This window comes from Neovison vison, chromosome 5, assembly GCF_020171115.1.
Source record: "Neovison vison isolate M4711 chromosome 5, ASM_NN_V1, whole genome shotgun sequence".
Classification (NCBI taxonomy): domain Eukaryota; kingdom Metazoa; phylum Chordata; class Mammalia; order Carnivora; family Mustelidae; genus Neogale; species Neogale vison.
The window spans coordinates 84354378-84426466 of NC_058095.1; the positions used below are offsets into that span (position 1 = coordinate 84354378).

At 41.7% G+C, this 72089-nt stretch overlaps 1 protein-coding gene across 1 annotated transcript; it reads left to right on the plus strand.

The window, feature by feature from the left end:
• Positions 1-268: 268 nt before the first annotated feature.
• Positions 269-32600, plus strand: FGF9 (fibroblast growth factor 9). Its single transcript, XM_044249411.1, has 3 exons — positions 269-1251; positions 10469-10572; positions 31729-32600. Exons 1-3 carry the CDS (start codon positions 975-977, stop codon positions 31972-31974), a joined length of 627 nt encoding a protein of 208 aa, XP_044105346.1. The 5' UTR covers positions 269-974; the 3' UTR covers positions 31975-32600.
• Positions 32601-72089: the final 39489 nt, after the last annotated feature.

Sequence of the window (72089 nt, forward strand, 5' to 3'; positions counted from 1 at the left end):
GAAGTCTAGTGCTCTGGCACGCTGCGCCGGGCCTGCGGCAGAGCGGCGCGGTTGGTGTAGGCGGGCGCTAGGACCGCGGGGAGCCCGGGCGGCCGCGGCGCTACCTTAAACCCAACCCAATGCCGCTGCCTGCGCCACTCTGCGCGCCGGCGGGGGCTGCGCAGGAGGAGCGCTCCGCCCGGCTACAACGCTCCGCGAGCCGGCGCGGCAACACCTGTTCGCGGCAGCCAGGGCGGCACGCGAGCTCCCGGTCCTGGCTCTCCTCGCTCGCCGCTCGCCACTCGTTCTAAGCCAATGGACATCTGCCGAGCCTCTGGAGAATTCTGGATACTAGCTTTGGACGCCTAAAGTTTTTTCTTCTTTTTGTTTTTTAAAAAATAATTATTATTTTTGGAGGGGGGACCAGAAGGGGAGATTTTGTCGCCGCCGCCAACGTGAGATTTTTTTTTTTCCCCTTGAAGGATTCGTGCTGATGTCTGCAGAGTCGGTTAGAGTAAAAACAGCGCATGCCTTCCTGGAGTCGGGATCCGTAAATTCTGACGTAGCCCGTGCATCTTAAAATCCCTATAATAACGCCTAGGCGTTTAAGTTGCTATGGTCATTCTGATCTCAAACCAAATGGAGAAACTACGGATTTTTTTTCCTTATTACGGTCGGATGGGATGAAGACCTTCCTGCCTGCTAAGAGCTGGGGATCTATCTATAGAGATACATAGATATGTTTATCAATATGTCAGTGTGTGAGTATAAAGTGGTGGTTTCTTAGACTATCAGTGGTTTGACCTTGAACCTGTGCCAGTGAAACAGCAGATTACTTTTATTTATGCATTTAATGGATTGAAGAAAAGAACCCTTTTTTTTTCTCTCTCTGCAACTGCAGTAAGGGAGGGGAGTTGGATATACCTCGCCTAATATCTTCTGGGTTGATACCGTCATTATTGTTTATTCCTGTGCTCCAAAAGCCGAGTCCTCTGATGGCTCCCTTAGGTGAAGTTGGGAACTATTTCGGTGTGCAGGACGCGGTACCGTTTGGGAATGTGCCGGTGTTGCCGGTGGACAGTCCGGTTTTGTTAAGTGACCACCTGGGTCAGTCCGAAGCAGGGGGGCTTCCCAGGGGACCCGCAGTCACGGACTTGGATCATTTAAAGGGGATTCTCAGGCGGAGGCAGCTATACTGCAGGACTGGATTTCACTTAGAAATCTTCCCCAATGGTACTATCCAGGGAACCAGGAAAGACCACAGCCGATTTGGTAGGTATACCATTAACCCTTTAGTGTCCTTGCGATGACATGTTCGGGTTATAACTACCAAGAAGGTGGTGGCCGGGTGGGGGATGCGGGAAGGGAACCTGTCCCTCTGTCTCTGTCTTGCCAGCTTAAAAAAAAAAAAGAAAAGAAAAGAAAAAAAGAAGAAAAGAAAAAAGAAAGAAAGGAAAAAAGAAAAAAAAAGGAAAGAAAAAGAAAAGATAAAAAAAAAAAGAAAGAAAAAAGAAAAAGCCTCGGTAATTGCAGATCTGCCCCGGCACTGATGCAAGTCTACATTGAAAGCCCCCCCACCCCGCGACTTTTTTGAAAAGAGGGCATGATTTATAAATATAACAAAAGTCTCTAGTTCTTTTGCATCAGATACTCGGGAAGATCGGGTTTAGGAAGTTTCTTTTGAATGGACTGATTCCACTAGTTTAAAGCTTTAATCATTAACTACTGAGAACTTGAAAATGCATTTTGCTGAAGGCAGTGGTTATCATCTTGCGCCCCAATGAAGTTTTTGCTCCTACTCTTTTTCTTCTAATAAGTATACAGCCTGAATTGTAAATTAAGCGTATTGTTTATTCCCACCGCGAGGGTCTGAAAACCCCGTAGGCGAAGGTGGCTGACTGATTGTTCTGTTGGGAGGACTAAAGTAGTATTTTAGACTCCTAGAGCAGCAGAGGCAGAGGCGCTAGGGGAAAATGACTTAGGAAAGGGCAGAACGCTCACCAGGGGCGTTTGTCCTTGCAGCTATCAAGTTATTACCGATGCTCCATATTTCTATATTGTGCAGCCCTGTGTGGGTTTCCTGGGTGGCTCTCTGGTGTGAGTGTGCGCGCGCGTGCAAAAGCTGTGAGCTAATTTTAAAGGGCATCCCGAGGATTTCATTTCCCAAGGAGGGTACTTGTGACTCAGCATTGAGGGCTGCAGACCCGAGTGCTGGTGACTCTGCTCACTTTAGTGCCTGCACACACGTGCCTGCGGGGGCCATCCTGAGCCCAGCAGCACAGTGTCAGCGAGCACAATACCGATCGAGGGACTTTCGGGGGTTTTCCTTACTTACCAAAAGGAAAGCGCCAGTTGGACAACCAGACTGTTGGAAGGAGTTAACTTCTCAGTGAACCCACCTGACAACACTTAAACTAGGTCGTAAAAAACAAAGTCCTGTGGTGATTTTTCTTCCTCATGCTTTAATGCCAGATGTTGAACACAGCCTAAACTATCTGTTTAGGCTCGTGGGGCTGTATATGATGCCAGAAGGTGAGGAAGATTCAGGCCTGGAATGGGGATGGTCCCAGATACATGAGGCCCAGGATTTTCTTACTTTGCTTACCAAGAGTCCAAGCCCCACGCTGAACCTACTAGTGTAAATTTCTGGCAGTCTCCTCTCTGCTAAAAAAAAAAAAAAAAAAAAAAAAAAAAAAAAAACAGGAAAAGGCAAAGCTGTTAATTTGCTTTGCAATTATTGAGTTGAAATATAACGGCACCTCCCACCTCCCCGAAATAAACTCAGCTCTGGTTGTTGCAAAGCGAGGACTAAACTTTACTAGAAGTGCTGTTCTATCTGGCTGCTTTAAGGGCTGCTACTGTGCCTAACGTTCAGTACCCGAACAACAGGCAGTGGGCGGCCGTGGGTGGGACAGCCGAGTGTGCACCGGGCCGCAGCGGGCACCCGCTGGACGTCTGCACCGCTCAGGCGTGGATGGCTAGTGGCGTGGGCTGGCGGCCTAGGTGCGCCAGGCGGCGGGAGCCCCAATCCTCCCGCGCTCCCAGCCGGCAGGTGCGGAGTCGGCAGCCCGGGCCCCCCGGCGCACTGGGCGGCCGCCGGGCCAGCTCCGCGCGGTCCTAAACACGCTCCGTTTCCGTCTCCCTTTCTAACCGGCTGGAGTGCGCCCTTCGGTGCTGCAGGGACTCCTTGGTCCGGGGCGACGGGCTGGGGCTGACATACTTCTGGCCATGTTTAGGGAATGAGATTATTTTTTGCCCAAGTTTAGTCCCTTCGCTTCCTCTTTGTGTGTGAGCGTGGGTCCGGCGGGACTGACAGCCGCCGCCCCGGCCAGCGCGGTTGTTTGTGGTGTGGGAACCGCCGGAGGCGCGCTCAGCGGCGGGAGAGTTGGTGGCGGGGACGGAGGACAGGCTGGAGGTCGTACCCCTGACCTCCCCAATGCTATCTCGGACCCATCTCCCTCTTCTGAAGCACACAGCCAGGTCTCGGAGAGTCGATGGCTCCGCTGTGCCCGGGAGGTGGGTCGGGGGCCCCCGCCGACAAGGCCGGAGCCACAGGGGAAGGGGTGGGGGGGACAAAGGGCCGCGGAGGCGGGCGGAGGGGGCGGTGAGCTATTGTTAACGGCGTTGGGGGAGAAGAGCTCGCGGCCGGTGGGCCTGCGTTTCAGCGCCCGAGCTTGGGCCCTGGCCTCTGGGCCAGGGGGTGTGGAGGAGGGAGCGTAGCGGGGTAAACCGCTACAAGGCCGGGGCAGCTTCATTGTGTGCATTTAGTCGAGCCCTGCCTTGGAGAGAGCGCCTCCGAACCCCGGCGCAGCCCGACTGGGCCCCGGCGTGGAGAGATTATGGGATGTTCCAGTTGGGGTTCCTACACGTCCCCCGCCCCCCACAGGCTTTTTTTTTTTTTTTTTTTTTTTTTAATGCAGTCACCTTTAGGGTAAGATGTTTGCTGAATGCAGTCATTAGAAATCCAGTAAGTGCCACAGGGGAGAGTGAGGATTCAAGGGTGGTATTATGGGAACCACGAGGGTGGAGAGAACCCAAGAGGCGAGTTCTGGGGTCAACGAACAAGGACTGCTGGTCAGCAGCTGAATAGGGATCATAAAACAAAAACTAGACGTCGTCACCCCCTACCCCACCCCCAATCCTGGAGGTTGGAGAAAGGTGTCGCCAAGGAAGTGACATGTCTACTCCTTAGACTCTCTAGGCGCTGTTGGCTGGGTTGGTAGGGGCATTGAGGATGGGAGGGGAGGAGAGCCCTGGCCCGGGTTGGGGGGAAGGGTCAGCGAACAGGCGAGCTCGAGGGTCGGCCGGGAGCTGGCTGCGGGGGGAAGGGCGCGCCTGGCGCTCCGCTGTGCCACTCACCCTCGTTTGGATGGAGCTGAGTGGGTGGCTGTGCGCAGTGGGGGTGGGGAAGGAGGGTGAGGCAGGAGGGTTATTTAAGTCTTTCATCCGGTTGCAGAGAGAAGCGGCCCCCGGGGTGACAGCAGTGCCGCGGTCTCCCGCTGCTACCGCTGCGGCAGGTCCCAATATTAGCAACCTCTGCAGCGAGGTGCGAGTGCTGGGAGCCTCCTACCCCTGCTTTCTCAGCCCCGCCCGGAAGGAGGGCTGGACTCGTCGGCGCTAGGACCCGGCGGGGAGTGCGAGGGGAGGGCCGGGGAGCCAGCGGGCTCCGGGTGGGGGCCGAGGGGCTGCGGCAGCTCGCCACACCTGGCGCTCCAGCTAGCTCCCTGCGGCCTCTCCTTCTGCCCTCCTCCCTCCCTTATCTGCAGCCTCCCTCTCTTCATCCCGGCTCCCTTCAGGGGACTTTGTTTCACCTTTTTCTCTTACGATTCTCTAGAAAAGAGTAGCTGTAGGTAGGGAATGGGGGTAGGTTTACACCTTGATTAAAATAGAAGGTGCATTTCTACGTGCAGTGACCCGGCAGAAGGAAACGTGCTGGAAAATGATTCTTGCCACCCCCATGCAGCCGCAGGTGACTGCAGCTGCTGGCAAGCTTGGCGGTGACACAGCAGCGGCAGTGCAGAGGACATGGGGGCGGGGGAAATATTACTGTTGTCCCAGCAGGAGCTGCGGCAGTGACAACTTAGGTGGGACCTTGAGAGAGCCCTTTGTTTTTTCCTTTGGGGGTGGTGGTGTGGCGATAAGGTTGAGCATCGAGGAATTGTATTTCTGGGTAATAGTCTGGGGGAGTGAGAGGTTTCATTTCATATATATATATATATATATATATATATAATTTTTTTCTCTTTAAAGAGAAACTTGTTAGAAACAAGTGAGCAGAAAATCAATCGAGGAAATGGTAATGCAGAATAATAAAAAAGTGAGCACTGGTCCTGATCCGCTATTTTACTTGGCACAAGGAAACCTGAGTGGAATGACCACTTGACTTTGTGGAAAGATGGCTTGCTTCTCTGTTGCTATGCCTTTTGGCCTGGAGTGGTGGCAGCTCTGAAAGGCCAGATTCATCAGGACCCTAGATAAGTATGACCTGGGGCTTCCTCTTCAATATCTCACTAAGGGAAAGACTTCCTATGTAAGGTGTTATTTTCTGGATGGGTTCAGATTCTTGAAAAATTGGAGTTGTAAACTCCTCTTTAGTCAGTCATCTCCTAAGGAAACTCTGAGATCTGCTCAAGTTGCCACAAACTCAGACCTACTCTGTCCCTAGCTTTGAGATGATTGATTTGGCAGCCCTGGTGTGGGATTCTCTGGGTGAGCGGGGAGCTCTGTAGGGGGGGGGGGTTAATCTATTTTGGAAAGCTTCGTGTCATGCCTCTCTCCACAGCTTGCATACATTCTTGTCCTCTAAAGAATGCAGCTCTGTTAAGTGTTGGGGGCTTTTAGGCTAGAGGGTTGTTTAGCATGGGCCAGAGTGGAGCAGCTTCTGCCTGTCCTTCCATTTGCCATGGCTGGCCTTATTATGGAGGCTCACTTGGAGGTGAGGCTCAGTGCAGAGGGGCTCTTGGGAGCTGGCCAGCTTTGGGTTAATGGTCCATTTGAACAGAGCTCTGGGCTGATCACTAATACCTAGCAAGTCTGGAGCAAGGATGAAGTCTGGTGTGGTCATTTTCCTAAAGGGGTCCCAGGAACTGTCCTGGCCACTTGTGGACCAGAGATGACCTCAGACCCCATCAGACCCCCTCGAGCCCAGTGAACACATCCTCAAAGGAACTGTTGGTTGCTATGAAAGAGAAGAAGCAAATGCCACTAGCCACTGACCCTGTGCTTCCTCTGTCACTTCGTCGCTACACATGACTATGGCCCTTTTGAACTGAGGAGGTCGTGGTTGTGTCTGCTGGAGAGGAGAGACAGCCCACCATGGCACGCATGTGAGGGTCACAGTTTTAACATTAGGCACAATTCCACCATTCTCTCCCTCCCTCTCTTCCAGTCTTCTTTCTTCTTTTCCTTGCTCTTCCCTTCTTAGCCTTCCTCTCCTGTTGCTCATTAAACATTGAAATGTTTCTACACAGATGCCTCCTCCTGGGTTGCTATGGCTCCACCAGGCCTCTGTACTGCACATTCATGCAAACATATAACCTGGGGAGTGGGCTGTACTCAAGTAAGTATGGTTCGAAGCACTTGCTTGGCTCAGGCCCAGAGAGAGGTTGGTTGACTTGGTGGAAGTTATGGAGTTTCTTGTGGGCAAGATGGTGCCAGGAATGTTAAAGATTCCAACATGGGCGTTGGGGATCTTGTTGCCAGGCTTTCCAGGTCTTTCTGACCTTACAACATTGGTATTCTCCCTGTGTGTGGGGGAATGCTGTGACTCACACATTCAAGTGTTCTGCTTGCCCTTGGATCACTGAGGTGACCTCAAAAAGGCTGGGCTGTTCTTTTGAGGTCTCTGTTTTCCAAGGAGCTACAGAGATATGGATGGTGGTGTGAGATGATGAAATCTTTTCCACCTGGGGTCACAACATAGGTAGTTCCTTTTCATAGGGAGAGCCCCTCAGAAACTTCACTTTCAGGAGGCCCCCTCTGACTCCTCTTTCTAAGCCTATGTGACCGTACCCTAAGCATCTCCTCTCACTGCCTTTATCACATTGTTTTATTTATCTATTTGTCTTTCCTTCCACTAGATGGTAAGTGCTTTGAGGATATAGGGCTTTAGCTATATCTTATTCATCTTTGTATATTTAACAAATGGCATGTTTCTTGGCTTATAATGGTCACTCAATAATAGTTTGTTGTTCAAATAAGTCAGTGCATATGAATTAACAGCTATCTTGTTGTTGCCAGAAAAAGAAACAAGACAGGTATTTAATACTTTCATTTTTGAAATATATAATAATAATTTCAGTACTTAGGTGTTAACTCTGTGCACATAAACTAATTGTGTAAAAAGTCCACATACATAACAGATGCCCACCTTCCCAAACTCGGTATGATGAGAGAGCACAGTCCCTGGAACGTACCTGCTCTTCATTTTCTCTGCTATCTCTAGTCCTGCTCACTGGGTCTGTGAATCTGATCTGGGTAACATCTAGTCACTAGTAAAGGAATGAACATATAAACATGGTACAGAAATCACAGACACAGTGAAAAAGTAAAAACAGTGATAAAAGTACATAATCAGTAAGGATCCAGGCTTTGGTGTCTCATTGCCTGGGGACAAGTTGTTTAACATTTTAAAACCTCAATGTCCCCGCTCATTGCTTGGGGACAAGTTGTTTAACATTTTAAAACCTCAATGTCCCCGTTTGTGAGCTGGAGATGGACATATTGTAATGCCCAGAAATGTTCTGAGGATTGAGTGAAAGAAGGCCTCTCCTTTGGCACAGACTAAATGCTCAAGTGTTCAAGCTATTAGGATTGTCATTGTTGTGGTTTATTGATAGTCTTCTTGCTGTTCTGAAGACAAGCTAGTCAGATGGTTTTGTAGGATCACAGGCCCCTGTTGTTTTGGGGCCTGATGGGCGATGATGATGAATATTCATGATTAGTTCTTCAAGCTGCCTTCTGGTTAGGGAAAACCAAGAGGTCATCAAAGACCATCCAGAGATGCAAGTGTCTTTTAGTTCTGTGATTAAACTCTTCCCCCTTGACATGGGATATTAAAGTGGTCAGACCTCGATGGGGGCAAAATATGTCCTGTCATTCATTTTATAAGGAAAATTGGACATTGATGAATTCCTTACACTGATTTCAGGATCACTATGACCTATATTGTGGTGTGTTTTCAGGTAGCTAAGAAGAGGTTCATATGCATATGGCTCCTAATGGTAATAAAATGCCACAATGTAAGTTATTTTTTAATCATAAGAATTGGAAATAGTACAGTGAAATGAAATAATTGCATCAGTAAGGGAGGGCATCTCATGTGAAATGAATCTTATTGAGATATCTTCTTATCTATCTTTCCATTTGCTTTGTGAGGTAGGGAAGGCTAGTAATAAACTAGCTGCTTTTATTTTTATTTTTTAAATTTTGGTGGTCCATACACACTATGGAGTATTATGCCTCCATCAGAAAGGACGAATACCCAACTTTTGTAGCAACATGGACGAGACTGGAAGAGATTATGCTGAGTGAAATAAGTCAAGCAGAGAGAGTCAATTATCATATGGTTTCACTTATTTGTGGAGCATAACAAATATCATGGAGGAAAAGGGGTGTTAGAAAGGAGAAGGGAGCTGGGGTAAATTGGAAGGGGAGGTGAATCAAGAGAGACTATGGACTCTGAAAAACAATCTGAGGGGTTTGAAGTGGCGGGGGGGTGAGAAGTTGGGGTACCAGGTGGTAGATATTACAGAGGGCACGAATTGCATGGAGCACTGGGTGTGGTGAAAAAGTAATGAATACTGTTTTTCTGAAAATAAATAAATTTAAAAAAATTTAAAAAAATAAAAATAAATTTTTATTTTTTAAAAAGATTTTATTTATTTAGTCAGAGAGGGATAGTGTGCATGTGCAAGAGAGCATGAACAGAAGAGAGAGGCAGAGGGAGAGGGAGAAGCAGACTCCCCGCTGAGCTGGGACCCTAACCTGGGGCTGGATCCCAGGACCCTGGGATCATGACCCAAGCCAAAGGCAGATGCTGAACCAACTGAGCCACCCAGGTGCCCAAACTAGCTGCTTTTAGATGCATCTTCCAATATAGACTCACAGATTATCAGATCCAAAATGCAGTTTGTAATTTCTCTTTATTTTTTTTTCCATGCGCTATTTCCCGTTTTATGAAAATAGTTTCACATGTGAATATATGTGATATTCTATAAAATGTAAACATAAGATATTTGTTACATTTTGTGCTTACCAAAGAATTAAGAATATCCCTTTTTTTTACGTCACCTTGAAACCCTTTGCTTCATCAGATTTATGTAGTGCATGTCTTCTTTCGATTGCCACAGAGTATTTTGTGAAAGTTGCAAAATTAATCGTTTAAAAATCCATGTAAGTGCTTTTTTATTAGTCACATGAGACTGCCTATAGCATACTGTTATCCTTAGGTTTTTTTTTCTTTCTAAACTCTTAAATATAAGTGAATTTTTCAATATTTGAAAGTATTTTTAAAACAAGAAGTTAGTATTTGGTACATGTTAACTCAAGGTCTACATAAAGTGTAGCACTTTACAACAAACTTGAGCAAATGGCTAAGCACAAGTAATGCTAGCATTGTCCCAAATATACAGTGGAGCAATCATCTTAAAATGACACTATGGTTAGGGAAATTTAAACTGCTGTTATATGACCATAAAATTCCGGATTTATACCCAGCTTAGGTGCTATTATTCTTAGTGGGGTAAGCAAGGGGAAAGAAGAGGGGGAAAAAGAAGATCATTGAGATCAAAGAAGATCATTAAGATATAGTCTTCCATGCCTATTTTAAATCAAGAGCACTTTTGGTATCGGTATTCCCCCCCCCCGAATATTATGTTATCTTAATTGTTAACTAGCTCTTTGAGGCTTAGATAAGTATAGCAAAAATCAATACTTTGTTCAAGCGGAAATATTTGGGATGTGTGTAGGCTATTTTCATTTTCCAGATGGAGCTTAATAAAGTTATATGATAACTTTATCTTGGTTTATTTTTCCATATAAACCAATCAGGTCTTTGGTTAACACCTGGCAATCTTGTTTTAAGGGACAGAAGACCATTCTCTCATTAGAATATTTTCCAATATATGCCCATACACAAATACTTGTTTTTTTTCTTAAGTTGTACTCTTATTAGGTTAATTAGAAATGCATTTTGATTTATCTGTCATATTGCTTCTTAGGGTATCTGTAAATCCTAGCTTTTTCATTTTTAAAATGTTTTGTTATATGTTGTGTTGGTAAGTACTTTTGTATCATTATTATAGAGTTTAGCTGCAAAATCAGTTCTTTTAGGAAGTAGTTTTAAGAGGAGAAACTTCTTTAATGAGTGTGAGATTATCCAAGTTGGGAACTGGGCTCAGTGTCCTCTCAAAAAGTCCTAGGGATGCTGAGACTAAGGAATTGCTCTGTGCTCTGACCTGTCTTTTGCCCTCTGCCATTTGTCTCACAGGCATTCTGGAATTTATCAGTATAGCAGTGGGCCTGGTCAGCATTCGAGGCGTGGACAGTGGACTCTACCTCGGGATGAATGAGAAGGGGGAGCTATATGGATCAGTAAGTACCGGGAGCGTCTTTGCCAATCTTTAGCCTCACGTTTGATTTGAACTGCATTTTTTCTAGATTATAAGTATCTAGAAATGAAACTGAGTCTGTTTGGAGAGAGTGTAAATTTTTGCTTTTTGAGAAAAACCATTTTGTTTTTTTTTATAAATATCAGCCCTGGATCTTCACTAGATCAGAGTTTCTGAGAAAATGCTTTATTTATGTGCCAAACAATTTTCATTATCAAGTAAATAAAAAACTCCCAAGTGTGAAAAATTCCATCTTCTTGTATTGAATGGAAGTTATTTTTGAAATGAATTGAAATTATCTTCTAAGCTTTGTAAAGCAGTGTAATTAAAACTAGAAATAGACCACCGTGCAGTGAGTATAAACCCTTTCTCTGAGCTACATAAGACTTTCATTATGTAGAGAGAAGAGGGAGATGGAAATTATTGTCAGATATTCTTGTATGTGAATAAGAATATAAAAATATTATAATTATTTGCAAGTATTGTGTCTTTCTTTCTCTCTTTCTTTTTCCTTTGCGTGTCTCACTTCCCATCTCTATTGGGTTGTAAGCAACTTGAAGGAGGCAGTGAAGAAGTGTTTATTATAGCCTCGCAGGTGCCAGGTGCTTTTCCATGTGCTCAGGGACAGCAGTGAATGAGACAGAGTTCCTTTTTCTGCTTTGAGAGAAGGGAACTGACTTTACATCTTTGTTATCTCTACTAGTGCTGAGTTTCTAAAACACAGTGCATGTTCGACAATAGGAACTTGATACATTTTTGCTAAATGTATGCCTGTGAATCATAGATTATTAGTTACTATAGACTAACTTGAGTTTTCAACAAAAGACTCCTAGTGAAATCAAACTTTAGTTTATCCTTGCTAATAATTGGTAGCCAAATGAGAATTTAATCCATGTTCTCTCTACATAGGAGAACTTTGATAGAATCTATAAAAAAATGAAAATTAAAAGAAAACACAGACTTAGAGACAGAAATAAAGGGCATTTTCATATATAGTTAGGAGAAACATTTTCTAGATCTACTCCTTTGCTATCCACATGTTAGTAAATATATATATGTGTGTACACACACACACATGCAAGAGTTGGAATAGTATAAAATTTTTACTCAGACACTCCAGATGACAAAAAATGGCCTATGTAATTTGAATATAAAACACACCATTTTTAATGGTGTGAGAATGGTTTTTCTGCCTTGGTAAAATTTGAATCTAGATTGGTTGATTTGTTAGTCTTTTTAGAAAAAGTGCTTCATTGAGATAATAGATTATTTTAAAATATGTTTTTAAGTGTAAGATTTGGTTTAGCATTTTAAACACAGTTTGTGGTTTATAAAAGTTATTTACTGCCTAAATTATCTTTGTCAGCACTTTTAAGTGCAAAGATAGAAGCTATATTATTATTATTATTATTAAAGAGGGAGGAGGAAGAGGTAGAGGCAGAGGGAGAGCTCTTAAGCACGCTCTACACCTAGCACGGAACCCAACCTCACGATCCTGAGATCATGACCTGAGCTGAAATCATGAGTCAGATGCTTAACTGACTGAGCCCCCTAGGTGCCCTGGCTTTCACACTTTTAAAACATTAAATGATGTTCTCCTTTTGTCACCCCCTCAATTTTTTTCAGTTTTAGGTATATGGAGATTTAATTTATGGATTAAATTAAGTTGGTCACAGTTGAACTTGATAAACTTTTTGTGTGTAGGGTACAATCCAACCTTTAGTGGGTGGAAAGTTCCACGGTTTCTCATCATGGTCTCCAGACTCTTTTGATCCCATGCCACCACCAAAACAATTTTTTTGAGTATGAATCACAACACTGTATATTAAATTACTTAAAGATTCTACATATAAAATATAGTTCATAGAAATTATTTTACTTTATAAAACTCATATTAAGGTAAACATTTTAAAAGGTGACAAATGAGCAAACACAGGCCATTTTTATTCCCCACCCCATGGGCCACCTTGTATGTCCCTGCAGAGTACCCTCCCCCCAGAGAGAGAGGACCAGTCTTTCAGATAAAATCGCCAACATGACAGCCTCCCGCAGTTTATTGGTTGACAAGGAGAGCAGTGGAAATTTTGTTCAGCACAGTGGCATCTATGTTTGTTGTCTAGCCAAGCCTCATCTCCCTGTCTGGACTCTTCCCATGGCTTCTTGCTCATCTCTTCTCTCCTCTGGCTGCCCTCCTGCCTTTGTGTGCCCCCATCTGCAGCATAGGCTGAGAACAGAGTGCAGGCTCTAGAAGGTAACCTGAATGTAGACCCAATGAATATCAGTGAGGGTACTGCCTGAAGTGATGGCCAGGTGGCAGAGTGTTGGGAGAACATCTTGGCATGTTTTCTGGGAAGCCCAACTGCCTCATGTAGGGCTTTTTGAGCACACACAGAGTGTGTGGCTGGAAGGACGTGTCCCTCCTCCACTGCTACATGGCCGCAAACCCACATGGCTCGCTGATGACCTGATCATGGAACCCTAGCTAGGCAAAGGGACGAGTCTAAGAAAAGTCCTCCATCTCTTCCTGTGCTTGAGAAATGCACAGTTTCTCATGTAAAGAGTATATTCAGGCTTGGAAACTGCTCGGAGGAAAGAGGGCTTTTGCAAATTGTGATTTCCTTTGTGGAAGAGTTATCTCTGCATATGGCTTCTCTGTATCCAGCTTCTCCCTTCTGTCCATTCTCCACACTAACGGGAGAATTACCTTTCCAAACTCACATATGAGTGTCACTTTTCAGTGCAGAGCCCTTCAAGTGCTCGCCTCTGAGGGCAAATGCCTGAGTACTTTAGCCTGGCATTCAGTACTTTTCACCAGCCACTTTGCCTGCTTCTGCATGTCGTAGATGCTCAATAAACACTTGTTGGATTAAAATGAGCTAAGCATTGTGACTTTTTCTGATGCTTCATGAAACACATGAATGTGGACCTCACTGGGTCTGCTTGTGTCTTCAGGGGTACTGAGAACTCCGCTGGAAGGGAGAATCTGCCTCTTCCATTCCCATGCTGAGTTGGACTGTGATTATGCCATTCATGGTGTGTCCCACCCAAGGGGGCTAGGGCTGGGTCTGGGGCTGGAAAGAGATAGTGTAGGGGCAAATGCATGACTACAGGTCAGGAGACTTGAGCTCTTGCTCTGTCTCTGCCACTAATGAGGTGCTGGGCCCTGATTCTCCTCATCTCTGAGATGAGTAGCTTGACTTCAAGGTCTGGAGTGTCTTTTCCTACTCTGGATCTCAGGAATTCATGCTTTGGATTTTTTAGGCTTTCCTCCTGAGTCTTCTCTGCCTCATGCATGATATTCTCTATGTACACAAAATGTTTACAGAGGAAGATCTGTTTGATTCTTGTGTACAGAGCTGGGAAGAAAGCTTTCTGGGCAGCCAGATGGTTTTCCTTTTGCATGTACCTAAGGCAGGAAAGGGGAATGAAGGTGAGATCTGTGCTCCCCTATGGCTAAAAATCACATTTTCCATCTGGTTTGTGGTTATCGTATTTGGTGTGGCAGTGGACATGAGGAATAACCAAAACATTATATTTTCAATGTGATGAGACTGGGAGGAGGAAAGAAAAGAAACGTGATGATTCTGTTATTAATTACAGTTGACCCTCGAACAACATGTATTTGAATTGTGTGGGCTTCCAGGCAGGGTTTTTTTAAATTTTTTTTCCCAATAAATACAGTACAGTACTGTAAGTGTATTTTCTCTTCCTTGTGATTTTCTTAACATTGTTTTTTCTCTAGCTAGCTTTATTGTTAAGACTATAGTATGTAACCCATATAGCATACAAAATATGTGTTAATCATTTATGTTGTTGGGAAGGTTTCTTGGTAACAGTAGGCTATTAATAGCTCACGTTGGGGGCAGTCAAAAGTTCTATACAGATTTTTGAGTGTGCAAGGGGTCAGTGCCCCTAACCCCTGCGCTGTTCGAGGGTCAACTGTACACTAAAAATTGTAGCTTAAAGAATTTTTATCTATATGAAGTTGCGTAAAGCTCAGTAAACTAAAGTGGAGAAGTTTCTAAATGTTGGGGAAACCTTGAGAAAAACTTATCTTATTCTGAAAGAAGGTAAATAGGAGATCTGGGGAAATAGCAGATTTCCCCTCAAAAGGTAAAGCAAAATATAGCAAATATTAATTTAAAATGTATTCTGGGATAGATTTTCTCTTTTCATGTACATAATTTTTTGTTTACAAGTTTATGTTAGGAATGTATCTAAAAGGCCAGAAGTGAATGGGGTCATATTTCTTCAGAAAAATGCATGGAATTCTGGTACCCTATTAGAATGCGGCAATAGGAAAAACATTATTGCTAACGCGTATCATGATACAGTTGAAGGACAACCTGAAAAATTCTGGCTCTGGGTGGGGTTCAGTTCTCACATTCATGTGTTAATTCACTCATGCATCAATTCCTTCATTTGCTCATTTATTCACAGACATTTATACCCACTATGTACCTAGCACTGTGCTGAGTGCTTAACAGTGCAACAAAGATCTCAAAATTTGGTAGAAGAAATATTTTTATAAATAATTCAGTGCAATGTGAAGTGTACTACACTACAGAAGCACACAAATATCTTGGGGTCCAAAACTGTGTTTAAATAACTGCTCGAGGAAATTGGGTGGTAATATTTAAGCTGGATCTTGAGGGATGAATAGGAGTCTCAGAAAAGGTAGGGCAGACAAGTTCAGGCTCATGAGCTTTCAAATGTGAAGATTAGAGTATCCTGCCTGAGTCATAGAGGGGGTATTAGACTGTGTGCGCGCGCGCACACACACACACACACACACACACACACACATACTTGGCCAGAATATTAGAGTATTAGTTTACCTTTGTCACTTTTGTTCTTATCAAGGAGACTGGAAGTAAGGCTTGGATAGTTACTTTTAGTGTCTTCATCTAACTTATCTGAATGTTACCAAGATATTGTGTTTATTTTTTAAAAAAAGATTTTATTTATTTGTCAGAGAGAGAGAGCATACAAGCAGGGGTAGCAGCAGGCAGAGGGAGAAGCAGGCTCCCTACTGAGCAGGGAGCCTGATGCGGGACTCAACCCCAGGACCCTGGGATCTTGACCTGAGCTGAAGGCAGACACTTAACCAACTGAGCCACCCAGGTGCTCCTGGTATCAAGATACATTAAAGCATCAAGAGTAATTAACTATAATAAATATCTCTTTAAAAAAGAGTGCCATGAAAACAATTAATCTCCTTCAAGAAGCTTGCCATTTAGTGAAAGCTATTTTACCTTTTCATTAAAAGAAGGTAGCACAATCATTAAAATCATAATGATACAGGAAAGCAGAGCATAGAATCTATAAAAGTGATACAAAAAGATGACATGCAGATTTCGGGTTTGTATCCCTTTTATACCACTTACTTTTTTTCTGTCTAGAATTTTAATTCCTGTTGGTCTTTTCCACTAGATTAAATTTCTAGGCATCAGATTCTCTGTCTTTATAATCTTTCTGCTTTTTAAAGGCCCAGCAGTACATGTTCTGTGCAGTTGGCATATGGTCATTGTTTGCTGAGCCAGCTCTCTGGCCTGTCACGACCCGCTTGGATGCAGAGCCTTGCTGTATCTGGGCACCGTGTGTTGATAGCCCTACCTAGAATGTGGTTGCCTACGGACAGTGTCCTCTTCTTCCTTATTTAAAGACCCAGGCCTTGTAGATGGCAGAGTGTGACTCATGCCTGGTTCTTGCAGCCCTCAGACTAGTGCTTTAGAACCTGACCATCATTCTGGTGGAGATGCTTATAAAACATGTGTTTCCTAGTAGATTTGGTTATTATGTTTCCAGAGACACAACTGGGCCCTGGTTTATATGAATCCATGTAATAACAAGGTGTGATGGATTTTTGACCGTGTTTCCTATGCACATCCACTTAAAAAAAAAATACAGTGGTCTCAGTGGTTGTCTCTACTGGGTTAGAGGTATGCGAGTCAAAGAATTTCCCTTGCAAGGTGTCTCCATGGTGTGGGGTAGAGATGGGGAGATACCTGTCACAGAGTAAAGGAATGTATCATTCTCTTTAAGAGAAACAATAAAATATCTCAGATCCTTAGACACTCATACCGATTTAAATGACTGTGACTATGTCATTTGAATAGGAACTGACACGAACTTCTTATACTTCTTTAGCAACTTCAATTCAAAACGTATTAATGTTAAAATTTCCACTAAACTCTAAGACCAATAGAATCCAGATTGGCACAACTGATTTAGTATGACAGAAGAGGTTATCCGTCTGAGGCTAAGACACTGCTTCACTGTCAGTGTGGCCCTGAAGCTTTTTTGAGCTGAGCCCACCTATTCCTTGGAGCCCCTGGGGAGGATAGTTATCCCCCTACCCCCACCCCCACCCCCCAGCCCAGCCTTCCTCTTCTAATTCTTGGGAGACTAGATGATGGGCTAGGTATGTCTTTTTCTTTTCCTATTAACCCTGGTGGTGAAAGAAGCACAGGATAGCACCACTTAGCACAGTTGCATTCTTGGGCACCAGTGTCTGGTTACAGGTGGTCATCTGGAGTGTCCAGAACAGCCTTAAAACAGTCCCTTTACTTTCTTTTTTTTTTTTTTTTTAAAGATTTTATTTATTTATTTGCCAGAGACAGAGGGAGAGAGAGCGAGCAAGCGAGCACAGGCAGACAAAGAGGCAGGTAGAGGCAGAGGGAGAAGCAGGCTCCCCGCCGAGCAAGGAGCCTGATGTGGGACTCGATCCCAGGACCCCGGGATCATGACCCCGGCCGAAGGCAGCTGCCCAACCAACTGAGCCACCCAGGCATCCCAGTCCCTTTACTTTCTAATGAGGTGGAATGACCAAGTGAAAACATTTATATAGAAAACTTGCAGTTCTCCAAATTAAAGCCCTATGTCTTCTAGGGTCTGCGGATGCCAGTTTTGAAAATATCCCCTCCCAGTAGGTGTGAAGTCCAGCAAGGAGGCTTAGTGGTATGCTGGAGAGGCAGCTTGAGGCTGGCAGTGGAGTGGAGGCCTTCTTGTCTCCATTGGGCATTCTGCATCGGCACTTGTAAGAGCTTTTGAGCAAGCACGATAAACTAGTGTGTTTGTGGAATGGAATACTGTACCACATGGCAAGACACCGCTAGACTTAGCAATTTGTCACTGGGGTTTGTCAGTTTCAGATTACTTTGGTGGTAGATGTTTAGGCATGTCCTGTAGATAGTCTCCAAAGCATGTAATTCATATAAAGGAAATGAAAAGGGACATTTGTTTAGTAATCCACTTGATAGCAGCATGTTCTAGAAATAGGTGGTTTTAAACTGATGTTTTGGGAAATAGAGCATCGTCTTCTACTGCATATGTACATTGCCAATTTTCAAAGGATCAAGTAATAATTCTTCAGTGATAAAGAGGGCAGCACCTCAGAGGAACATCTTCTATATTATTTGATTTAGTTCATACACTGTCCTTGTTTTAGAGATGGGAGAGTGACGGTTTAGTGGCTTAGTGGCTTTTTCAAGGTCACCTAGTGAGATTTGAATGTAGTTGAATTTGTGATTTGAGCATAGGTGAATGAATAAACTTTGTCTGATGTATATGCATAAGAGTTGCCATCCATTTTTGTGAATATAAAGTAATTTTACCAGAATTAATCATGTGTCAGAGAAGGATTTAGTATTTGGAACTCCCCCCCCCCTTTCTAATAGCCTAGTTTTTATTTTGTGGTTGCCTTGTTTCCTAAACATCTGTACCAATGGCCATAAGTTTATGGAAAAATCATCTTTTAACAAATATGTCTATTTGTTTATTTAATTTTAGGTAAGTATAAGTTTAATTTTAGTTGTTTTGTGGATTAGCTTTACTGATTTATTGAGACATGTTTAACACATTCCACCTCAGTAATGATCAAAGTCACAGAACACAGGTCTGGAGACTTTAAAGGTCTTGGAAAGGATTCGGCTTTAATCATTAATAGCTCAGGAGATGGCTCTCCTTTCATCTGGAGGAGGAGGTTCTGGGTACCAGGCAGCATGCTCAGTCATGGTCTTTGGTCAGGCTCAGGAGTCTCAGAGTAAAATCTTCCTCATGACAAGTGTGGACTTTACACAAGATCCCTTCTGTCTTCCTGACCTTGGTTTTACTCTTATTCCCTGCTCTACACTGCTGTCTCAGGGTCTGCTGGAGGAATCTGGAGAAGAAAGCTTCAGAGTATGACTGTTTTTTGGGGCAGAGCCTCCACTGGCTCTGATTCTTCTGTGTCCTTGCTGGAATTCCATTTCCTAAAGCGTACCTCTGTGGAGACAGGGATGTGGTTACCTTTGTTTCCTATGGAACTGTCAGTACTTAAAACAGTGCTGTGCATGCAGTTGGCACTTACTACATGTTGAAAGTATGAATATATTGTCAGTGGGATCCCAGATCACCTGTTTCTTTCTCTCTCCATCTTTCTTTCTCTCTCTCCCTCTTTCCTCTCTCTCCCTCTTCCTTCCTTCCTTCCTTCATACCTTCCTTCCTTCCTTCCTTCTTTTCCTGAGGGTCCTGGCTCCTAAGCACCTAATTTCTGAAGATTAGAGGCAGACTAGAATGGTTCCTGATCATTTTGTGTGTAAGTTTCCCTTTTTGATAGAAAGTGTTAGGGAGTCACAGAGGATGGTAATTGTACTTGTGCCTTTTTTTTTTTTTTAAAGATTTTATTTATTTATTTGTCAGAGTATGAGAGAGAAGAAGCAGGGGGAGCAGCAGAGAGAGATGGAGAACCAGGCTCTCCACTGATCAAAGAGCCGGTTGTGGGACTTGATCCCAGAACCCTGAGATCATGACCTGAGCTGAAGGCAGACACTTAGCCAAAGGAGCCACCCAGGAATACCCCCCAACTTTTTTTTTTTTTATAAATTTATTTATTTATTTGAGAGAGAGAGAGAGGGGGCACATGAGGTGGTGGGTGGTAGTGGCAGAAGGAGAGGGAGAGAGAGAGAGATAATCTCAAGCAGACTCCTCACTGAGCATGGAGCCCTAGGTGGGGCTCGATCTCATAATGCTGAGATCAAGACCTGAGCTGAAATCAGGAGTCAGAGGGCTTAACCAGCTGAGCCACCCAGGGGCCCCTATGCTTGTGTCTTTTGATTGGAAAAAAAAAAAAAAAAACCATTATGACAAAACGTAGGTGAATTCATTAACATTGAAAAACCCATTTGTTACAGAGCATTTCATATATACATTTGAAAAGAACAGCGCATGTGTGCAATGGATATCTCACTTAAGTAGTTGACTGGCAATCCTGACTAATGGTTTTTTTGTCCTGAGGCTCCCTGCACACATGAAATGTTACATGTTTAATTTGTAAACTGGGCCGCGTGAGGACCACCAAGAGAAAATAAACCCTGGGGATGACAGGCACGAGCTGACCGCCTCCAGGCACCCCCTGCTTCTTCCACACCTCACTTAGCTGCAACTTTCCCTCCCCGCCTCCTCCATCTCACCTCTGGCGTCAGAATGGATTGTTGGTCACACAGAACCTGAGCTCCTCCTCACTGGAGCGGGTTGCACAGACAGGTTCTGAATCGTAGAGCCTCCTGCTTCTCTTTTAAGTGTATCAGTCTCCTCTGGTTCCTTGAATTAGTGATGCCAGACAGGCTGATCCGAGTTGGGTCAGTCTCACTCATTCACATGTTCACTCCCACATTTGCTCACTCACTCGGACACATAATCACACCCTCACTTGCTCACACCCTCACACCTTCACTCACTCACATCCTCACTCACTTACACACTCAGACCCTCGCACCTTCCCCAGCTCATGCCTTCGCTCATTCACACACTCGCTCAGTTTGGTCACATCTTCACTCATGCTCCCACTCACTTGCTTGCACCCTCACTCACACACGCTCTCATATCCTCACTTATAGACTCACTCCCTCACACCTTCTCTGGCTCATGCCTTCGCTGGCCCATGCCTTCACTCACACACTCACTTGCTCATACCTTTACTTGCTTATATCCTCACTTGCTCACATACTCAGTCACTTGCTCACACCTGTACTCACTCATCCTCACCCACTTGCCTATACAGTCACTTACACACTCACTCACACTCTCCCTCTGCCACACCTTCACTATCTCACATCTTTAATCACATACACACACACCCTCACTCAGACTCACTTGTTCACACACTCACTTGCTCGCAACTTCCTTTGCTCAAACCTTCACTCGCTTACACCCTTGCTCACATACTCACTCACATCTCCACTCACTTGCTCACACCTGTGCTCACTCACATCCTTACTGACTTGCCTACACACTTACTGACACACTCACTGATACCCTCACTCTGCCACATCTTCACTGGCTTACACCTTCACTCACACACTCACACACATATCCTCACTCAGGCTCACTTGTTCACGCACTCACTTGCTGACACCTCCTTCACCCAAACCTCACTTATACCCTCACTCACATACTTGCTCACATCCTCATTCACACACTCACATACTCACACCCTCACTCGTTCATACCCTCACTTGTTCGCCACTGACTCACTCTTCCCTTGACTCACACATACCCTCACTCACTCACTCACTCACTCACTCACTCACACCCTCACTCCCTCCCTCAGTCTTCCCTGCTGGCTTTTGTGGCGCCAACCAACATCACTGGCACCACCCACTGCTAATACATGCTGGTCCTGGAAATTCACTTGCTCCTCATTATTTGCAGGTTGTATATTTGCAAATGTGTGTCCTTACAAATCTGCTTGTGACTCTAAGTCATTAATAGTGGCACATGCGCGGTCATCTGCAGACATTCAAGGGAAAGCAGAAGGGAATGGCCTGATGGGCACGTTTCCAGCAGAGGTCTTGCCAGGTGATGCTCTCTGCTCTCTTTCTTCAGCTCACACTATACACAAATGTCCTTTGGGGGATCTATTTAGTGCCACATTTTCCCTTTTTGTGCTTTTTTTTTTGGTGATTTTACTGTTTCAAATGCCCCCCCCCCAGGCATAGCACTGAAGTGCTATCTGGTGTTTCCAAATGCAAGATGGCTGCGATGTGTCTTATGGAGCACACTAGATTAGTGAGAGAGTCTTGTGTGAGCGTGAGCTACAGTGCTGTTGGCTGTGAGTTCACTGTTGATGAATCTACAACATTAACTTAAATAGAAACCCACAAAAAACCCAGCTTATTTCTTGATGGTTTGATGAAAGTGTTATGACTGACTGGCGTGGAACCTGACCTGGTGTTTCTCTTATGAGCAGTGCATCCATATTCTCGACTTCAGTGTTCATGGTGACTTTAGAGAACAGAACTCTTGCAAATAAAGAGATCAACTCTACATACAAATGCAAATGACGCCTCCTCTTCCCAGCTTAGAACTGGTCCAAGAACTTGCAATTTTGTTGGGGGTGGCAAATATACAAACCAAGAATTATAATGTAGTATGATAGAATTATGTACAAAAAGGGTTCAGAGAAGTTAGAGGAGAGAGCTTAATTCCGGGGCAGGAGAGAACTCCAGGATTTTTCACAGAGGAGATGGAGAAAAATAGGCAGGTGTCTTGAGAGGAAGCCTTGCGTGAAGGCAGCTTTGTGGCTGGGCTCAGAAACATGGTGGCTGCTGGATATATCCTGATTTGTTATCTTTAATTCTGGTCCCCCTGCCGTGGTCCTGTCTCTGCTTCTGTTTCTCCCACCTGCTGCCAGAGGCTACATTGCTGACATTGGAAGGTCTTTTCCCGTCACTGTCTTCAACCATGGCATGGGAGGTGCCCTTGAGCCCCACAAAGAAAGCTGGCCCCCCTGGAGGCAAGGAGGAGCTGCTACCCTAAAGGCAGCTACAGTGGTGGTCGGGCCACCTCCTCCCTCTTGCCTCCCCTGTGCTGGGGACTGACGTGTACTTATGCAGAGACATCATTTCTCAGTGTGTTGACCGGTACACCTCAGCAGCATCCAAACAGGTGGCCGAGAAAAATGTCTGCTTTCCTGACACCGCTGCTGCCGAGGCCTCCCCCTCAGGATTAAAAGGTTATGGCGTTCAGGGGGCGAGACATATACAGAGCTGTCTTTGTCCTCTTTATAAATGCTTAAAATCCTGACATGAGTTGATCCCCTCTTTTCTTACTCCTTTTTTGGTGCGTACTGGAATTCATGGAAATCTCCATCATTTACTTTTTCCCTTGTAATGAATCTCTCAGAGCTCAATACAGTATTCCAAGAACAGACTTGCCAAGGTCATACCAAAGGCATCCCTTTCCCTGGGGTGCACGATGTGATTGCTTTGCATTGAATGATTTTTACCCGTTTAGCTGCCATGTGGCATTGTATGTTCTCAACGTAATTCTGTCCACACTTGGCCCTAGGTTTCCTCCCTCCATCCTTTTTCCCACACGAATTGCTGTGTTTGATATAGCTTTTCTCTTGGCTGTGTCAATGTGGCCTGTATTCTTTTTCATTATCTTTTAAGTTGATTTTCAGTTTGCAGTGTTTTGGTGAAATATTGAAGCCTATACTTGCACTTGGAAAGGTTTGAAGCTGGAGGCAAAGCACAGAGTAGTGGAAACCCAAGGATCATTTGCATCCCAGCTCTGTGGCTCACTGGCTGTGCGACCTTGGGCAGGCTCCTCAGACTTGCTGAGGTGTAATTGTGAAACAGGACTAATGACAGCCACATCACAGCATTGCTGTGAGGATTAGAGGAGAAGAAGCCCATAAAACAGCCAGCGCGCTGCTTGGCTCGCAGTGGCTCGTTAGCACAAGCTTGTCCCCTTAGCATTCCTCAGGGATGAGTGTGAGGAACGCTGCCCCTGTGCAGCCTCTCAGACTCCTGACTGGATGTGAGATGCACAGAAAACGTGTTTCTCGCAAGTTTGAATTCTGGAACGAAGACGTATGATGAAGTCTTTGAAAATAGATATAAATCTCCTTCATTCCTGCATCCCTGGAATCATTCGTTGAAGTGTTAACCATAAAGCCTTGCTTATCAAGATTAGTTGATTAATCAAGATTAATCAAGATTAATTTTAGATACTTTATTTTTATATGTAGCTCTCTGTTATTTTATCCATATAGTTAAAGAAGTTTCTTTCTTTGGGATTTTATTTACTTTTGTATTATTGTAATTCTTCTTTTTTTTTTTTCCCTATGTTCACATATTAGTGGATTCACCACGCTATCTCAGCACCTGAAATGTCTATCACTGGAACTGTTTTTTCAGGATTAAAGTACAGTTTTAAAAAAGGATCTATGTCAGCGTATGAATTTTGTTTTGGAGCAATGGAATTATTAGTTGATGGTATTAGCCCTGATTACTGTTGGAAGTTGGTTGTTCCACTCTAGCCGAGTGAAGGGCCCTGAGAGAGTTAGACACAGTCACCTTTGTGTTGCAAAGAGGAAAAGACAGCAACACTGGTCACTTTTTAAAGATTTTATTTATTTATTTGACACAGAGAGAGATCACAAGTAGGCAGAGAGGCAGGCAGAGAGAGAGAGAGAGAGAGACAGAGAAGCAGGCTCCCCGCTGAGCAGAGAGCCCGATGCGGAACTCGATCCCAGGACCCTGAGATCATGACCTGAGCCGAAGGCAGAGGCTCAACCCACTGAGCCACCCAGGTACCCCTGGTCACTTTTTAAGAGAGCAGGGCCATTTATATATCACAAAGTCAGGGGTGGGAAGAAAAGTTTAATTCTAGAGAAATCTGGGCTGGCATGAGTATGGTTGGAGCTAGGAGCTGGGGACCCAAGAAGTAAGGGGGATGCCAGAGGCAGGCTTTATCTCCCTTATGATTTTATTTTACGTAGGGTTTCTCTGTGGGTATTGGGTGAGGATGGGGCGGTAGGGCCCCCCAGCATTGGCTGGAGGGGGCTGTTGAGAAGTTCAAGAGTTCGGTATTATTTATCTTTGAGGTTGCATTTTGTCTACCCTATGCACGTGTCAGCTTTCCCATTGGGTTTGAGTTTGTTTTCTTGCAAGACTTGGTTTTTCCTCCCAAGTAAATTCTCCAAGGGAGAACTTATGATGTATGGTTTGTGGGTCAGGCAAGCATTCATTAAATAAGCCATGTTTCTGGTGGCCAACATGGCAAAGAGGAGAGTGGCAAGCTCCAAAGTGTAAGGACAAAGTAGGCAAGACCTCTTCCAGACAGGATCATTCTAATCGTCTCCCAGGGAGAAGAGAGAAGGGCCCCTTTTGCCAAAGGGATGTCTTCTTCCTTGTCCTCATTTCTTCCTTGAAATAGCAATCTCATTCCCTTGGCTGCTTCTGGAAGCATTAATGCAGTCTGCATTTCTGATCAGCTGTCCCCACCCTCTCTGCAGTGGGCAACTGGTGCAGCACATTTTATTTAGTTTCTTTCCCTATTTTCCTCCACAACAGTTTCTTTTTCCATTTCCTGTTCAATATGTCCTTCCAGAGTTCTTGTGGATAGCTCTGCTTTTCCCATTTTGAGGTTCCAGCACTGAATCACTAGAATCTTAGACCCAAAGAGACCTTAGAAATGTCTTAGTCCAGTTCCCTCATTTTACAGAAAGGAAATTGAGGCCCAGGATTATTAATCAACCCCCACCTCCCGCCCCATTCCCAGAGTGTGTGTCTATGTGTGTGGAAGTTCGGCATTCCTTTACATAAGGAAATTCTACAAATCTTTTAGTTCTTCAAAAAAAATCTTTGGGCTTCTACTGTCATTGTATTGGTTCATTTTTTGATTTAATTTTATTTCTACAAACCAAGTTCTTAATTTAACCCATTTTGTCTATCATAGAAAACCTCTGGCACATTTTTCTTTTCCCACTCCCTAAGGTCTATCTGATGGTTATCTTGGAAACAAAGTAGTTGGATTCAATTGCCTTTGTCTTTTTGGATCCCTTATTTCCTTAATTTCTCCTCCCAGCTGTTCAGCTTTAGGGGTTTCTGCTATTGTGTGTCAGTCAGATTCTTCCAGGGCCTTCCCTCTGCTCTGGGCTCTTCCCTCTGGAGCTAAGAGCTCTAGGAGAAATGCACCAGGAGTTTTCTTCAGCGTTTGCAGGTCTTTGATGTATTTTTTAAGTGGTCACTGAGTGGCCTGCTACTCTTACCAGATCATCCTGTAGGGTAAGAAATGTTACATGTGATTTCTTTCTACAATGGTATTCTGAGATCCTAAAAGAAGTTTCATGAATTTTTCCTGTCAGGGTCTCAGTGGAAGCATTAATTGTACCACATCTAATTGTCCACATAGGGACACAAGCAACGATGTTTCTTAAAGTGAATACTGGACTTCTCGAATTTGAATCCTCGTGCTCCTGGAGCATGGTTTTCTTTCCCCTGTGGGACTACATCTCTGGAAATGAATTACAAATTGATGAGCTAATATGATTTGCTAAACAAATATCCATGTCTAGAGGCAGATTCTAAGGAAGGCACCTGTATTGACTAGCCTATCTGTGGCAGGTTCTGTCCTTGGCAGCTTTGCTGGTACCACAGGATAGGGAACGCACAGCATAGAAAGTGTCCATGTGCCCCTGTATTCAGATGGGCCCCAACCTTTGAACCCCCAACTGCCCAAGTAAGCTGCTTCTGGAGAGAAGGTAATTTGTGTTTGTTTTGTTTAGTGTTTGGTGAGGGAAGGAGTGGAGAGAAATGTCAGAATTTTTAATATTCTCTACATTTTGATGAGACCGAAAGAAAAATTGCCTGCCTCCTTGCTTCATTTTGTTTACATTGGCCAGATGCAACTGATTCAATTGTTCCCACAATTCCAGGATCATGGATATGAAAGCAGGCCCATCTGGAATAGTGGGAATTTGAAAAAGATTTTGAAAGAGGGGGGCTTACGATGAGCCGTGTCAAGGGCACAAGGGGTTTGGCTCTGAACTGGAGTCTAATAAAATAAGAAATAGTGCGCTCTTGCCTATTCTCCTCTGTGTTTGTTGCTTTCTGTCTATTTGGGGACCTCTCCCAGGAGAGAAGAGTTAAAAGACCTAGCTTCTTATTAATGGTCCTTTAGTCATTATATTTAATCACCCCGATCCTTGCAACAACTCCCATTAAGTCTTTACTGCTAGATTATTAATGAGGAAGAGTACATCTGTACGAGTAATTGTGGTTGAGGGAGGTTTAAATACCATGACTGTAATAAATGGGAGATATGAGAATGAGGGATTCCACCAAATCATTAACTTACAGAATGTTTGGAAACTCTACTATCAAGTTGGTTTCTGTAGAGTCGCTGACCTCGAATTTATGGGTTGGGCTAGTTTGCGCAACTAGTTTAAGTGACCCATTGAGTTGAATAAATGCAACCATTTTGGGTAGTGGTTAAAGCTACACCATATATATTTATAAATAAGTTTATAAATATGTAAACATAAATATATTTTTATATGCATATAAATATGGAAATCATGTTTAAAATGATAGCATGACTAAGCCTATATATTTTCCATGAGAACTGTTGAGCCTTACATCTTGAAAAATTCTGATTTCAGTTTTTAAGTGGGTATAGATATGAATTGGGCATAATAAGGCCTATGTGGATTACATATTTTCCAATTGTCTTATATTTTAAAGTGGTATCTATATGAGTTTATGTCTTATAACATTCCTAAGCATTCTCAAGAGTGTGCTGTAATTTTCACATTATTATCTCATTCTTTGGCTTTAATAGGATTCATAAAAGTTTTGAAGTTTTAATTTCAGTTTTTCCCACTGCTTAGAATTTGATGATATAAAATGAAAAGAGGTTTCCATAGTTGCTAACATTCACCAGATTTTGTTCCAAAGCATGGACTTTAGTAGACTTTTGAATTAAATCCACATTCTCCACCCAAGCCTAGTGATATAATCCAACAGTTCAAAGATAGGTATGCCATAAACAGCTATAGTTAAATAATCTAAAAAAAAATTAAAACATGGAAATACAATAAAACAAGAATTGATCACTTTATAGTGGAATACTCTATAAACTGTCTGCATTGGAAACATGTGGTGAGTTTTAAAACATCTGAGTTCTATAATTCTAAAGTGTAGAGTTGATTGGAAGGCAGAAGTTTTTTTTCCTCCTCTGCATATATAGAAGAATACAGGCTAATATGTTTTTGCTGTCCCAACTTGCACTCGTTTGCTTATTTTTAATTTAGAAAAATCACTGCAAGGTACAACTATAAAGTATAGTCACCTCGACTAAGTATTTTGTTACTGAGTTCTAAAGTGCAATCATAAAGAGAGCAATTCTGTAAATCTTGCTATTTTATCTGTCCAAAACCAGAAGTCACACGTGAATGTAATCCCCAATAAGAGGAAGAAATTTTTTAAAAGCATACACATGGCATAAAAAAGGAACAGGGTCTTTAATTCTTAATGATCATTTTAATTTTTGAGGTACGTCAGTTTATCTGAGTGACATTATACTAATTGTCTTATAATTACAGGAGCTGAAATGTACCAGTGCTTTTTCAATGTAATGTCTGCACAATCTCATTTAACTTGTTAACTGAAGTCAGACAACCCTTCTGTGTAGGAGGCAATTGAACTCTTAACCATCACAAAAAGTGCTGGCTATAGATAATACTGTTTTAAATGGAATAATTCACTTCATTTTTCTGGGTTGCCTAGAAAGTTCTATTATGTGTATGTAAAAAAAATGCTGTAAGAGCCTGCTAGGGGAAATGGAGCAGTGTTTTCTGAGCAGTGAGAAGGCTAGTTCAGTTTCTTCACTTATAACTTAAAAAAAAAAACAAAAAACAAAAAACACCAACCTCTCAGAACATATACAATGAGAATCTTTTCATAAATTCTGAAACCAAATGTGTTCCCTTGCTAAATTGTGATGTCCCTACCACTGTAGAATTTTATTTATAATTTCTACTCCTCCTGCAAAGCGAATATTGTTTTCTAAAAACTATTTTTTGTTAAGGTAAAGAAGTTAGGAAGCATATATGAGTCTTAGAGTAACAATTACTTCATGTAATTCACTAGCGTAGTCTGCGAGCCCTAGTCTTTCCCTTGCTCGGCCCTCTGTAGTGCCTGGCCCTTTGGAAATAGCACCAGGAGCCAGTCTGGAGGAATCACAGTGCTTAGAGAAAAGCAAAAAATCCCAGAAGGAACTGGTCTCCAGAATGAAGGGCTTCCAGTAGGGCTCCTAGAAACTTCTTGCTCAAGTGGCTTTATTCCCATAATAAAGAGATCCTTTGGTACAGACCAGGGGCAAGACATTTCACATCTGGGTCCTGCTGTCCCATGTATTTAACAGGAGAAGTTGAATTAGCTCTTTTCCAAAGTTCCTCCCTGTTGTGAGAGGTTATGATGTTAACATAATGTCAACAACCAACATAATGTCTCACTGCTTGTTTATGGAGGGCTTCATCTGTGCCAAGCATGTTCATTGACTGCATATTTGTAATAGCCCTCTCTCAAGATACTAAGCCGCTTTAAAGTTGAAGTTACTGAGGCTTGGACAAGTTAAGTACGTAGTCGTAAATGTCCCACAGCTAGTGAAGGGCGAAGCTGGAATCTGCGTGGGCCTTCGACGCCACAGCTGGGCTCTTCACTTGTGTGCAAACTACCTATCTTCTGCTGAGGTGACATGTCTGTGTTTCTAATCCAACAGAGTCCATTTTACTATAGTTGTGATAGTTCTATAAAGCAAACAGGACTAATATACATAACTCATGGTTCCAAAAGGAGACAGAAGTGTTCTTTTTTTAAATGAAATGTCTGTCAGGTGATACGATTTCCTGCTGAGAAAAAGAAAGCTTCAATTGAGTTAGTTTTTCATGTTTTTTGAGGAACTAAATGTTCAGCATGCAGTTCCTTATGCTGGTCCATTTTATTAGGTAAAAAAAAACAAAAACAAAAACATAATTTGTTTGGAAAATTTACTTAATCACAGCAAACCCAAACCAGACATTTTTAGCCAGGAATAATCTTGTCTGTGAGGAGAATATTTATTACACAGATGGAAGTAACGACTAAAATAGCTGGTAATGTCTTTAACACACTATTTTTATTTCGTCAGTCTTAATGGAGATGAAAGAGAAATCACATGCAGCCTCGTCCTCCAGTGCAGGGGAGGGTAGAGGTTGTGTTTTCTCAGAAGAATGAGCCTCTAGGTTTCCATGTGGAGTGAGGTGAGGGGCTGTCTGGCCACTGCTCACCCCCTCCTTCTGAGGGTGGAGCTTCTCCTGGCACCCCAATGGGTAATCCAGCTGAGGGGGGAGCTCCGCATGACTTCTCACTTCCCACAATTCATTTTGTCCCTACAAACCCAACATCGGCATTCCAAAATTTCCCCATCGTTTCTGTCCTTGACAGACGCGTTGTTTTTCCTTTTGGCTTTGCCCTGTTTGATTTAAGAAAAACTTGTCTAGTGAGGTAATATTGTGTCACAGACCCTTTTGGGGCTTGGAAGAGGAGGTGCCGGCAAGTGCTGTGTGCTTTGGAGTGGGTGTTAAGCCTTTAGTTCATGAAAGAAGTAGGGGAGCCGGCCTCACATTGGACTGTTGATTTTGTCAAATTCTCCCTTCCTCCCTTTGCTCTCCTGATTTACTCCATTGTGAGGACATGATGGATTCTCCCCAGCTGCCCTCTATGAACTCAGTGTACTAAACTGTGTCTCAGGTGTGTGCAGTGAAAAAGGACATCTGTATTTTGGTGATGTCTAGTTTGCTGTCTTCTGGGTCTGAATGTCAGAAAGGGAAAAATGTCAAATGCCCTTATCTGTTCTGCTGTTTTAAGTCTGTGCATGGACATGTGTTGTTTTCTGGTTTGTTTTCTTATATATGTAAGGTGCCAGAGGGAAAGAGCAAGGGGAATATTTTTAAAGGTCATTATATGTTCATTTTTTAAAAGTACCATCAAGGAAGGTATTTTATTTTTTTTATTTTTATTATTTATTTATTTGACACGGAGAGAGAGATCACAAGTAGGCAGAGAGGCAGGCAGAGAGAGAGAGGGGGAAGCAGGCTCCCTGCTGAGCAGAGAGCCTAATGCGGGCTCGATCCCAGGACCCTGAGATCATGACCTGAGTCGAAGGCAGAGGCTTAACCCACTGAGCCACCCAGGCGCCCTCAAGGAAGGTATTGATTTGAAAAGTTGCGGTCCAGTGGTAACAAGAGCAGAGGCCATTCAATTCCGTTGCCTTGTTTCTTCTTCAGAGGATAGCATTTGTGACTTGGGTGTGCTCTTGGTTTTGGGATGTAAGGCGTCTGTTGATTCTGGTCACGACTACTGCCCATGAGACTCATGACTGCAGGAGCCCTGGGTCGTGGGGTTAAATGGGACCTAGAGTTTTATAAAGCTCAGGTGGAGGGAGAGGTGTAATACATTTGTAAAAATGTGGAACCTTCTAACTTTGAATGTAGGAATAAGTACAGCTTTTCTGTTGGTAGCTGTGTGCCTGAGAATGTGGCTTTTTAAGTTGGGGGGCTCTTTCTGTCTAAATTAAAGGAAGTAGGAGGGCAACAACAAATGTTTTTACTTCTTTGTATTCAGGAAGACTCAGTCACATAGAAAGCATTCTATCTTGAAATGTGGACGGTGGATTAACTGCATCAGAATTCCCCCAAGGGCCTGTTAAAAATGCATATTTCCAGACTTTCTGGATCAGAATTTTAAAGGGTTGGAGATTGCAAATTTGCATTTTAAAGAATCATCCCAGGTGATTTCTTCCTTAACCCTGAAGTTTGAAAAGCACTCTTACGGAGTGGTAAGTAAACTCTCCTGCTTCAGAGGGCAGAAGATATCCAACCTCAGTGCTAATGTTGAGCATGTTGGTCTACAGGGCAAGTACTTTATAAAGCATATACTAAAGATGAGGCAGTTATCTGAACTTTTGGCTTCGGCTAAGGCTCTCCCTCACAGGATGCTCGCCATCCTAATTGCTGCTGTAAAAATGAGAACAACTCATAGCATTGGTCGTCCTTTGTTTGGCTTGTTCAAATAATGGGCATATGAAAAAAAAATCTAACTAGAAAATGTTTGGAATCTTTTGCACTTCAGTCAGCATGAAAAGCAATTAGCATGTAGTTAAGTTTATACAGTCAGGCACTTTTGCAAATACACCACAATGGTTAAACTGGGTTAAAATCCGTGTTTTCTTACCAGAGTTATATTATGTCATGATTAAATATTGCTTGAAATACAGAAAGCAGGTATTTTGCCCAAATACTTACCTTTTTGTTTGTCTGTTTTAACAGGAAAAACTAACCCAAGAGTGTGTATTCAGAGAACAGTTTGAAGAAAACTGGTATAACACGTACTCTTCGAATCTATATAAACACGTGGACACTGGAAGGCGATACTATGTTGCATTAAATAAAGACGGGACCCCAAGAGAAGGAACGAGGACTAAACGGCACCAGAAATTCACACATTTTTTACCTAGACCAGTGGACCCCGACAAAGTACCCGAACTATATAAGGATATTCTAAGCCAAAGTTGACAAAGACAATTTCTTCACTTGAGCCCTTAAAAAAGTAACCACTATAAAGGTTTCACGCGGTGGGTTCTTAATTGATTAGCTGTGTCATCACACCAGCTCCACTGTTGCCAAACTTTGCCGCATGCATAATGTACGATGGAGGCTTGGATGGGAACATGCTGATTTTGTTCTGCACTTAAACAGGCTTGTCCTCCTGGAGGACCGCCGCTGCCCACTTGCTTGATTTATTGTGAGAGGACGAGAGGGAGACTGAACGGGGGTGTGAGTGTGTGCGTGGATGAATAGCAGGGGAGTTGGAAGAGAGAAGCAGAAGCAGAGAGGACCGCGGCCTGATGCATGCTGGGATTTAGACGCGCTTTTACATTTTTGATCAGTTGTACTTCATCTTGTATCAGCACAGCTGCCATACTTCGACTCATCAGGATTTTGGCTGGTGGCCTGCGCAAGGGTACGCTGCATTTTCAAAGGCATGGAGGGTGCAGTCTTACTTAAAGGACTTTTTCAGTTCATGCTCACGGGTGCCATCCCGGTGAATTTAAAGCAAAGACCTCTTAGTTTAAAAAAAAATAAATTAAAAAAAAAAAAAAAGGAAAAAAAAAGAAAAAAAAGTTAAATTTATTTATAGAAATTCCAAAGGCAACATTTTATTTATTTTATATATTTATTTATTATATAGAGTTTATTTTTAATGAAATATGTACAGGCCAGATAGGCATTTTGGAAGCTTTAGGCTCTGTAAGCATTAAATGGCAAAGTCCGCTACGAACCTGTGGTAAATTCATGCAAGTAAATATAACGGTGCATGGATATGAGAAATTCTAATGACCCTAATGTACTAAAGGCGACAATCTCTTTTGTGCCCGTATTATTGTAAACTTATGCACATCATTCATGACACTGAGTATTCACTCTTCAGACTGCTTGTTTCATAGCTTATCCCAGAGGATTAAAGAAAAACTGGGTCTCAAACTTTTATTCTGTGTCTGTAATATTTCCTCTCTCATAAGTGACTTATTCCATCATTGTAACTTCACGGTTGGAAAATACAAGGGTTGGCATATATCCTACATGTTTAAACCTATTGCAGAATATACCAAAGCTGAACAATTAACTATGCTTTTATTTTAGTTGGCCTCCAGGATAACAGGACTAACATCAAACATTATACTGATTTAGAATCCTCAAAAAGGGAAAAAAAAAAAAAAGGAGCTTCTATAGCACAGATTTAAAAAATTTTTTTTTTTTTTAAGGGATAATAGGTTAAACAGGATCATTCTTGGAGACTTTTTATTTGTACACTTGGCTATCAAATATGACATTATACAAGCATCATAGGGGTCATTGTAACGTCTTTTATAGAAAATTGCTTTTGGTGTGAACCATCATAATACATGGGAATAAATAGCACCCTTCACGTAAAACTTGCAAAACGGGACTAATACATCTTCATCAGTAATGACAATGAGGGGGGAAAATATTATACCTGTTGACTGTGTTTTGTTTTTAAAAATGGTCCTCACAGCGCTCAATTTTTTTAGAGGGGAGGTTACTATATAGAATATCTTTTACAAGGCTTTTATAACATTTTATGCTGAAAAGCATAAGAATACATATTTCTTTAGTAGCAATAATTTTGGAACTTGCCCTTGGGCAAGGAAGACTATTTCTTACCATATACTAAGGAGAAAAGAGCCAAATTCTTAAAGCAATATTTAAGAAAAAGGAATTTATAACAAATTCTCATACCACATATAACACTTTCTAGCCAGTTATGTTGGGAAATTGAAAGTGACAGTTAAAAAATGTGTTAGGATTTATGTAACTAATTTTAAAATTTAATATTCCAACTTTGTTTTGCTCTGATGCACATTCTTTATGAAAAATAAAAATATGTCACTGTTGAGTTAAAGCTGTTTTGAAGTAGAAGCGCATGACTTATTGCCATGAGCACATGTGGCCCTTCTATAGTCAAAGTTCCAATATGTAGCAAAGCCCTCCTGCTGATGTGCATTAAGGAAAAACTAAGTCTAACGTTTGGAATTAAGAAATATTTGGGGGGAGGGGACAGAAGCAATGTAAGATAGTTGATTTATGATAAACTCAGAATGTCCTCTTCATTTATTTTCTTGTTTTTTTCTCTTTCAAAACAGAAATTACATTTAATTCCAAGATGTAGTATTTTTTATTTATTACTTAACCCTTTGCTGCTGCTGAAATGTGCACATAATCAGGCTTTAGTTTTTCCAAAAAGCATTTGCTATTTTTGGCTGAAAACATTAAACATCTGACCACAGGGAAGAAGCAAGTTTCTAGGATGTCATAGGTACAATACTTAGCACTGAAGAAATTGGTTTTAGGAGGTAGCCAAAAGTAATCTTAAAGTAGCATGAGATGCTAGATAATCGGCCTAGAGGAAAGCAACTGGTTTGCGAAAAAGATTAAAATCTCCATGCATTCCTAGAAAATGCTACTTTAACGTCTACTTTTGGACTTAATTTGTTTGGGTACCCTTTTCTTTTTCTTTTCTTTTTTAATTTTTTTTTAAAGAAAAACAAAATGTTATATGCTTTTGGCAATGGATACAATAAACTGTAATGGTCTGTAAATAAATAAATATTGACTTATGCAATTTATGTAAATAAGTGTTCTGGGAGAGTAGTTGGCTCAGGGTTTTGGCTGGGGATTGTCCTGTTGGGCATTAGAGCGGGTGGGTTTGCATCCAGTTCTTGTCGTCAGAGACCCAAAGCCCATTGGATGGCAGCTCCAAGCCACTGTGGAATGGGTGGTTCCAGTTTTCACAAACAGATGCTCAGATAACCAAACCACTATCTTATTGGTGCCAGCACTTGCACCTTGGTCAGAGACTTAGCGGGCATGGACTGAACAACCCTCCCATCTGTCATGTGAATGTCCCCAGGCAGTGTGAAGGACATACTAGGTCAGTGTTGGGAGACCTGTCCTGCCAGGTCCTGTGTTGTAGATAAATGAATGGCTTTAGTTTATGGTGTTTTCCTTCTATTTCATCTCATTAACACTACAACATTGTGTTATTTACTTGATAATCTGTAATTGTATGTAAATACATACAGGATTATGTAATTTGTGTAAATACATAATTACAGACTTTTGAAAACTGGTATTTTTTACTTGATGTCCATTTTGGAGCTGCTTCACATTATGTGCCTACATGAACCAATGGAATTTTAAAAACATGCTCTCCTTGCTCTTACAGCTGTTGCGTGTGTGTTGAGGGGATGGGGGGGTGTGGGGGCTGGAGAGGGAGGAACAAACATATCCAGATGTCTTTTCTTTTCTGTAAGCATTAGATGAAGAAACGAGTAATCTGGGATAAAGATTTATGAACTCGCAGCAAGCAAAACTCAGTGTATGCACACATTTTTGGGGATGGGTGAAAGGACAAAGGCATATTTTTTGAGGTCAAATTCTGTTTGCTGCATCATTTGACCTTCACATGTGCTGAATTTAGATCTACTGTCTGTGGTCACTTGCACGAAAGAGCAATGAAGTCGCAGGGGTGGGGAAATAGGCCAGATGGATTCCAAAGATGTGTGACCACCCGGCCCCCTCAGGTGTGTGCATGTATACGTGTGCTGTATATGTAACATAATGCTCTGGGGGTTCCTCCATAGACATTTCACATTTTAAAATTGATATTTTATTGGTAAAAGTGGAATGGGGAGGGATTATGACAATAAATAGCGCCTACGGTATGTTTTGGTGACCGCTTTCTCTTAGGTCTGTAGGGAACTGGATCCCAAGTTTTAGTAAGATAAAATGGATATGCATCCATTGTTTAAGTTTAAGGTGTACTGCGTAAGGATTTTACTTACATCACCACAATAACTTTAGTTAACATCCATCATCTACAAGAATTTTTTTGATGTAACATTTTCTTCACCAGACAGACACATGAGGAAATAAGAAATAACCTCTTGTTTCATTTTCATTGGAAGGAAAGTGAAAATGAGTATTCTTCATGTGTATGCACCCTCTTGCTTCTATGTTGACTTAGTCATCAGGCTGAGAGTCACTGAGCTCTAAGGTTGGATGATTATTGTGACGGCTACCAGGGAGGCAAATGAAACACCAGAGTGAGGTTTCTGTTATTTTGGTTAATGGTCAAAGAAGATTCTTTGAGTTGTTATTACCCACCAATTACATTCCATCTGTCATCTTGGAAACCATTTTTAAAACTTAATTTTAGTTGAAAAAAGTTGTAGGCATACCAAATATCTCAATAACCCTTGGCAAACTGCACTTGAAACCAGCTCTTTTTTTTTTTTTTTTTCCTGTGCCTTCTGAAGATATGCATTCTTGGTTATGATTCTCATTGTTATTAGTGGACTTATCCAGGAATACCTGGTACTGGGAACTAAAGAGTTAAAAAGCGTAATGAGGACCTTCAAAGCTGAACACTTGGTCCTGCCCTCCTCCTGCAGGGGAAGGACAAGCATTGTTGACGGTGTTCATGGGCCAGCTTGGAGACACTTATCTTTAAAAACATCCATGCAGGCTTTTTCCTAACCATTTTGTGGGCTGTTGCAAAACATTCTGTAAGCTCCACCTGCCTGTTGCCTCTGGCTTCTAGTGTATGCATATGGACAGGGTAAATGACAGCTTTGTGAAATTTTTGTTTCTGACTAATGAAAAGAGGGCTTTACCTAGTCTGTGCCAATATTAGAATTATAACTCTTCTCTCAGAAGGAAGCCATACTCTAAACATCTCTTTATGGTTGACCACAGTCTTTTTCCCTCCCTCTCTATTTTTCTTTTTCTTCCTTGCCTCCCCATCCCCTTCCTTCGTTTTATTGTCTGGAGCTGGCATCAGCAATAAATAGACCCAATTCCTGATGGCACCCACAGAATTTCAACAAATGCCTCCTTGTATATTGGATGAAGACGTGGTAAGGAAGATACCAGGGGCTGTGGGGGCATAATGTGCTCAGTACAGACTTACGGCTGGTGATGTCTAAGGTGAAATGCCAGAGATGATAGGAGGTACGGAGAAGACAGTTGTAGTCGCTGGCATTCTAATTGGGTCGAAAAAGTGCTTTGTCCTTGGAGAATTTGGACTCATCGCATCTTTTACTGGTGTCTCCTGGATACCTGTGACTTACTCAGCCTGAGGATATTAAAAAGTGCTGGCTGATTGGCTGATTGGTCTTGGAGGGTCTCCAACCCCTTGTGAAGGGGCATTGGTTCATGGAGATGACCAGAATCAGTTTTTGATTGGATCAGCTCTGCGGCCCGGTACTTTCTGAGGCCATGCTCTGAATGCTCTTTAGGTGGTTACTGTCGGTTTCCGTCCAGAGGAAGGTGGCTCTTCGTTTCTGTTAATGTTACTCACTTCGGTTTTCCTCCTCACATTTGCCTTACATCCCAGGCAAAATCCATAACATAATAGAAATGAAAATATAGGATAATAGGATATGTAGAATAGTATAAAGGATATATAGGATAATAAAAGAGGTACCGTATAACATAATTTTTTGAAAAAAAATTTATTTGAGAGAGAGAGAGAGAGAACAGGGTGGGGAGGGGCTGAGGGAAAGAGAGAGAGACTCTCAAGTAGACTCCCCGCTGAGTGTGGGGCCGCACCCAGGACTTGACTCTGGACCCTGATGTCAGGACCTGAGCCAAAACTAAGAGTCCACCGCTTAACTGACGGCGCCACCCCCGTGTTCCTATAACATAATTTTTAAAATACGCACTTCATTCTTTCAATAAATATGTATTGAACAACTGCTCTATAATATGGAACAGTGTTGAGGATATGATAGGGGAAAAAACAGACATTCTGATCCTAAATACCAGGCTAGATTCTATGTCAATGATTATACAAACATATAGTACTTGTTTAAGATACTGTAGGACTGGAATGTTCACATTATAAGGTAATCAGGACAACACTGCCAATTTTCCATGAACTTCATTTTCTTCAGTTATGTCAGTTTACACTAATATATTAAAACTCAGAGGCAATCCCATTCAAATCCTATTGTTTTAAGCATTTTAAGAGTATTCTCAGATTTGATGATACAGATTCTCTCAGGAGATGAGCTCCTTCTTGACAGTAAATGGATTTCATTTGAAAGAAATGCCAAAACCAGAACACTGTTTTATTTTTTCCTTCTTTAGGAAAATCCAAATGAACAGGCAATAGAATTCTAAAAGTTTATCAGTTGTAGATCTGTGAGGTCTTTTTTTTTTTTAAGATTTTATTTATTTAATTGACAGAGAGAAACAGTGAGAGATGAACACAAGCAGGGGGAGAGGGAGAGGGGGAAGCAGGCTCCCCACTGAGCAGGGAGCCTGATGTGGGACTCAATCCCAGGACCCTGAGATCATGACCTGAGCCAAAGGCAAAGGCTTTAACTGAGCCTCTTTAACTGAGCCTCCCAGGCACTCAGTTTTGTGAGGTCTTTTAAGGGTACCAGAATTCAGTGACACTAAAAGAACTTATGGAGCGTTGGAAAATACTTTATTTCCCATAGAATTCACCTCAGTGATATAAAAGTGGTCATATAACCATAGCTTTAATAGCAGAGAGATGAAATTATACATCTTTCTTTTTTTTTTTTAAAGATTTTATTTATTTATTTGACAGAGATCACAAGTAGGCAGAGAGGCAGGCAGAGAGGGAGAAGCAGGCTCCCTGCGGAGCAGAGAGCCCGATGGGGGGCTCGATCCCAGGACCCTGGGATCATGACCTGAGCCGAAGGCAGAGGCTTTAACCCACTGAGCCACCCAGGCGCCCCGAAATTATACATCTTTCATTGTTTGTCTTTATCAGAACTACAAATCTGTAGTTAATTGGCTTCTCATTTCCGTGTTGCTTGCTTCGATTTCCTTTTCTGTTATAGCGTGACTTCCCACGCTCTTGGCTCTCCTTCTCCCTATTCCACACTTGTTTAGGTACATGGTACGGAATAAGTAGAACTGACGGAATGTGATGGATGGTCTTTGGAATTTTCCCAGGAGAGGTTTGTTATCCCAAATTTGGCTTAGCAAATGAAGACTAATTGAATTAGAGGAGTACCGAAAGCAGGCCATTATTGGCAAGGAGAGAAATTCCACCTTTCAGGAGATAACATCATAACTATCCCTGGTTGGATAAGATCTAAGAGCAGGGCATTTCCGTGATGCTGCCATTCACCTGATATCTGAAGTGAGATAGATTCAAGTTATAAATGACTCTTGGGTAAATGGGTGAAAACTTAGAAATCAGGCTATTTCTTTGGATGATCTGCTTCAGAGAAGCAACTTTAAATTTTGTGGTGACTTGAATGTGCCTGTATATATGGTTCCTGTTTCTTCCTCCGGGAATATTTTTAAGCAAGAAGGCTGAATTCTACTATGCTCATCTCAGAGCTTTCATTTGGTTCCAGATGCAAAATGCTCATTTTTTAAAATATATCGATATCATGTGGGAGAGTTGCATTATTTTAACAATGCTTCCTGTGGAAGGAAGGGAATTAACCTGACTGAAAATACAGTTTAGTCACATCTAGCTCATGTCCCTGAGCCATGGCCCTATTCTGTGTTCCATGTGGTCCTAAATGTGTTCTCCAATGCATCAGTACCTTGAAATGGCTGAACTGAATCTCAGATTAGCTGTGCTACTTCTTAATTAGCTGGTTAGTATAGATACTTGGGTCATATATACATATATATATATATTTTGAAGTAGGAGAAGCTCAGATTGTAGGAAAACTAAAAATAAAATGGAAATAATGAAAACATTACTGTGATTTGAATAACTAAAAGTTATTTTTTGTAGTCATGGCTCTTTTATTTATGTCTTTTATTTATTTTTTATTGTCTCTTATTTATTTTATTTATTTAAGTCATGGTGCTTTTATTTATTTATTCTATTTATTTATTTTTTGTGTCATACCATCTTTGGTGCTTTTATTTTTAATAAACTTAAAAATTATTCAATGATTGAGTTTTATTCTTAGATAAACCCATGATTTTTCAATATGTCTATATAATGTCCAATGGATGATTTAGAGCCTGACCAAAATTTGAAGGAAGGGAACTTTTCATTGAAACTCATTAATTTATGCAGCAAGCAATTATTGATATATACTATATTCTAGGGATTATGAAAATAAAAACAGGCTTGTTAAAATTTGTTTTCATATACAATATGATTATTTGTCAGCTCACTTGTCTTATGCCTACCCCTTGTAAAATTGTGTTAAACTAGTTGTCATAAGTTTTTCTTCTCATATAAAATATCGCTTCTTCTTGGAGAAGAGGACTAGGATGTGGTTTGAAGCAGAATACCATCTCTTTAAAGCAGGTACTTTAAATAATGGACTTAAGCCATTTGGAGATATTCTTTTGGTTTTCATTCAACTGGGTGTTTAAAATTGTCCCCAAAGGAATTCCTTCTTGGTTTGACTTTGAATTAAAAAATGTCTCTGAAAAATAAAACAAGCATAAAGTTAATATGATGTCATTTAGCATACCTTGCTGGCATGTTTTATAATGATTAGCCTATATTTTTAGTTTAGAACAGCAGTTAAGTTTCCAAAATTCTTGTGTGACTGTTTTTATCTCAGAAACATGTGATGGCTTGTCATGAGGCTATCTTATTTGGGAACCACACCCAATGGTTCTGAGCACACTCAAGAAACTATATTAAGGAGCATGTGACAAATGTATGACCAATTTATAAATACATTTGATTAGTTACTGCCCTCTAGAAAGGGCTGTACACTGATCAGTACATGAGTATAGGGAAATAACCTGAGGATTGAGAAAGGACCATCCTCAAGGATGACAGGTAAGAATATTTGGAGCTTACAAAGAATAGTGACTCTTCCTACCAGCCATAACTCGAAAACCTCAAGATTCATAGAGCACTGTGTAGTGTTCACTGAAGGGTCTTGCCTCAGTTGTGAAGAATAATAAGCTGAAGACTAAATACTGTTGCAGTCCCACCTGAAGTATTTTATTTATTTTCACTTAATGTAATTTTTAAAAAGATTCCTTTTATTTGGGAGAGAGAGGGAGAGAGAGAAAGACAGAGAGAACATGAGCAGGGGGAGGAGCAGAAGGGAGGGAGTGGGAAGCCTAATGCAAGGCTGGATCCCAGGACCTGGACATCAAGACCTGAGCCAAAATCACCCAGGGACCCCACATTTAACATACATAAAGACCAAAAAGGATCAAACTATTTTAAGCCAACTTTATCCCAGAACAAGGCTCAATAAAATTTATGGACTTATAAGTATCTGGCACCCAGCAAGGTAAAGTAGACAGTGTTTGTCATCCAATTAAAATTACCAGACATCCAAACGAACAGGAAAATACAACCCATAATGAAAAGGAAAAAAACAGAACAAAACAAAAAACCCCAAACCCATTTAATTCAACCTGATGTAGAACTAACAAATTATTTAGAATAAAAGAAAAATAAATTGAAATAGCTATTATAACTATATTCCATATTTTAAAAGAATTTTGGGACAGGGTTGGTGCAACACAGGATTAAAACGTGACTTCCAGAGATAAAAATTTCAATGTGTGATATAAAAAATACATCAGATGGGATTAATGGCAGGCTAGACATTGCAAAATAAAAGATGTGTGTACTCAAAATTAGAGCAATAGAAACTATCTAAAAGGAGGATGGAGAAGGGAATTAAAAAATATTGAATAGAGCATCAGTGAGCTGTGGGATAACTTAAAGAAGTTTAATATACATATAATTGGAGTCCTCAAAAGAAAGGGGGGAGAGGACAAAAATATACCTGAATATATTATGGCCAGAAAGTTTCTAAGTGTGATAAAAAGTACAAGCACAAAGATCTAAGATGTTTTACGAACCTAAAGCAAAATAAATGTGAAAACAAATCGAAAACACTGCACTAAGGCACATAATAACCAAATTGCAAACAACTAGTGGCAAGAGAAAAATCTTAAAGGCAACCAATTTTTAAAGAATCATATTACATACAGAGGAACAAAGTTAAGGATCACAGATTTCTTTTCAGAGAAAATGTAAGCAGTAAGACAGTGGAGTAACATCTTTAAAGTACTGAAAGAACAAATCTATTGAACAACAATTATATACCCAACAACAATGTATTTCAAAAAACAAAGGTGAAGTTAAGATTTTTTCTGATGCAAAAGCTGAAAGAATTTATCATCTGCTGATCCATACTATAAGAAATACTAGATTGTTAATATGGCTTGTTAATGTTAAAAATTCTAAAATCTTAAAATCCTTCAGGCAGAAGAAAAAAGATATCACAGGAAAATATAGGTCTATACCATGGCATGAAAAACACCAGAAATAACTACATGGGAAATTTGTGACATTTTTCATATTTAAATCTCTTTAAAAGATAATTGGCTGCTTAAACAAAAATAATAATGATGTACTATAGGGTTTATCACATATGTAAAAGTGAGATGCATGACATAAACCTGGAAGGAGATAAATTGAAATATATTATTGTAAGGTTTTTATATTATGTATCCATGAAGTGGTATAACCACAATAAGTTATATTGTGGTATAACCACAATAAGTTAAAGATACATGGTATAAAAGTCTAAATTAATCACTAAAATAATAAAAAAGAGTTATAACAAGGTGATAGGTTTAAACTCATCCATACTAATAATCACATTAAACATGAATGGTGTAAACATCTCCAGAGATAGACTGGATTTTAAAAAAGCAAAATTCAGCTGTATACTACGTATAAGAAACAAACTTTAAAGACACAGATGGATTAAAAGTAAGAAGATGGAAAAATAAGAAGTAAAAGATGGAAAAATATACCATGCTAACATCCTACAGAAGAAAGCAGGAGAAAGTATCTTAATGTCAAACAAGCCTGATTTCACAGCAAATGATAACAAGGATAAAGAAGTTCATCTTGTGAAGATAAACTAGTCTCTTCATTAAGGGAACATAAAAATCCAAAATTTTTGTGTACTTAACAAGACCTCAACATACATGAAATGAAATGCGACAAAACTGCAAGGAGAAATAGCCAAATTCACAATCGTAATTTGAGATTTCCATAACTTTCTTAAATAATTGATAGAACAAGTAGACAGAAAATCATTAAGGATACAGAATATTTAAGCAAAACTATCAATCAGTTTGACTTAATTGACATTTATAGAACACTCCCCCCGACCACCAAAGCAGAGTATATATTCTTTTGAGGTGCACAATGAATATTTATGAAGATAATTTGAGCCATAAAAGTAATTCCAATAAGTTTTAAAAAAGATTTTATTTATTTATTTGACAGAGAGAGACACACAGAGAGAGGGAACACAAGCAGGGGCAGTGGGAGAGGGAGAAGCAGGCTTCCCACTGAGCAGGGAGCCCATTCCAGGTCTCGAACCTAGAATGCTGGGATCATGACCTGAGCCAAAGGCAGACACTTACGACTGAGCCACCCAGGTGCCCCTAATCTCAATTAATTTAAGTCATACAAAGTATGTTCTCTAATCACAGTAGATTTCAACTAGTTGAAAATTCTCTGGATGATCCCCAACTATTGAAAACTAAATAACATGCTACTAAATAACCCTATTTTGTTTGTTTGTTCTAGATTTTATTTATTTATTTGACAGAGAAAGAGAGAGAGAGAGTGAGCACAGCAAGGGGAGCAGCAGGCAGAAGGAGAGGGAGAAGCAGGCTTGCTTAGCAGGGAGACTGACGTGGGGCTCAATCCCAGGACCCTGGGATCATAACCTGAGCTGAAGGCAGACTCTTCTTAACTGACTAAGCCACCCACTCACCCTAATAACACTGTTTTGAAGAAGAAATTAGAAGTGAAACTGTAAAGTGGCTTGAAATGAATAAAAATTAAAATACAACATATCAAAAAGAGAAGAATACTGCTAAATTAATACTTAGGGGGAAATTCATAGCATTAACTTCCTATATTAGAAAAGAAGAAAGTTCTTAAATCAATGATCTCAACTTCCATCCTTAAGAAACTAGAACAATAAGAGGAAATAAGCCTAAAGTACGTAGAGGAAAGGAAAGATGAAGATTGGAACAGAAACTGATGAAATAGAAAATATAAAAAACAATAGGAAAAAAATCAATAAAACCTGAAGCTGTTTTTTTCACAAGATTAATAAAATCAATATGCCTGTAGCCAAATTGATGGTGGGGGGGGAGAAAACACAAATTTATAGATATCGAAAGGAAGAAGTGACATTGCCACAGATTCTACAGATGTTAAAGTAAGATAAGGGAATATTAGAAATAATTGATGGTGATGTTTGATGTTGAATAAATTAAACAATTTAGATTTAATGGAAAAATTCCTTGGAAAATGTAAACTACCAAATAACAAAACTGACTCAAGAAGCAGTGGATAACATAAGTAACCCTACTTATATTAATATTTAATATAATATTTAAAGTTTAATAATACAATAACTCAATATTAAATATAACTATAGCAATATATTAATATTCATTATTTAATTAATAATTAAATTTATGTTAGTAGTTAAAAACCTTCCCACAAATAAAACTCTGGGCTCAGAGGCATCACTGGTAAATTCTACCAAAGACTTAAGGAAAAAGAAATACAATTTCAAGGTAAGCTCAGAAAATTGAAGTAAAGCAATTAGTTTAAAATTTGTTTTATCATTAATCCAGAAAAGTCATGACAAGAGGAGAAAATGACAGAAAATATCCCTTATGAACATAGACATACACATTCTAAACATAATTTTAGCAAACCGAATTCAACAATATAGAAAATGGGTCATAAATCATGTCCAAGTGGAACTTATCCCAAGAATATACAGTTGATTTACCAATTAAAAATCAATGTCATTCATCTTATTACCAAGCTAAAAAAGACAACATCATCATCTTAATAAACACCAGAAAAAGAATTTGGCAAAAATAAAATCATTCCTGATAAAATCCTCAGCAAATTAGAAACAGAAATAAATTTCCTCAATTTGATAAAAGGTATACAAGGAAACTACATAAACATCATACTTATGAAAGATTGACTGCTTTACTTCAAAGTTCAGGAAGAAGACAAGGATGTCCAGTCCAACCACTTCTATCCAACACTGTGTTAGAGATCCTAGCCAGAGTCATAAGGTAAGAAAAAGAAATACAAGTTATCCAGATTGGAAAGTAAGAAGAAAAACTATCTTTTTTCAGTATGACATGATTATCTATGTAGAATTTTTTTTTTTTTTAAAGATTTTACTTATTTATTTGACAGGCAGAGATCACAAGCAGGCAGAGAGGCAGACGGGGCAGGGAGAAGCAGGCTCCCCTCTGAGCAGAGAGCCCTATGCATTGCTCTACCCCATGACTCCGGGACCACAACCCAAGCCAAAGGCAGAAGCCCCAACCCACTGAGCCATCCAGGCGCCCCTATCTATGTAGAAATTTTGATGACATCCACAGAAAAGCTACTAGACTTAAAAAAATTAATTTAACCAGGGTGTAGAATGCAGAATCAATATACAAAAAATCAATTGTATTTCTATAAATTCCTAATGGATAATCAGATATTGAAATAAAATAACATTTAACAGGATAAAAACATTTAGGGGCAAATATGACAAAAGATAGTTAAGATCAATTCACTGCAAATTATAAAACAGGACTGAGATAAATGAAAGAATGTCTAGATAAATGGAAAGATATACCATATTTATGAATTGCTAAGATGTAAATTTTTTGCATATTGATATCTTGATCTAAGGCAATCCCAATCAAAATATTGCAGGCTTTTTTTTTTAATTAAAAATTTTTTTTTAGAAATAAACAAATTGAATCTAAAATTTGTATGGAAATGCAGAGGATCTGGAATAGGCAAAACAACTCTGAAAAAGAACAAAGTTGGAGGACTGACACTATTTGAACTCAAGTCTTATAAAGCTACAGTAGTTAGGACTGGAATTGGCAAAAAGATAAATAGAGCAATAGAATAGAATACAGAGTCTATAAAGAGACCATACATAAGTAGACACCTAATTTTAAAAAGTTATATTACTCTCTATTTTATGACAGAAAATGAATACCCATAAAGAAAATGTACGTTAGCAACAAGATCACTGAAAAAGAAATTTGACATGCTATATTCATTATTTTTAACTATATTCTCTTAAAAAAATAAGCCTTTTTAAGAGCAATTTTAGGTTTACAATGAAACTGAGGGGAAGTTTCAGAGATTTCCCATGTACTTCTTGTCTGCATACATGCGTAGCCTTCCCCATTATAAACATCTCTCATAAGAGTTGTACTTTTGTTACAACTGATGAACCTTCATAATCAAAGTCCATATATTACATTTCATAATCAAAGTCCAAATATTACATTACAGTTCATTCTTGTTGTACATTTAATGGGTTTGGACAATTGTATAATGGCATGTATTTATCATTATGTTACCACACAGAGCATTTTCACTGTCCCCTAATCCATCTGTGCTTTGCTAGTTTATCCCTCCTCCTCTCAAACCCCTGGCAATCACTGATGTCTTTATTGTCTCCATATTTTACTTTTTCCAGAATGTTGTAAGTTGAATCATACAACCTATAGTGCTTTCGGATGAGCTGATTTCACTTCACACTGTGCACTGAAGTTTCCATGTCTTTCCATGGCTTGATAGTCACTTCTTTTTAGCACTGAATATTATTCCTTTGCCTAGAGGTACCACGGTTTATCCATTTAGCTACTGAAGGACATCTCGATTGCTTCCAAGTTTTGGCAAAAACTGAAAAAATGAAAAAACTGCTATAAATATCCAGGTGCACGTTTTTGGTTGGATGTTAAGTTTTCAACTCTTTTGGGAAAATACCAAGGATTGTAATAGCTGGGCCATATGGTAAAAGTATGTTTAGTTTTGTAAGAAACTGTCAAACTGTCTTCCAAAGTGTGTACTATTTTGCATTCCCACCAGTGATGAATGAAAGTTCCTGTTGCTCCACATCTTGTCAGCATGGACAGTTAATTTTTGACAAAGATGCAAGGGAAATTCAGTGGAGAAAGACAGCTTTTCAACAAATGGTGTGGAAAAATAGGATATCCATATGCAAAAAATTGAATTCACACCTTGCATACAGACATTAATTCAAAATGGATCAAAATGGATTAAAACATCAAACAAAAAACTATAAAACTCCTAGAATTAAATAAGGGAAAAGATATTTGTCATATTAGGTAAAGATTTCTCAGATACAACACAGTAAGAGCACAATTTCTTTCAAAGATACTATTAAGAGAATGAAAAAAGTCAGTCTGGCAGAAATATTTACAAAGTATGTATTGACTTGTATGTCTAGGGACTTGTATCCAGAAATATAACTATCAAAACTCAAGAAAATGGGCAAAATATTTGAGTAGACACTTCACCAAACAATTTATGAATGGCAAATAAATACATGAAGATACTTGACATATTTGCTTACTAGGGAAATGCAAAATAAAATGAGAATGAGATAGAAACCATTACGTATCTATTAAAATGACTAAAATTAAAAAAAATTGACCATTCTAAGTGTTGGTGAGGATTTGGAGGAACTGGAACTCTCATTCACAGCTGGTGTATATAAAATTTTACAATCTCTTTGGAAAACATTTTGTCATTTTCTTAAAACATTAAACATATATTTACTGTATGAGGCAGCTATTCCATTCCAACATATGCATCCCATAGAAATAGAAGCATATGTTCATAAAGATATGCAGAATTTTAAATAATAGCCAAAAAACTGGAAAAAAACCCAAATGGACACTGCAGGTGAGTCACTAAACTGTTGAACTTCTATACATTGGAATACTGCCCAACAATAAAAACAAATGAATTACTGAAATATGCTGCAGCATTGATAACTTTCAAAATAGTTGTGCTGAATGAAAGAAGCTAGACAAAAAGGAGTATCTGCGTACTGTAGGATTCCATTTAAGTAAAATTCTACAAAACTCAATCTGAGATAGAGTTATAGAGAGTAGATCGGTGGTTTCCTGGAGAGGTGTAGACAGGTGGGAGGAAGAACTTTCAAGGGACATGGGAATGATGGATGTGTTAATGATCTTGATTTACTGGGTGTGTAAATATGTCAAACTTATCAAGTTATATACTTTTGTGAAGTTTATTGTATGTCAACTACACCACAATAAAAATATAAACAATGTGAAATGATTACAAATAATATCGACCTTCTAGAGCCATTACATAGATAAGAGGATATAATCGATGCTAGTGTGATCCTGTCACATCAGGGATTCCAAGTACAAGTCAGTTCCCTTTACTTACAACTATAGTCTGATGTTTTCCCATCAAGGAAGATCTCCTAAAATTTGCTATATAGCAGGCAAAGGGAGAATTCAGAGAAAGAGAAAGAGAGTTGGGATATTTGTCCTTGATGACCGTTTTGGACTGGAGTGATCTGCCAGAGAGGGGCAGATGAATCTGGGGTTGAGCATTTCCTGATTAGTGAAGGCTAAAAGCATCCCCCATCCTAGTTTTAAATGCAGCCTTCACGTGGAGACAGCACACTGTTCTTTAAGAGAGAGTGACTTGACTTGAAACATGCAAGAAAGGAGATGTGGAAGCAAAAACAACAACAACAACAACAACAAAAAACAACAACAACAAAAAACCCAACAAGAAAATAAAGGTGTGTATGTAATATCATATAGAATACCTTTTGGGGGATGCTCTGTAATCATTAATCTCTATTTTTAGTTCAGAACAGGAGTTAAGTTTCAAAATTCCTGTTTAGCTGTTTTTAATCTCAGAAACACGTGACAGCTTGTCACGAGGCTAAATTGGGAACCACACCCGATGGTTCTGAGCACACTCAAAGAACTATATTAAGGGCTTTGTGACAAATGTATGAACAAATTATAAACGCATTTGATTAGCTACTTCTGTCTAGAAAGGGCTGAGCATTTGAAGCAAATGTCAGAATTCACTGTGAAGTTTGTGAGAGATTTAAGGAAAGAATTAATATGTGTAACCCAATGACAGAATTATCCTTTCTACTTATATTTAAGATATTTTATATCTTATATCTTATGAAGGTCAAGACTGTTGGGTTATGGATTAATGGTTTTCAAGCAAGTTATATATAAAGGAGAAGAGACCCAATCAGGGCTTCAATTTTGTTTTCTACGACTAGAATGAGAACTTTTCACTTGGTGAACAGTAAATAAATCAGCAATGGTTTGTCTTAGAAACTGGGCCACTTTGTGCCCTGAAGTACAAATATGCCTATGCAAAATGGGAATCTATTGCTTAAGAATCACATGTTCCAATCCACATGTGCTACTTACTTGCTTACTTTGTGCTACTTATTTACTTACTTTGTACTTACTTATTTGTAAAAAGAGGTTGAGAGCCCAAGGATACATTAACCATACTGGAGTCAATTCACATTTGAGTATTATCAGTTTAAAGAATACTTATTTGCAATTTCTCAGGGGATGGAAGATTAACGAGACTGATAGATATTTTAAGAATAGTGGAATTGCCATTAGTATCATTTTCAACATTTATTAAATACCTATTTTCCACCAAGCCACTTAGCATGGTGTTTGAAGGTATCAACTTTGTGATGCAGTTGCCTGGATTTGAATCCCCATCTCCATTACTTCTTCCAACTTTATGACCTGGGATAAGATTGCACACCTCTTTTTGCCTTAGTCTGGTCTTCTATCCCTATGGGTGTAGGGTTCTTGTCAGGATTAAGGACATGAGGATTTGTAAAGTATTTTCAACAGTGCCTGGCACATCATCATTAGTTTCTTCTCCTTCTCCTTCATTTTTTCCTCCTCCTCCTCCTTCTTTTAGTTTGAAACAAATGTAAGCTAGAGAAGTGAAGTGACTTGATTTGGTTTTGTTTCCACTGGGAGTGAGACACAGTCCACCTTAGAAGACAGTGATCTAGTTTTCCCTTTATGTACCCCAATCACATGCCCACTTCTTTCTGTTTAACTTTCTGAATGCATTTACTTCATCTCCATGCAGAGGAGATCTGGCCTATGGGTAATCCAGGAATCCTGACACAATATCTGCCTGGGCTTACCTTGTCACTAGGCTTGATGTGGGAACCACAGATAGGTGGGGACCACTGTCAATTCTGGTTCATTCTTCCCTTCTCCCAGCTAGTGAGTAGCTGAGTTCATCACTACCCAGCTAGAGAACAAAATTCCCAGGCTCCCTTGCAGCTAGGTTTGAACCACCTAATTAATTTCTAGCCATGAAGCAAGCGGAAGAGATTTATGGCATTTTTGGACCTGGGCTGCAAACATTCTACACTCATTCCCCCACCTTCCTTCTTCCCATAATTTGAAACACATAGGACCTTGAGACTCAACTTTAAACATGGAATACAAGCCCAATGTCCCGGGGGCTGGTGGAATAGCAGAGTTTGACAGGAAGAAAACTTAGTTCCTCAAATACTTTCATGGAATAGAGCATCCAGCCCACATACTCTGGGCTGTTACAAGAGAAATCAAGAGATATTATTGACACTATATTGCTAAATGCCTTTATTTCATCTTGTCTTTTTTTCTAAGACCAGGTTCTTCATTTTTAACAGCTTCATGGTGGGTGTTCCACAACAGAATTCTGACCATTTGAAATGAATAACAAATTCTAATGACAAAAACAGAAAATTGTTGTGCTACCATCTATGCTTATTAAATGAGAAGGACTTGTGTCATAGAAAATGACTTTGCAGTCAGTTGGCAATTCCATTGTTTATCTTCTGCTCCAGAACTACATTTTTGAATAAAGCCACCTTGTTGGTGATTGTTTGATGGGTACACTGTTATACATTCTCTCTGGTTTGGAATTCAGTGGTTTATTACTAAGGGACACGCTTGTGTTTTACAAACGATTTTGAAATCATTTCAGTGTTTATCTAGAGGAGACTAAAACTATGTATACAAGTAATCCAGCACTAGGAAAAGTGTGGTGGTGGAAGAATATATGATTGTCTTATTATTTTCTCTACCTACCCTTGATGAAAAGTCAGCTCAGAGGATTCTGTAACTGTTTATTGCACCATTTTCAGAAAAGGCACAAACCCACATTCTTCTACCTCTTTAACAATAGAAGAGAAACTCAACAATGTGTTTATATTTTTTGGGCATGTAATGGTATTTGAATTTCTTGCTACCATGTTGTTTGTGTGATAACTCGTCTCTCTGGAATTAACAAAAGAGGATGTGGATAGTGACCACCATTGGAGAGTAGGGAAAGTTGTATAGGGAGAGGTGTTTTGGTGCTAATGGGGCCCAGTGGGAGCAAGAAGCTTTGTACGTGACCAAGTCAACACAAGGAAGGCAGGAAGAATAGACAATTAGGGCAAATTGAGAGCCTTTTCTCTGCTTTCCTGCACCTGCCTCAACTGTACCTGATGACTGTACCTCAACTGTACCTTTCTTTAGGGAGTTTCTGGAGAGACTGGACAGAAGCTCTCTGCCTTCCTCTGCTTGCCAGGTGGAAAATAATTCTGCTTGGGATCACTCTATCAAATTTTAATTTACTACCATGCATTGCCAAGCATCTCCCCTGAGCTTCTGACTTGTAAATCCAACTTCCTGTCAGACAGCTCTATCTTGATGTCTCACTGGTACTTCAAACTCACTGTGTCCAAATGTAACCTATAATGCTTCTTCCTAATCCTGCCCTGCTTCCTGTGAATACCATCTCTAAGGTGACAACACCATCCATATGGGTACCCAGCAAAAGACTTGGAGTCCTTGTCCCTGCCCTGTCCTACCCTATTGCTCACAGTCACCAAATCCTGCTAACTTCTCTCCAAATCATTTTTCAAACTCATTTCTTTTTCCTCTATCCTTCTATCATGCCACCCCTCCCCCTACATCATTTGAACATATGGCAACAGCTGATCTCGATTCCCCACCTCAAATCACAGTCCCTCCCCTCCATCCTTCATAGAGCTGCTGGAATGGGATAGGTCTACCACCCCACTCCCCTGGGGTCTGCTGGGTTTTGGAATGTTGTAGATTTTTGAAAGGTGATACATTATACATACCAAATATTATGTAACACCCGCAGCAGGATCTGAGGTAGCACCTCAAGTCCCAAAAGTTTAATATTACTGTTCAGAAAAATGTATCAACATTAATTGGAAAAATAAAGTCTGTACATAGCTTCAGACCAGTGCAGGTCAGGTTTTGTGGCTTTAAGATCAGATTGGGGTCGATTTTGTCTCCTCAAGTGTCAAACTCCATCTGAACATTTTGGGTTCCATGCTGTGCACGTTCCATTATATTTCACTGAACTGCTCTCTTCACGTTAGGAACTTCTATGGATCCCCTTGGCCTAAGGGACAGATTCCAATATAATTTCCTAGCTTCCTATCACCTGGGATCCCTGCACTTCCTCAAGGCTAACATTTGCTCTTCCTTCCCCTTCTGTCCCAGGGCCCCTGACATGATTCTCCAGGGGCACCAGGCACTTTCTTGATTCCATGTCTTTGTTCATGATTCCCTCCTCCCTGGAGTGTCCAAGCTCCCCTGCTGTGCACATTCTTAGACTCACTGTAGACATCAGCTCCTTCAGAGTCTTTACCAGCAAGACAGGACCTCTCTCTTCACTGACCACACAGCATATCATATTGAAATCATTTGTTTTTGTATCCTGGCTCCCAGGGCAAGCCCGAGTCTTGGTTACCTCTGTATACCCCAGGGCTACAAAGTGCCTGGGGCCTGTGAAGCGTTCAGCAAGTTTACTGAGTCAAGTGAAAAAATGGCTCCCCCTTTTTGCTTTCTCTCTGGAATATATTTACCATTTTATTGTGGGTGTTAATGGGGGGGGGGGTTGGGATTCCATAGATAGACATTAGGTTTTGAGGTTGACTTTTTTAGAAACAAATTTATGCATCAAGGACTGTCTTGACTCATCAAGGGCTTTCTTGACTGACAAAGAAAGTCCTCTGTTCTCCACAAATCTTCACACCTTGGTGCTCTGTAGTTTTGTTAGATGAGCTGGTACAGGGAAATCTGGAGTATGGGAAGGGATCCTCAGGAGGCAGCAGAGGAGTAGGTGGGCAGGGGGGCTTTGCAGGCAGCCCCTGTGGTCTCAATCTTAGCTCCATTGCTTGATCTACACAGTTATTTAACTTCTTGAAGACTCCATTTCTCTGTTTGTGAAAAGCATAACATACTGAATGGCAGCAGTAAGCTCTGCAAATCTACAGAACTATTCCTATGGTTTTGGCTGTGCTGTGAATTGGGTCTCTTGGGGCACACTCTACCTGATCTGCAAACACGGTGGTAATCTGAAAGAGCAATCTTGTCTATTGTATCTCGACACACAGAGCAGGTATGAGTGGTGGAACATGTAATCTTGTTATTCAAAATTCAGTAACTCAAAAAATGAACTCCTGCATCTGAGAATATACAGACCTGTGTTGGAGCTGGGGCTGCCCCTGCCCACATGGAGGCTGAAGTCCACTAGAGGAGGCAGGCTGTGAGTAAGTACACACAGGGTCATTGGGGAGGGTTACTCAAAACAGTCCGTGAATTATTTACTTTTTTGTTTTTAATAGATTAGAGTGGCTTCAAGGTTACCCATGTGACAATGTCACTCTCATTGAGTTGCATTCCAATAAGCATTTTTTATGGCAGAAAGAAAGGGGTGGAAATATATTTGCGTGCTGGAGATTGTGCACAAAATCCTAGGTGTAAATTAAAAAATGATCAATAAAAACTTATATTTAAAAAACCCCTAAGTGCACACATGAACTGGTTCTGTAAAAAAAAGTTGAGAATCATCAAAATAGAAGACTTTTAATAGAAAGGCTCTTGTAATGCTAAAATTCCATATCCTACCATCCGTAACAATGACCCTGCTAGGTCTTTGATGCTTTCACATCACCACTATTACATATCATTTTCAGTAATAAAGGCTTTACTTCAATCTATTTTTTTTTTTAGAGTGGTCATTCATTTAGCCTTGCATTTGGCCAATATTCATGGGACAATGACCATAAGGCAGATAGTGCATTGGGTGCTGGGAAGTCATCACTGAGCAAAACCGATTTCCACTCTCACTGAGTTTCCTGGCCAGAGGGAGTGGAGAATGATGATCCATTTATTGATATTTGGGTAGTAGATGTTCGGGGTAGACTGGAAACCAACACAAATTCGAAAAGTGGGATTTCCTTCCGCTGACCTGGAACATGACCCCTTGGTATCTTTAATTTCTCTCTCTCTCTCCCCCTCTCTCTCTGTCTTCAGAAAACCCAACACAACGTTTCCAATATTCTTCATAAATTGTCCCTGCCTTTATCTTCCCCTCATTACTTGAGGTTGTGCCTCCTTGTACCATGCGAAATAACTTCCCACGGGTGTTTACATGTTTCCATTATTTATAGGCTGCTATGTTTTCTCCTTTGCTCCTCACCAGTCACCACCCAGACGTGCTGTACATAGTTAGTTATTTTAATCTTTCCTAGTAAATCAATTCTCCCAACCTCCCCATCATTTTTATTACTCTTCTCTGAACTCCCCTCAGCTTTTGTATATCTTTATGGTATTGAAGTGCCTGGAATTTAATGTAATTTTCCAAGTGGGGTTTGAGAAAGGCTATTAGAGAGGGACTCTTACCTCTGTTCTCTGCTGATGAAACCATTGGGAACAAAGCCCAAAACTACATTAGCCTTTTTGCTGCTGTATCAGCTTTACTAACTCATATCTAATTTTCTTTTCACCATCACCTGCCAGCTTTTCCTCACAGCCTTAGTAGTTGCTTGGTGGAGAGAATGGGCTTTGGCATTCCTATGGCAGTTTTGTTGGTTTGTAGCTTTTAGTCAGGAGTCAGCACCAAGAATCAGAGGGAGAAAAATCACAAATAGAGCCTTGCGGGGCAAATCTAGTGATGTAATTAATGGTAGCAGGAGCAGCTGCCGTGTGGAGGGTACTGTGTGTGTGCGGGGCTATGTTCCGCGAGACTTACTTATATACTCTCCTAGTTAGGACTCAGAACAATTCTGTCAAGTAGACTGAGGAAACCGAGGCTCAGAAACATTGGGTAAGTGTCGGGAAGTCACCCAGCTAGAGGTCGTACAGCTGGGTTTGAATCTGAGTCAGCCTGGGCCAGCTTGACCACCGAGCCTTTGCTCCTGGGAATGAGCACCTCTGGTGATGGGGGAAAGAGGCAGAGGGGCAAACAGTGTTGCCTGGAGCACCTGAGGTGTGTGGCAGAGCCTGGAAGGAACACTTACTGAGCAGTTCCTCACTGAGAAATCACGGCAGGCACAGTCTGGGTCTTGTGTCCTCATCCTGACTAAATGTGGCTCAGCCTAGGACCACTGAGAACTTGAAATAAATGAGTGACCATTAAGTCCCTGCATGTAGGATACACTCAATAAATGTCATCACTTGCTTCCTCCCTCAACTCCATTGCCCAGAAAGTTGCTTTGTTATTAGAACTGGAATCAGACACAAAGCTTAGGAAGACAGACCCTGACAGAAGAGATATTTCAAAATCTAATTCAAAATGGAATTAACTAACCTCTGAGGACATTTCAAGAAAGATCTTTACTTGAAGTATATCCTAATGGTCACTTGCCTGTTCTCAGCAGTAACGTCACTTCTGGACACCTCACTCTTTTGTCCACTCTTGTGAAGTTAAGTAATTTAACTTTATTTCTTCAAATGCTTATGCAAACCTTGATCAGGTATGTATGGAAAACAGAGTCTGATGGGGTGGGGGGAATTGGGATACAAATTGTATATGCCGTGTGCATAAAGATGGTCTTTTTTAAGAAAATATAAAATCTGCATTTTGGAACTATTACTGCATTGGAAAATATTGTTTCCCCCCCATCTCAATTAATTCCTTAAAGGCTTGAGCAGTAGCATGAGATAGTGGAAAAGCTGTAGTTTTGGAGTCATGCAGATCTTGAACTAGGCAGCGTCACACTTAGTTTTGCAAAACGGGGCAAGTCATTTAGTTTATTTGATCCCAATTTTTCTCATCTTTAAATCAGAATTTCTGCCAGTGAGTTGTTGTGAAGTATAAATGAGATAATATACCCTTCACAGTGCTTTACATCTGAGCAAGTACTTTGCACATGTTGGCTTTCACTTCTGCTTATCTCTATCTCTTATTGTCCTTTATATTCATGTGGTGGTTTGCCAGATGACCCACATATTAGTGAACATCCCCAAATTGTCTACTATGTAGTTAGAACTGTGTAATATATTCTGTCCATCATCATCACCAGCACCACCATCTCCACCACCATCATCACCATCATCATCACCAGCACCACCATCTCCACCACCATCATCACCATCATCATCACCAGCACCACCATCTCCACCACCATCATCACCATCATCATCACCAGCACCACCATCTCCACCACCACCATCACCACCATCATCACCAGCACCACCATCTCCACCACCATCATCACCATCATCATCACCAGCACCACCATCTCCACCACCACCACCACCATTACCATCATCATCACCAGCACCACCATCTCCACCACCACCATCACCATCATCATCACCAGCACCACCATCTCCACCACCATCATCACCATCATCATCACCAGCACCACCATCTCCACCACCACCATCACCATCATGACCACTATCACTGCCACCACCACCATCCCACCACCACTACCAACAGCATCACTACCATAACTACGATTGCCATCACGACCATCACCATAACCATTACTATCATTACTACCACCACCATCAGGACCACTATCACTACCAACACCATCACAACTACCACCATGATCACCACCGCTATAACTACCACCATTACCAGCATAACCACCACTACCATCACTTCCTCCATCAGCACTTAATAGGATGTTCATTGTGTGCCAGTCACTATGCCAAGCAGTTTATAGATGTGTTCTCCTTTATTCCTCACAATCAACATTTAAAGCAGGTACTGTTATCATTCCAATCTTGAAAATAAGAATACCGATTCTTGGAGAGATTAAATTACTTTTTCAAGGTCATACAGGACATGAGAGATAAAAAAGAAGCAAGAAATTTGAGCCAGGAGCCCTGCCCTGAGGAAGTATCTGATCTGTTGGGAAACAAAATTAATGCATATGCAAAATTAGTAACCTTGAGAGACATTCCATAGCGAGTGCCAAATTACATGGTTCAGGCTAGAAATGCTGCAGGTGTTTAGAGAACAGAAACTGGTAGAGGTCACTGTGTGTGTTAGGTTCTTTTGTTTCTGGATTTCACACTTATTCAGGTTCCCCTAAATATGTATGGATACATGTGGGCACCAGAAATCTCTGGCAGTGGTCTGAATCCTGGATGAAGTCTACAGACGGTGTTCTTAGGGCAGATGGAAATTGAGGTAGACCTGCCCCATTGAAAAGGGACTTGGGAAATTGTATGGGATCCAAGGCTGCTCTTGTAACAGGGCAATCTTGTGGCCTGACAGTGATGGGCATTCTGGCTCCTTCTCTAAGGCTCTACTGTTAATGTAACTTGACCACTTGATGTTTTCACTCCTGTGCTTCCAAGCTCTCTCTCTCTCTATCCTTATCAGCTGTTCAGATTTCCAGGAGAAGGGATCTCATTGGTCTGCCTCTACCTCCTCATCCTTCTTTCAGCAGAGCTTTTGCACCTGGCAAACTCATCTGCCACTGGCTGGTTTATTGACTGTCCACACTAAATTAGAAGTCCATACTAATCCAGCTGGCTTTGGCCAAAGGGTCTCAGTCATGCAGAAAATGGTCATCCTTGCAGAGTCTTGGGGATGGCTGCATCACCAGGATTGGGATCCCAGTTTTCCGCACAGAGGAAATCTGGGTATGGCAGGCACCTTGACTGGGCTGTTGACTGCAGCCAGGGAAGATTGTATGAAGGAGTGGAATTTGGTGGGCAGGAGTTTTAGAAGGGGCATTCCAGTTTGAGAGAATATTATCTTCGAAAAGGCTCAGAGGATGGACTGAATTCAGCTTTTGTTAGCAGGGGACACAAGGAGAGGAACAGTGGGAACCAGGGGCAGTTTATTTAGACTCGATCAGGGGCCTTACAAGTCAGACACAGATGTTTGGACAATAGTTAGGAGGCACTGGGGAGCCATTAGGGGTTCTTGAGTACAACAGAGATGTGAAAATGGTACTTCAGAAGAACCTGTGTGGCAGAGATAAGAAGCTGTTTGGAGCAGACAGGATCAGAGTCAGGGAATCCCATCAGGAGGTAGTTCCATTCATCTAGATGTGTGGCCAGGAAACAGGAACACAGAATTCCTGTTCAGAGAGATTTTACTCTTGCAGATCCAGGCAATTAACATGTTCACGTGACACTCTGTTTATTACGTAACTCATACAGTCCGGTTTGAACCACAATAAAAGACTTATTTGAATGAACTCGAATCATAGAGTAGGTTGGTAAGGAGTCACAAGTTGTTTTTAAAATAGCTATTTTGTTTGCTGTATTCACCTGTTTGCTAAATTTCTGAATTAAACTTCCATACTGCTCGCTGGAGTATTTTTTGTTTTATTTCTTACCTTTATTTTTGAAGAATGTCATGCTCAGTTTTTGCAGAAGTCATCTCAATTTTTATTCCTTCATTTGTATGTGTCCTTATGCACTGCTGCCCGAACTACTAACCCTCTTCAGTCCCTCCAGAAAACACAGTGCACTGAATACATAAGTGAGTTTGATTAGATTTTCTTCCAGAAAGTATTTCACAGTCTTTAAAAGCTTAAGACATGAGATTTAAACATATGGTGAGCAAACAGTATATACCAGGGATGGTTTTGCTGCCTCTGAACCAACATGAATAATTTGATTTTCTATTGTGTTTTGAACACACGCTGTTGATTGGAAGATCCACCATTACTTAACGTACTGTTATTGTTATGAAATAAATACACAGCCAAATAAATCAAGACACACATGAATATTTGTACATCTCCTAAATGTAGAGATGTGAAAAATAAATGAGTAAAAATAGATGTTTAAAACATGAAAAATAATGTCTTAGAATTGGTGAATTATGATGAGATTACAAGAATCTTTCAAATTACATTTTCAAATGGGAAGTAAGCCAGTGATAACCTTACTTCTAGGCCAAACCTTAATTTTAATCTTAACCTAAATACTGCATACTCTTATGGATAATCTGTTCTTAACACTAACCAACTCTTATTCTCTCCCCCTGATCACTCAATTCTTTTAATATTATAGCAGAAACTGTTCATATCTGGTGACTTCCCAACTTAGTTTGGGAAGCTTAGTTTGGGCGCTACAACAAAATACAATAGTTTGGGGTGGTTTAAACAATAACCATTTATTTCTCACATTTTTGAAGGCTGGGAAGTGCAAGATCAAGGTGCTGACCAACTGGTGTCTGCTAAGTGTCCTCTCCTTAGTTGGCAGACTGCCTGACCTCTCAACTTGGAACCAGATCCTCACATGAAGGGGCCGAGAGGAAGCAAGCTCTCTAACCTCTCTCCCGGTAAGGGCACTAATCCTATCGTGAGAACCCCACCCTCATGACCTAATAACCTCCCAAACACCCTGTCTCCTAATACTGCCACAATGGGGGTTAAATTCAGCATATGAATTTTGGGAAGACAAACTTTTGCTCAGTCCATAGCACTGACTCTCCTGCCCTTCCCTTCATTAGGATCTTTGTTGTAATTTGCCTGGGATCTTGTCACGGCTCATTGTTTCATCTCCTTGCTGGGACCACACCCTCTTCTTTCCTGCCATATTGAAGCCATTTATCTTTCTAAACTTAAAATCTTATTGTACTGGTTTTCTATTCAGTAATTTCTTTCCTCTACCTGGAATGTACTTTTTTTCCTTCCTTGTCTGGCAAAGTCCCAGCTTATATGTCACCTTTGTAAATTCTTTCATGACACCAAGGGTACATTTTTTGTTGCTCTGTTCTTTTACGCTCCCATTAGCACTTGGTTCAGAAATGAAAGCTGTGGCTTGGCACCAGGTAGAGAGGAAAGCGAGGCCATGCGCGGGGTCAGTGGCTGTAACGGAAGACAAAGAAAGCGTTCAGTCCATGGTCCGACTCTTTGGGTTCTGGGGAATTCTTGAGGACCAGAAAATGTGGTTCCAAAGAGCATCAGATGTGAGCAAAGAGGTTCCTTAAGTCTTAACAAGTTGGGAGGAAGAATGTGCATATGATTGGAAGGCTGATGAGATTAGTTCCCTGACTTGGCTCTTTTCATGGGTTCCATATCTGGATCAGCTCTGATTGAAGGCAAGAGCCAGCAAACTACAACTCACAGGTCAAAACTGCCTATTGACTGTTTTTGTAAATAAAGTTTCACTGGCAGACAAACATGCACATTTGTGTCTGTACTATCTGAGGCTGCTTTTACATGACAACAGTGACAGTAAATAGTTTTGACACAGACTCCGTGGCCTGCAAAATCTCGGCACTCTCACTGTCCAGTCCTTGGCAGAAAAGTTGGCTGACCCCAGATCTAAGGTATTTCAGAGGTACCATCCTATGGCGTCTGACACTTTAAGCAGTCGCTTCTTGTTCTCACTAAAAAAAGAAGGAAGTAAAAGATGAGATCAGTTAATAAATACTGGGAAGAAGTTTAAAGTAGCACATGAAAAGAAAAACAGAAACAAAAAAATAATGAAAACAAAGGACTGGTTAAGAAACAACAAACCCAAGGTCCAAGCCAAGGTCTTGGTCTGCATTAATCCCTTTGAAAGTGCCTGGAAAAATGCTCTGTGTCTGCAGTGACAGCAGAATCCACGGCCACGATCAGAGGTTTGCTTTGAGGAGTGAGAGAGCCATGGGCCGGTCGACCTTCGGCACCTGAGGGGGAAGTGTGTTTCTAACTTATGGAGACCAGCTCTTCACCATTCTCCCCTTCCTGTGTCCTGGCTTAGCCCACCCTCAGTGTGCTGGCATGTCTTCCGTCTGGCCTATGACATGGACACGGTCTCCTTTCTTCCTGTCTGCGGTCACCCCTCAGTACTACATTGTGCTTAGGGAATCTAAAATGTGCAGCTGGGAGGACAGAGGCCGGGGCAAAGGAGCCTCTTCTCTCAGAGGTGATGCAAACTTCCTGCCCAGCCCCGCTGAAGAGCCGGCGGCTCCTGAGAGAACATATGTCGCTGGGAGAGAAGTGAGGGCAGGTTCTTTCGGAAGTGAGCATCTGACTCCCTGGCAGGCTCCGTCTCCAGAGTAGCCTGGGGCCTGGAGACAGAGGATATTTCTGTCTTTCCCAACTCTTCTCTTTGCTGTTTATATTCAAATGTCATCTCTTGTCAGAGGTATCTAGTGAGAAGGGGGAATGGGGGGTTCCCAGGTAAGCAGCTCACAGGCATAAAGACCAGCCCTCTGGATAATCTGACAGTGTGGCTTGCATCCAACAGGGCCATATGTCATGTAATCCTAACCAGGACCCTATGCCAAGCCAAGCTATTCTTATTGTCACTCAGAGGCAGTTTCCAAAAGAAAAATCTAGAAGGGTTTGTGGAATTTAGGAGCAATAGAGACTATGCCCGAGTCAGAAGTTTTCAGATGTGCTTCTGACCAGATATAAAGTCAAATGGCCCATTAATCAAGTGTTTCATCCAGGGCTGTCCCTGACCAGGGGTTGGTAGGGAAGGAGCAAGGCAGAGGGGGGTGCCATGGAGAGTGTGGTGATTTGATGTCATTGTTTGGTCCTTAAAATGGGGGTAACATGGCTCTAAGAGGTGTTGTGGAGATGGTTTGTCCATCTGGGGCATCAAACACCAACTCGAGCTGATGTGTACACAGAACCTACCTACAAAACCTTTCTGTTCCCCATCATCTTAAGACCTGTGAGGACACACACTTCTTAGCCATTTGTTGTTTCCTTGTGAGTGATTTTTCCTCAATTCAACTAAACATATTGTATCATGGACTCACTGTTCCATCTGCACAGGGTAAGCCGTGTGTGTGCATGTGTTGCAGCAAATATAATATGAGAAGAATGAGTACGATGCTGACAGGATTCAGAGAGAAAATTCATGTACTATTGGGGGGTGAAGAGTGATTTTATGGAAGTGAAGGATGAGATGCGAGGTGTGTCTTGAGAGGGATTGAATTTCGACGAGAGAAAAACAATCTTGTATAGAATGAGGAAAGGTAGAGGGGTAGGGAAGTAGGTGTGCAGGTGGGGACAATAGATAGCTGGGTTTGAATAACGGAGAGGCTATAGTTAGGGGAGCTAGAAGAGGCCTGTTAGGTGAGATCTCTATTAGAGAGAATTAGGCTTTGTTGAGACTGGCAGCAAACCAGAAGTAACAATAGCTTAGCAAGATATAAATACGCAAAGTCCAGCAGTCCCCAGGGCTGGTATGGTGCCCATGTTTCTTCTCTCTCATTACTCCGCAGGGTGGGCCTTTAGCTGATGGTCCAAGATTGTGGCATCATCTTGTAGACATCAGGATAAAGACAGGGACAAAAAGAAGCAGGAGGTAGAGGGCATATGTGTCCTAGCTCTTAGAGAGTGTTCCCAGAAACGACTGCATAAGACTTGTTGTTCATTCCATTGCCTAGAACTTAGTTGTGTGGTCTCTCCTAGCTGCAACGGGTCCTGTGAAATACACTCTCTCTTTTAGGTGTTTATGTCCCCAGAAAAACACTGGGGTTCTATTGCCATAGAAGGAGGAGAGAATGGATATTCAGGGACAACTGGTGGTATCTGGCCTAGATGATGGGGAATCTTTAATGTCAGGTGGAGAAGATGATACTAAAATGCAGAGGTTATAAGACGCTGCGAAGCTTTTGAGTAGGGGAGGTACACACAAAGGAGTATTTTAGGAAAATTACTCTGTCAGTAGTGTGTGGATGGATCAGCATGGGCAGAAATAGAAGGTGGGGACATCAGGAAGTCTGTAGCAGTGAAGAATAAATGATGACGGTGGGAATATAAATGGGGATATAGATTCGAGACTCATTGCAAAGATGATATAGCAGAAATGGTCAGTTGAGAAGAAGGTGTGAAAGCGTCGAAGATGATACAGAAGTTTCAGAACCTGGGCACTTGGGAGAATGGACTTGGCCATATTTACACTGTAGACCAATAAGAGAAGCTGGTTCAGGGAAGATTATGACAGCTTTTGAATATGTTAAATTTGAAGTTCCAGTAAGGCTTCCAAAAGTGGTTTAAAATGAGTAGTTGACTTTGTGGGTCTAGAATAATATGGTAAATTAATGGTTCATGAGCCACGTTTGGCTTTCAGGTGCAGTTTGTTCTGTATTCAGTTAATCCGCATGATTTAAAAACAGTTGAATTAGTCGTTATTAACTACTTATTAAAAAAATCCACATTTCTGACTTCTTTTGGAAAAAATCTTGAGATTTGGAATCACTGGGGCCTCCTTCTTGCAAGACAACAATTGGCTTGCGTTGAGTGTCAAGTATGAGCTCTCCACCACACCCTCAGCTTCAGCCTGGTGTAGTTATTCATACTTCCTGCCTGGCCTCTGTACATATGTGGGTATTCAGCACCTATTGTAGGGTTTGGAAAACATGTCAGAGCCACAGATTCAGATTTGGGCCTTGATTTTAGAAAGAGAGAGTTGAAGTCATTAAAATGATTGAGACTGATGTAGGAGAGAGTGGAGAGACTGGAAAGAGGAGAGTTCTAGAAACACTGGGGGCATCCCACATTTGTGAATTGGAAGACAAGTGGAGTCTGTAATGCAGAAAGGAGGGAAAGTATCATTTAGTCAGGAGAAAACCTAGAGCAGTATCATGTCATAGAAACTGAAGAGAAAAGGATTTCAAGATGGAAATCAGCCAGTGTCCAATGTTACCAAAAAAGGGAGGAAAATGAATCTCAGCCAAAGGCTATTTGCTTTGGAGATTAGAAGTTCTTGCGGAATTTCAAGAGAGTGGTAGGGGCAGAAGTCATACTGAGATATTGCTTTGATGTTCCTAATAATCTGGGTTCATCTGTATAAAGATACTGAGGTATGGAGGAAAGCAGGACACACCTGTGGCAGGTTTTGCTCTAAACTTCTCACTTAACCTGGGGAGAGTCCCAGGTGGGGACTAGACAGGAGGGGAACAGGCTGTTCTTGAGGGAGGAAGGTGCTTCTTGTATTCCACATCTATTTAATGCCAAGTTCCTTAAATATATTCCCTTATTTATTTAATCCTCACAAAAATCTTGGAGTTTGGTCTCATTATTTGCATTCATACAGATGAAGATACTAAGGTGTACAGAGATTGGGTGATCTGCTCAAAGTGATTCACACAGTGACAAAGCTGGAGTGTTAGGATTTGAAAGTGGGCTCTAACTATCATCACTGTTTACATTGTTCACCGATTACATTGTCTTGGGGTGGGGGAGAGCTGAGGCACCCTTTTTTTTCTCTTTTACTTAGATCTTACCATACAATCTAGCTGCACTCATGCCTACAGTCAGCAAAAGACCTTTCTTGTAACTTTTTAGCATTGTTTGGTTCAAGGGCTGCATCTTGGTCTAAGTGTGGTCTGAAATGGTTAAAAAACATTAGAGCTTTAAGGCAAAAACCACTTGCTGTGAGTCTCTTATTTAATACACGAAAGGTCTTTGTTTTGTTCTGGTTATACTGGCATCTTGGTTGTTTCTGAAAATTGTGTGCCATGAATAATATCCACATAACCAACATGAAAAAGAAAAAGGATCTGTGTGAATGTGATCAATCAGTGGACTGGATTTATTTCTCTATAATCTTTCAGCATGGTCAGAATACCTAATCCCATTTTGTGAGAGGGAAGACAAAGGCAAAGTCATGATGCTTACAAAATATGTAACGCACAGTAGATGCTCATTTCCTTGTTGAGTAGTACTCTCAATGGTAAATTGGTAGACAATTCTGTACTCTCCTAACTACCCTGGATCCTCTGGCTTTGAGGTGATGAAAGCAGAGTTCAGAAGTCAACATTTGCAAAATGTTCCTATTTCTATTACTCTTTTTTCCTTTAGGGAATCATCAATGACTAGCCTAATAATCCCTACTATTTCTTGAGCACTTACTATGGGCTAGTCACCATGATAAGTGCCTTGACTCACATTTCCTCTTTGTATTTTTAGAACAACCCCTGGTAGATTCTTACTGCCTCCATTTTACAGACGAGGAAAGCTGGGCTGAGGGAACCTGGAGGATTTTGCCCAAGACCATTCAGTAAGCAATGGAGCCGGTATTAGATTTACTCTTCTCCGCATCACTGTGGGCCTGCTGCAGAATCGGCTGTTCTATCAGGAGTCAGAATCAACTAGTGAAATTATCACTCAGTTCTCCTTCTGAGGCAATGTGGTACCCTGGTGAGAGTTCTTGATGTCAGACCTAAGAACTGCTTCTCGTGATGACTGGTTGGTCTCCTGTGGGAAGATGTCTCTTTCATTTTCAAAATAGGGGAATTCAAACCAACTGATGGATCCGGATTTCTGGCTCCAGAACCAGGATGCACAGTCCAACAAAGGACTGTTCTTTGAATTATGCCATCGTGTACATGGAAAATTTTGCCAGGGAGGAACCACGAAAACGGAGCAACCTCTTTGCTTCTGTATTTAATGATTTCGCTATTTAAAAGTACAAAATAACTGAACAAAATTGAGATCCCCCTGGAAAATCTGGGGATCCTGCTTGCTTAGAGGGCTCTTCCATCTCTGGGATTCTAAGAATGTTCTGTCGGGTTGGATGGGGCACAGATTGCTGTCCACCTCCCAAATGCAGATGGTCTCCCCTTTGGGAAGTAGCAGTGCTCCATAATGGACCCCTCATGTTAACAAGAAACATAAGGTGGGGATGGGCAGGGGGCTTAACAAGGTATTTATCACAGTGATTGTGCCCAGGGGTTTCTCCCAGTGATTGCTTCATAAATTTTAGCAATCTTTCGTCCTCTGATTTATGTGGCTTTTCCAAAGGGCATTGTTCCGCAGTACATTAATGCGGCTGCTAAATATAGCTGGAAAGAGCCCAATCCCTGATGCTCCAATGCCCACTGGAAGGCAGGCATCTGCCAGTCAATAACCTACTTTTGTTCCAGTCTTTCTTGCTAGAATATATCATGCCGTAGAGGCTATTTATATCTGGAAAACATTCTGGAAGTTGTTAGAAATCCTTCCTGCTGCAGCGCGCTGCCCTCCCGGGAGCCGCTGAAGTGTAAATGTGCAGCGAGGCGTTCCTCCCAGCAGCGCCTGGACTGAGTGACCTGGATGGGCTCCATCCTTCCTTTGAAAACAAAAACACCAACTTGGAATTTTAATGAAAAGGCAGTGAGTGGGCTATCAACCTCACAGCGTTGGCTGAAGTGCTGTTCCTCGCAGTGTGGATTTGAGGTCACCAGTGTGAAGGCTGTAACATTAACTTATCAGGGAAAACACATCAGCAGGATTTATCTCCAGCTTCACTAGGAGGGAGAGGCTCAGACGAAGTTCTCGGGGCATGAAACAGTGCGGTGAAGAACACAGGGAATTCTGCTGTGCAGTGCCAGCCACTGTCCTCAAGCCAGGGAGAAGTGGCTACAGGAATCACGTCCTTTTGGTTGGCACCGTGGGAAAGCTCTTGGCTTAACCTCACTGCACTGGTCACCCATGTGCGGACAGATGAAATGGCTGTGTCGTGATATAGCAAGGCTCTCTGAGAGCTAGTGGTTCAGCTGGCCCATAAAATGAATTAGGTCTGCCCGAGTGTGTTGTTTTGCATTGAAAAAGTTATTTAAAGCCTTTTAAAAATAGCATTATTGGAGCCTGTTATTGGTTTACATTACTTTGTCAGGAGGCACACACTTGTTTACTGCAAAGATCTCTTGATTCCTAGATTTAAGACAACCTCTAAATAAAGTGAGTCTCCCTATCTTCGGACATTGGCCACCTTGAGCAGTCATGGCTACTGGCCCCTGGAGCCCAGACATGTGCGGCAGGGTCTCCCCAGCCTAGGCCAGCAGCAGGCTCCCGGGGAGCTTTTAGAGCAAGCACATTCCTGGGCTTGCCAACATACTCTTCTTCAGCGAGTCTGAATCCGGGGTTTAGGTGGTTTCTCAGAACATTTTGATGATCGAGATGGTTTGGGAGCTATTGGTTAGGGAAGCTTTTGGGAGTCCAATCCAGTCATGGGATAAAAATAAAAATAATAGGAAGGAAAGGGAAGGCTCAGATGAGTCCACAATTACTTTCACGTGTTCCTCTTGTGAGGGTATTGGGAACATCCAGCAACAAGATTGGCAGGGGCTTACTCTGTGCCAGGATACAATCTTACAATACTCCACACATTATATCCCTTGTCCTAACAGTTCTTGAGAAGATGGTAGTATCCCCATTTTACAATAGGGAAACGGAGACACAGAGCCAGCAAATCGGTGCATTTGAAGGTGCTGGAGACACTGGGTTGGCCCCTGCTGCCCATCCTACCTTGGTCTCCTCTTGGGCTGTGACGGATCAGCCAGGTCTTCTTCACCACCTGTACCACAGAGCTAAACACCCTCACCCTCCCAACATTTCTAAGGCTGAGAGTAGGGAGGCAGGAAGCCAGGACCCCCCACCTCCCAATCCTCTACTCTACACAGCGTCAAGCCCCAAACCTAGCCCAAGGTGTCACACAAAGTTTGCCAGACTCCCGATGAGGTGAGCGGGTGTCCCACACCCTCTCTGATGGATCCCAGACCCAGGGGAGAGGAGAAGGGGGCCAGCAATTGTACAGCTTCCAGGAGATGGGTGAGGTGATGGGATGAGAGAAGGCTGATTTGTAAGACTGGCTGATTTCTGTGGTGTAAATACTCTCATCATGGCTGATTTCCAACTACTCATGGCTGAGCAACTGGCTTCGAAAGTTCCCGAATGTTTGACCCCTGAAAATCGCACATCAACAATTCAAAGTGCACCTGGTGTCTGTGGGCCAATTGTTTGTGCCATGCTGTTTGGTGTGTCTCTGCCTGGTTGCTTCCTGTTTCAGCCTCATTTCATGCACTCCTTTGCGGCGGCCTTGGTCCCCACTCTTGCAGATGTCCTGATGCACCTCAGTGTGTCCAGCCCACACTGTACCACATGTTCCTCTGTACCAGTGGGGTGACTTGCACATGGTAGGTGTTCACTAGATGTGGCCCGAGGGAACAGACCTGACCATTAGGCCCAAGTGCCATGGCACCAACAGTTAAAGCTACACACTTCGGCAGGCACAGGGACCCCATGAGCCCTCCAGCAGTGGAAGTCACATCTGAATGGGGACTGATGGCTGAAGTTCTTCTAGTGCAGGACAGCATGGACGTGGCAGGGAGGGGCTAAAGATGAGATGGGCAGAAGACAAGACCTCAGGCCTCCTGAAGCCCAGGTCCTGTGATGTGGCTCTAAGGAAAGCTGCTGGGCTCTGGGTCAGCCAGGAGCAAGCAGAGCTGGAGGGTGACTCTCGGAGCTGAGGCTCTCCACGGCACGAGTCTGGGGCAGGGTGACAAACAGAGCCAGGTGCTGGAGGGAGCAGCTGCAGCTGCACCCCAGAGAACAATATTTATATGTGCACCATGTGGAAAGCATTGAGAGTCACACACTGGAATTTTTAAGGCACTTCTCCCTCCCTCTCACACACCGTGCCCAGAAGCTTTTCAGAACAGGAAAAGAGTGACGTGAATGTGGTTCTCTCTTGCTTAACTCGTATCTAGTGATATTTAGACCTCCAGTGCTTACCAAAATGTTCACTCCACATCCGACTGGTTTCCAAGACAGAGCGTAGCGCCATCGCCCCACCCTTGCGGCCTCTCATTCAGGCTTCCTGAGGCCTCCTCAGACTAGGTCGCCTTCTCTGTACTGGGCCTGTCTTCCAGACTCTCTTCCTGCGCTTCTCTGAATTGCCCTTTACCCTCTGGGGAATTTATGACAAGACTCTGATCATTTCCTTGAGTAAAATGTCCGCTGTCTTCAGGGTGGAGTCAGCGCTTCTTGAAGCGTCATCCGACATCTGTGGTACTGTGGTGAAGTGGCCCTGGGGTAGCGGGGTGTGTTTCCAGTTTCATCTCATGGCTGTGCCCACATGTCCGAGCTCCAGTTCCACTGCCTGCCCTGGGGTTCCATGCATGGACTTTGCTTCCCTTGCTCTGGCTGCCCTGGCCTCCTTGGTTACTCGGCTGAGTCCTACCTGTTCCCCTGCTCTCGGTTTCCCTCTTTTTCCTTTTCTAAACTTGTCCGCCAGGATCACCTCCACCCCTGAGCTGCTCTGTGCTCCCTCACACATACCCACATCAGCACACTGGTGACAGCTCCTTGTGGCCTATGTGCCTTGCTCGCCTTGATGCCTCAATAAAATGACTTAATAAAATGTCCAACACTCGCAAGTCCAACACTTGACTTAATCGTGACAAATCAGAATTCAATCTCAACTGCTCTCCTGAGGGGTCACTGAGTTGAGGAAGTTTTGGGGGGCAGAGGTATGCAAAGCGAATAGTGCATATTGTGGGGTGATGAAATCGCAAAGAACACTCACAGTGCCTCTGCCCCTCTTTTTCTATCCCTAGGACCAAAGAATTGATAACTGACTGCACATATGAGCATAGGCATCATTTGATTATAAGCCCTAAAGGGCAGAGAACTCTTCTACCTAATTTGCTTTGCACATCGCCCTGCACAGTGCCACCAACAAAAAGATTCTTCAAGTTCTTCTGTGTCAGGAAGCTAACACGTGTCTGGTTTAACCCTGACATTGAGCCCACCTCTCTGGTTGTCACACATCAGCACCCATGGGCAGTCTTAATAAGGGGGCATTATTTTGAGCCAACATCAACGAGGGAAATAAACATCTGTGGTGTTGTGTAACCGGCTTTCATCTTGCCCCCAACAGAAAGTGGGTCAATGAAACGTGGGTAGAAAACAGCCTAGGTGATGCCTTTGCTTGGAAAAAGACATGATTTAAGTCCTTTCTGTCATTCTGATACCAGAGGCCATGGCACCATGACGTGGATGGCAATGTTAAAAGGATGAGACGCAAGCCTTCTGGAAGACCTTGGTCCTTTGTCTGATGTGTCAGTTTTGATTTTTATGATTGATGACACTGTGAGTCAATACCATAGCAACACCCACAGCAGTCCATGTGGACGCTGTGCTGAGGGGCTGTCCAACTTCCGTTCTATATACACTTCTCAAACATCTGGCCTATGTGATTTTAGATAACAAACCAACCAACCCAAAGCCTTTGCAACTCTGTGTTTCTTGATCAAAAGTGGCAATTTTCCATTTATTCCAGCTTCTTCTTCTTCTTTTAAAGATTTATTTATTTATTTGAGAGAGAGAGAGAGAGAGAGGCGGGAAGAGGCAGAGGGGAAGGGAGAGAGAAATCCAAGCAGACTCTGAGCTGAGCAGGGAGTCTGTTGTAGGGCTTGATCCCATGACCCTGAGACCATGACGTGAGCTGAAACCAAGAGCTGGATGCTTAACTGACTGTGCCCCTTTAGCTTCTTTTTAACCTGACAGTGTGCTGACTGGATTCTAGTGAGTTTGGGAAGAAGGTAGAATCCCGGAAGAGTCTCCCTTTTTCAAAAGCAACATTTCTATTTTCTCTTAATATGTGTGAGTAAATCATATTACGTTTCATGGGACATTTAATAAAACTTTTCAGTAAATAGCAGTTTTAAGTAGGCTACTGAGAGTAAAATGAGCACATATTCCAAGTCCCAGCCAAGACTCTTCTGTAGTCCCCAGGGAGACATATTAGTGTTTTGGTTTATCAAGAAATCTCTTTCAAAACACACTTCGTAGCCTCGAGATTGTTTTGACTTGATTCATTGATATTAGAGGAAGGTTTCGGTTCATAAATGTTTAGGTTTCAAGTTACAGAGGCTCATGGAGGAATAGTGCTAATAGCTAGAGCTCCAAAAGCCAATTGCCATCAGGTACAAGTTTGTCAAATCAACCATGCTAGAGGTGCTATAGGAAGAATATCTCACATATATTAAATGCTGATTATATGACTAAAGCTTTCCATGTATTATCTCACTTACTCCTTTCAGGAAGTTATTATTATTGTGTCCATTTTACAGAGGAAGGAGTTGAGACTCATGTACATCGCCCAAGTTCCTCGGTAAGTAGCAGGGCCATGACTTGCACTAGGTGATTCCACTCCAGAGTCTGCAAAAACCTTCACTCCCTGAAAATGTCACCATCAGCACAAATGAGTGCAGGTCCATTTTAGTCTATAAAAGAGGCAGAATTATAAACTAAAATCCATATCAGGGGTGGCTTGCATTATGCTGAAAAAGACTTCTGCATCTGGTTTCAATTCTAAGGTATAAATAAGAAGTCTTTTCTTATCCTGTGGATTTTCTTTTTTTGACCCTTCTCCAGGAAAGTACATTGGGTGTGCTGCTAGAAAACTAGTAGCTTGATCTGAAATGTGGAGCCCATGGCCCGTGTGTATGTTCTGCAGAGAGAATGCTCCCCATCCTCCAAGATCGAACCCCAGCATTTCAGGATGCTATCTTTGGAGCTGTGGTGGACTTGTGCCTTAATGCGATCTGTCATCCACATTCCTCAATGCTCTAAGTTTCATGTGTTATAAAACTTACTGGGGAACAACTGGGTTGAATTGTGTTCCCCCCAAAAATGTGTTCCTAACTCCTAGCCTCTAGTACCTATGAATGTGACTTATAGGAGGTAGGGTCTTTGCAGGTGTTAATCAAGTTAATAATCAAGATGAGATCATAGTGGATTGGGGTGTGTGTGTGACTGGTGACTAGTGTCATAAGCAGTTTGGACCCAGGCATATAGGGAGAAAGCCATGTGAAGACACAGAGACACAGAGGGAAGATGCCATGGGAAGATGGAGGCAGAGACAGGAATGATAAACCAGGGAATAGCGTCTTCCCAGAAGCTAGGAGAAAAGCAAGGAAATATCCTTCTCTAGCCCCTTCTCAGAGGGAGCAAGGCCATGCTCTTGCTGACACATTGAATTTGGACTTCCAGACTCCAGAACTGTGAGACGATAACTTCTTGTTGTGTTAAGTCACCCAGTTGGTGGTATTTTGTCAAGGCAGCCTAAAAAACCAATACAGGAGTCTAGTTTAAAATACAGATTCCTGGGCACCTGGTTAGCTCAGTTGGTTAAGCTTTTGGCTCAGGTCATGATCCTGGAGTCCAGGGATGGAGTCC

Bases quoted from the DNA above. Each gene is read 5' to 3' on its own strand.
- FGF9 (XM_044249411.1), top strand. From the start codon at position 975: ATGGCTCCCTTAGGTGAAGTTGGGAACTATTTCGGTGTGCAGGACGCG. The intron at 1,252-10,468 runs GTAGGTATACCA...TTTGTCTCACAG, and splicing joins GAAAGACCACAGCCGATTTG to GCATTCTGGAATTTATCAGT. The intron at 10,573-31,728 runs GTAAGTACCGGG...CTGTTTTAACAG, and splicing joins AGGGGGAGCTATATGGATCA to GAAAAACTAACCCAAGAGTG.